Source organism: Lontra canadensis, unplaced genomic scaffold (assembly GCF_010015895.1).
Source record: "Lontra canadensis isolate GAN:19392208 unplaced genomic scaffold, GSC_riverotter_1.0 scaffold35, whole genome shotgun sequence".
NCBI classification, from domain to species: domain Eukaryota; kingdom Metazoa; phylum Chordata; class Mammalia; order Carnivora; family Mustelidae; genus Lontra; species Lontra canadensis.
This window is the reverse complement of record NW_022631029.1, coordinates 15,777,106-15,848,079: the sequence shown is the minus strand read 5'-3', so window position 1 is coordinate 15,848,079 and position 70,974 is coordinate 15,777,106. Positions and strand designations below refer to the sequence as shown.

At 49.9% G+C, this 70,974-nt stretch overlaps 1 protein-coding gene across 1 annotated transcript; it reads left to right on the top strand.

Annotated features, from left to right (window-relative positions):
• Positions 1-16,440: 16,440 nt before the first annotated feature.
• FAM3D (FAM3 metabolism regulating signaling molecule D) lies at positions 16,441-44,880 on the top strand. The gene is made up of 10 exons (XM_032868537.1): positions 16,441-16,653; positions 18,469-18,519; positions 20,299-20,406; positions 22,828-22,851; positions 26,092-26,209; positions 33,534-33,592; positions 36,340-36,390; positions 41,339-41,423; positions 42,105-42,231; positions 44,704-44,880. The coding sequence occupies exons 2-10, from the start codon at positions 18,507-18,509 to the stop codon at positions 44,791-44,793; spliced, it is 675 nt and encodes a 224-aa protein (XP_032724428.1). The 5' UTR covers positions 16,441-16,653; positions 18,469-18,506; the 3' UTR covers positions 44,794-44,880.
• Positions 44,881-70,974: the final 26,094 nt, after the last annotated feature.

The following is a 70,974-nucleotide window of genomic DNA, read 5'->3' as shown; positions in this document are numbered from 1 at the left end:
CTGAGCATTCTAATTCAGAAACTACCCCAACTCTGGGGAAATAATCTTCAGATTAGTTTCTCTGCCTGCCAGGAACAGAGGACTGTGCTCCATTTTTAAAGAGTAGCTTATTTCAGGAAGTGCTGGGGGGCCCTGGTTGGGCTGGAACCCCTAAGAGGGTCCCAGCTGGTGACCCTGCAGCTCTCAGAGATGCAGGTGGGTGGGTGGCGTGTGTCCCTTCCCAATTGCCCACTTGTGAGCTGTGTCATCAGGGGCAAATTACTTAAACTCCCTATGCCTCAGTTTCCTCAGTTGTAAGTTGTAGGTGAAAATAGTACTTGCCTTGGAGGGTTGGGTTAGGATGAATTCTGATTATGAACGTACCTTGTTTAACGGAGTGCCATGCAGATAGTAAATAGTCTGTAAATGCTGATTCTGGTGCTATGATCCCTACAGCCACACTCATCTAATCCCCCTACTTTGGGGAGGGGAGTTGCTTTTCACATTTTATTGGCTACAGGGGAGGGGCCTCCTCTGTGTCACCAGGGGTGCTCACTCCAAGCTTGGGCCCTAGGGGTCCTGGGGGTGGCTGGGCACGTCAGGCACGTTTCCATCACCTCGGAGGGGCACGGGGTAGTTGTAAGGCGTGGTCTGGTTGATCAAGGTGGCATATTTGGTGAAGGGGCTGAGGGTGCACAGAATTAGGGCGAGGCCCCCGATGGTAAAGGATGCGACCAGCATCGGCTCCTCGGCCCAGACATCCTTAAGAAAGGTGGTGAGTCCCCTGGCTATCTTGTCGTAGCATTGGCAGAAACAGGGGCTCCCCTTCTTTTTTTTAAGATTTTATTTATTTATTTATTTGAGAGAGAGAGAGAGCGTGAGCATGGGGAGGAGCAGAGGGAGAGAGAGAACCAGACTCCCCACAGAGCATGGAATCTGATGTGGGGCTTGATCCCAGAACCCTGAGACCATGATCTGAGCCAAAGGCAGACGCTTGACCAACTGAGTCACCCAGGCTCCCCTTATCCCCCCTACTTTTTAGGAACACGCACATACACACACACACACACCCCTTAAAGAAAGAGTGCTTGAAGAGGCAATGCTCAGAACCTTGTCTTCTATTTGAACAGCCCTTTGCCCCATGGGTTTGAAAGCCCCTTGATATTTGTGTTTTCCTTTGTGCTTCATAAAACCTTGTGGGGTAGGAAGACTGGAATTACCGGCTCTTTTATTTAAAAATAGAGAAAACAGGGGCGCCTGTGTGGCTTAGCGGGTTAAGTCTCTGCCTTCCACTCAGATCATGATCTCAGGGTTCTGGGATCAAGCCCTGCATTGGGCTCTCTGTTCAGCAGGGAGCCTGCTTCCTCCTCTCTCTGCCTGCCTCTCTGCCTATTTGTGATCTGTGTGGTGTGTGTGTGTGTGTGTGTGTGTGTCAAATAAATAAAATCTTTTTAAAAAATTAGAGGAAACAAAGGTATACAAAGGTCACAAGATACACCTGTAAAAATTCATTGCAGTGTATTTGTAACCACACGCACACACCCATACACGCGCACGTGCGCACACACACACACACACAGAAATCATCAAACACCCAGCAGCTGAAGAGGGTAAATGAAGGCGGTGCTTTGTAACATGCAATAGTGTGCAATCATTACGAAATCAACCTCTGAGTTTCCAATGACGTGGGAAATGTCTCAGCTCTAATGCGGAGTGAAAGAGAAGCGTCCAGACCCGGATGCCGAGGAAGAGTTCCATTCAACAATCAGGAGGAGGAAATGGGCCAAGACATTAACATCGCTCCCACAAGAGGTTGTACTTGCCTGATATTTTTTTCCTTTATACTGTTAGGTGTTTTCCAAAAATTCCAAGACAGGACTATATTATTTTTATAATTAAATTTTAAAAATAAGCTATGGAGTTCCAGTTGCTCCCCTTGAGGACGTGCCGCTGGCTGGCAGCTGCGCCAGCTCCCTGAACCTGTCAGCGACGGGAGGGATGGTGACCCTTCCCTCCTGGTCACTGGGTCAGCCTTTGGCACCAACCCTCCCCAAGGAAATGAACCACTGTCACACATCAAAAATGGCGTTTTTAAGACCTGTTTCCAAACTCTGAATCCAGACTTGACACCAACCTCCACACCTGCAGTGTTGTCATCTGAGAGAGAGGGAAGACCTCCCTGGCCCATTCACCAGGAAAAGTCAAACTCACAGATGATATTACACTAATAACAAGTAGTCATAATCGCAGAGTTTACTGAGCATCTACTATGGGCAAGGCCCTTCAAACAAATTCTCCTAACTACCCCATGACACAGGGATTATCCCACTTCACAGAAGAGGAAACCAAGGCTTGAAAATGGGAGGGCCCTTGCCAAGGGCAGCCAGCAGGTCACTGGCAGAGTCAGGCCTGTATGCACCAGGGCCCGGGCTCTGCACCTAGGGACTGAGCAGTGGGGGAGCCCCTAGTGCACATGGGCGTCAACTCCAGTGCTGAGACCCAGCTTGTTCCTCTCTGAGTGAACACTGGAGAGAGTGTCCCCGGGGAGGCCTGCTCAGGCTGAGGCTTCAGTGAGGGTTTTGCCATTGGAAGGCAAATGAAGCAATGATTTCCTGATAGTTATTAACTTCTGCAAGACTTGAAGCCCTTAGGGAGAGTGTCCCAGGGCTTCTCTCCCTCCCAAGGCTATTGCAAGGATGCCTGAGACCCAGACTGGGGGAAGGAAGACCCAGGGTCATATAACTACTCTGAGTAGAGCAGGGGTCACAGCTTCTGGGCCCTGGACCAGGACTGTCCCTATTGAAACCAAGGCAGAAATGAGCCGGCACACATTCATTCATTCAACAAACCTTTACTGAGCATGCGCTGGGCACCAGGCATTGTTCTAGTGAGCGGAACCAACGAGGCCTCTGCCCTCATGGAATTCACTTTCCAGTAAAGCAAGACAAGTGAACAAATATCCAAGAAATATTCTTTCAGGCTGTCATAAGTGCTACAAAGAAACTAAAAGAGGATTGCCTCTGAGGTTAGCAGAATAACAGCCTTCGAAGATGCCCGCATCCTCAAACCCAGAGCCCTGCCAAACGTGCCATTAGTTACACAGTGAAGGGAATTAAAGCTTCAGATGGAATCAGGATTGCTAACCAGGAGACCTTGAGACAGGGAGAGTATCCTGGAGGATCCGGGGGGGCCCCACATCTTCATGGATCCTAGAGTAGAAGAGGGAAGCAGAGGGAGAGGAGACGGGACCCGAGAAGGACCACTGATGGGACACTGTTGGCTTTGAAGATGGAAGGCGGGGGTGGGGGGCACCTGGGTGTCTCAGTCGGTGATGTGTCTGCCTTGGGCTCAGGTCATGGTCTCAGGGCCCTGGCACGGAGCCCCACATTGAGCCTCTCCCTAGTGGGGAGCCAAGATGGAGGAAGGGGTCATGAGCGAGGGAAGCAGACAGCCTCCAGAACCTGGAAAAGACCAAGAAAATGAATTCTCCCTTGAGACTCCAAAAAGGAACACAGTCCTACCTACACCTGGATCTTAACCCAGTGAGACCCGTCAGACTTGTGACCTACAGAAGTGTGAGATGGTAAACGTGCGTTGTATAAAGCCCCTCAGTTTCTGGTTGTTTATTACCGCAGCCCTGGGAAGCAGGACGGCGCCTCATGGTTCCTTCCTCAGAGGGGCCTCGCCCGATCACGTGCTGAAAGACGGCCTCCTGCTCTCCGCCTTGCCTGGTTGCAGTTTCCTTCACAGAACTTACCACAGTTGTAATCAATGACTCACTTGTTTACTTTGGGAGGCAGAGCAGATAGAGAACCTTCGCATGAAGGTCAGGCCTGAAGGATGAAAACACACCGGCCACAGGCAGAGCTGTCCTGGCTGGGGAGGGGGTAGGAAGAAGGTGGGAGCAGACGGGAGGCCAGGCATGATCCCAGTCAGGATGCAGGCAAGTGCACCCCCAATTTGCTTCCTGGGAACCCACCCCAAGCACCAGAGCAGCAGGCCTCGGGGGCCACCTCACCCGGAAGAAGCCCCTGTTCTCCCCTCAAGCCAGCTCCTGGGCATTCGCCTTGATCTGCTGAACAGCGGTCTGACCTCGTGTGCTTGGACGTCCACTGCATTGGGCCATCGCATCCTTTCCAGAAGCAGTCAGGGTGGAAATTGCCAACTCCAGACTACCCTCTGCCAACAAAGAGGGAGATCCGCCCCCCCCAGGAGCCTACGTGGAACACAGTGCCTGCTGGGAAAAAACTCACCCTAAGCGGGAGAGTTCTCGGGAATGAGAACCATGAGTAGTAGCAAAGCTTGGGGATGCTGGGTGGAGAGTGGGGGACAAGGAGTCCCAAGAGGAGAGAGGGGCAGTCCCCACTACTACTTTCGCTTTTGTTCTCAAATTCTCCAACCTGCTGGCCCTTCTCTGATCCCCTCCTTCTTTCTCCAGCTTCAACTTTTAACTCATGCCCCAAACCAAATCCAGACTCTCTGACCGAGACCACTGCCTGCGCCGGCTCAAGGGGGCCCCTTGTCCACCATCCAGGCTCCCTGTCTTTAGCTGCCTTGACCTCCCCCACCCACAGTATGAGTCTCCTCCCCAGGCTCGCCTCCCACCTGCTTCCTCCAGCAGCAGCCACCCCGGCCTAGAACCTCCAAGCCGGTGACCGGCACTTCACTAACTCACTCCATGGTCCCCTCTTCAGTCCCAGGGCCGGGAAAGGGTGCCAGCAGGGGGTTGTTTTAATTTGGGGGATGGTGTCATCTTGCGCTTTCTTTTTCTTTCTCAGGCAGGGATTGTGGTATTTCATTCCTGGTTAAATTGTTCACATCCCCGCCCGAACTCCCTCTGCCAAGGTCAGGAGAGCTCTGTGGGGAAGAGACACTCAGCCCCGGCCAAAGCGAGGCCTCCAAGTGGCTCTTCAGCCAGACGAGACTTTGAACTCATTTCCTCCTTCGGATGAATTTCCTCCTTCCTGGGAAGATTGTTTACCAGGGCAGGGAGAGTTTATAGCAGGCTTTTCTGCAGGAGGGCAGAGCCAGGGCAGAACCAGGAGGACCTGGCCCACACACGGTGCCCACGAGCCACTGGGTCCCTGTCACAGTTCGAGAACCCACCTGGGAGGCCCCAGCCCCTCCGAGAACCAGCAGGCTGGCCTCGCTCAGCAGCGGGTCCGGGGGACTGACGGGCTGGGTCAGGGACCCAAAGCACCAGCGGGAACATCTGGCCTTCTCCACCGAAGCAGGGAAGCGGGAGCCCTGAGCCCTCAGGTACGTTTCCAACAGCACGAAAAGAGCCAAACTTCGGGGTCCACGTGACTGAAAGAAAGGAAAAGGAAAGTGGGGTGGGCGGAAGAGGAAGGAGCAGGGCGGGCAGGCCAGGGAACGATGGCCGGCATCGCAGGCTCCTTTCCTCCGGCGGAGGGGCCCCTCACCACTCATTCATTCTTTCATCTCCTCATTCAAAAAACACAACTGAGCATCAATCAACAGCCACACCAATATTTAAAGGATGAACGAAAAAGGTCCCAACTCTCATTTTTCTATGAACAAAATGATCTGGAAAGTCACAACAAAGCTGCGTGGTCTCGAGAGATCTTGTAGCTGTGTGATATCAGGTGCACCCCTACCCTTCACTGAACCTCAGTTTTCTGATCTGTAAGGTGGGAGTGAGAGTCCGGCTGTCCTCTGTTGATCCCTGTAGTTCTCCGTCTAGACATCCAGGCTAGCAGTCACAAAAAACACATAAAATAGCATGTATTATGTGCCAGGCTCTGGGCTGTGTGCTTGCTATGGAATAACACATTTAATCCTCATGTGACCTCTACGAGGTAGGCACCGTTATCACTCCCAGTTTGCAGATGGGGCACGAAGGCACAGAGAGATTAAATAGCTTGCCTGAGCAGTGTGGCTGCAAAATGTACATTCCCCGACACTAGGCAGCGCTGCGTCCCCAGTGCAGGCGACTCAAAACCTGTGGCTGGAAGAGAACTGGTGGAAAGCTACCCTTCCAGATGATTCATTCCGTAAGCATTACCTGAGCACTTCCTGCATGTCAGTTAAACAAGGATACAATGATTAACGCGACAGGATTTAAAAAAAAAAAAAAAAAAAAAAAAGGTATGGGGGTGCCCAGGTGGCTCAGTCGGTGAAGTATCTGGCTTGGTTTTGGTTCAGGTCATGATCTCAGGGTCCTGAGAACTTCAGCGAGGAGTCTGCTTGTCCCTCTCCCTCTGCTCCAGCCCCCAAGCCCCCACTCTGTTTCTGTCTCTGTCTCTGTCTCTCTCTCTCTCTCATAAACAAAATCTTAAAACAGGTATGGCTCTAGCCATCAAGTAAAAAACAATTTGCACAGGTAGTAACTTCAGAACACTTCCGACATGTACCATAAAGGAGATAGGAGTCAGGACAGACTTCTTGGAGATTAAATTTGTGGAGGAATGCTAGTGGGAGGAAGAGGACAGGGAGGTAAGCATTTGGCACACTGCAGACTCTAAGAGAAGGGGGAGAGGCAGTCCTGCATGGAGAGGGCAGGAGTGGGCACTGGGAGGAGAGGGCAGCAAGGTACTCAGGCCCACCCGGGACGAGCAAATTGTGGAGTGGAGTTTGGTTCTACCCAGTGTTTGCTCTGTCTGTCCGCTCCAGTGCATTGGCCAGCTCCCCGTTCAGGCTGGCCACAGCCTACCCAACGCCATGCCAGGCCTCCCAATTTAGAAGGGCAGGTCTCCTCTGAGGTCAGGCAGCTGCCACTGGGGTTCTGTCTTATGGTCATCGTTTATACCCTGTCTCTATACACCTCCATGTGTACACACGGCCCCTGCCACGGCCTTCCAGTAGGAATTTGGAAGCCTGAAGAGCCGAGGGTTATGTCCTGGAGTGCGGGATGCTGGAAGCCATGGCTTGCCAATGTGTGCTTGGGCTAGGCCGTTACTGGGCAGTTCCACACCGGGTGAGACCCGCCTGTCCGCTTCTGCTGGGCAAGCCTGGCACAGCTTCCCGGACCAGCCTGGAGTCCTACAGCAGAGGCCTTGTGGAAAGGGCAGACTCTTCTATGATTGGTACCAATCTCTTGCTTTGGGAGGTCCCAGGAAACAGAAGTGGGAAGGCCAAGGTCTGCTTCCCAAGTGCGTAGCCTGGGGAGACAAAGATGTAGAAGTCATGGAAAGAGAACTACTTTGGAGTTCGAATCCTATCTCTGGCTTTTTCTTGCTGTATTACGTTGGGCAAGTTACCTCACCTGTCTGGTGATATAAGTGTGGTTGAAAATGGGAAAATCCTTGTGTATCAGTACTCTTCTGGCTGCAAATGATAACAACAAAAACAAAAACAAAAAAATTCAAACCAGGCCAACAAATAAAGGACCAATATTGGCTCACATAATGGAGAAGTCCCACGAGCCGCTGGCAGGCAAGGCTGGATCTAGGGGCTAAATGACATCCCCAGGACTCTGACCATCTCTGGGATTCTTGCTTCCATGTTGCTTTATTCTCAGGCAAGGTGTCCCAGCCCCCACAGTGGCAGGTACCATCACCATCTGTAGTTCTAAGTCATCTCAAGTCAGCTACCCCAGCAGAGAGGCAGATCCTCTTCCTTGACAAGTCCATCAAGAGCCCTGGGAGGGCTGTGATCTTCTCAGCATGGGTGGCCTGCCCACCTCTGTGACCAAGAAAAGGAGTTAGGCCTAGGCCACGTGGTCACACTTGGAACCAGGAATGGGACCATCCCTAGTCAATTGCCTGGTAGGAATCAGAGGAAGGGAGTTTGGTGCCTGAAGGAAAATTAGGGTGAGGAACAGGAAAAGGGGGCATGGGTGCTGGAAAGATGACCCAAGCAGCAGGTGTCTACCACAGTCTGGCTCCAAGCATCCCTCCTTCATTTAATCACAGTTACTAAAGTTATGGATGGCAATATTGCATCAGCCACTCCACTTGTATGACCTTGGACAAATCACTTAATCTCTTTAAGCCCCTCACCAGTAAGGAAGTCAATAAAAGAATCTGCCTCACAATACTGTTGAGAAGATTAAGCGGAAGGACTCGGGGCTCAAAACTGGCCAACAAACAGTATTAAAACTTACTAGAATCATCACTGTGATTATTATTAAGATTATTTCTCCTTCAGAGATGTCTGGATCCCACATGTCCCTGGGAAAGATTTAGCTCCTCAAACCTTTCCAAAACCCCATTGACGTCATTATGGAGGCGGCCATCATGTTAATCAAAGAGGCCAAGACCCAGCTCTCTCTGATGGAAAGGAATAGAATTGCCCACGGGGTCTTAGGTGAATTTCGTCATGCTTGACCTGCTGAAGTGATTCAGATAGGCCAACAGCAGGCCATGGCTCAGGGGATGAACCCAGACGCTCCAGGCAGTCCTGTCCTGATAGAATAGCCCTCTCTGGTGACACACAGCCAGACTCTCAGCAAAGAGACATTCTGGTGGCACAAACTGGCCCCTCCGGCTAGTGTACCCAAAGACGCCTAGCAGCCTGAGATCACCCCATGCCGTTGGGGAGGGGAAGGGCTGCATGTTGGGCCAGACACCTCCTCCTTTCTCCTGCTGCTCCCTCAGGGCTTGGAGGAACCCATTCCCGATCCAGAGCATCCTTTTCTCCCATTCTGGGGGGATTTCTGCCTCCTTGGGAGGTACGGTGGAGGGCAGAGGGGCATCCCCAAGCAGAGTACAAGGGGGCCTACTCGCCGAACTACTGTCACTTACGGAGCATTTCCCCCGTGGCAGGTGGTGTGCGTGGGGTGTATTCTCGAATATAATTTTTACTAAATTAGGGATTGTGATGGCCACATACAGGTAAGGAAACCAAGCTGAGAGGACTGTAGCTCCAGGACAGAACCCAGATGGGGTTCCAAAGACCGCCATTCAACCACCATATGCTATAGATTCGAAATCGCCAGGCCCGATGGGGCCTCTGCAGATCTGAAGGTACCAATATGGCAAGAGCTGCCGTTGACTGGGTGTCTCCCCAGTGCCGGGCACTGAGCAAGGCTCCCTCGGATGACAATCCAGTCAGGCGAATTTGGAACAAAGTCTAAGGACAGGCGGCTGAGCCCTGCTAAACCAAGGGGCTGGTGGTTCTGCCCCTAAGGGGCACGCAGGCTGCCGGGAGGAAAAGGAAGGGCAGGGTGATAGGAACCCTCTCTTGTCCGAGAGAAGGCTTCCTTCTCCACCACCAACGGTTGAACCAAACCCAGGCAGGCTTAAGCTCAGGAAAGGGAACACCAGAGCTCATGTCCACCTTGGGCTGAGATGGGCAACACCCAAATTAGAGTTGGACAAACTAAGGCCTAGGGCCAAATTCAGAGCCCCCCGTTTTTATAAATAAAAGTTTTATTAGAACATAGCCACATTCATTCATTTGCAAACGGCTACTCCAGCTTTCCCGCTGCAATGGCAGAGTTGAAGGGCTGTGACTGAGAACGTATGGCCCAGAAAACCCGAAATATTTCCCCTTGTCCTTTGCGGAAAGCTGCCCAGCCCTAGTCTAGAGGAGTCGGACACTGTGGTTAAGAATGTGGGCTCCTGGGCTCCTCTCTGGGATCTCTCTCTTCCTCTGCCTCTCACCAGCTGTGACCTGACGCTCTGTGCCTCAGTGTCCCCGAATTCCTCATTAAGCTGCTGAGGATTAAATCAGTTAAAATAAGGAAGTCTCAGAGCGGCAGCTAGTACCTGTGGTCTTTTTGTCTTATTCTGGGAAACATCCCAGGAACTTGGGGAGTAAGCAACCTCAGAATCCTGTGCCTCCCACACCTTCTTGCATCTCCTGCTGTGTGACCTCGCACAGCCCAGTAATTCTAACACTGGCCAGAGCTGGAGGAAACCATTAAAACCATAAATAAAATTAAAATAGGGCATAATGGAAATAACGGGCTTATTTCCTTCTGAAATAAATGTCACTGGCACAATGCTTTCGACCCACCGTCCTTATTGTTTACAGATTTATTTGGAGTTTCTATGTGTCTGTATTGGTGACAGGATCAATAATTGCCTATAAATACTGGGGGTTTACAAGATGGACCATTAAGGGAAGGAAAGGCAGCCTCTGGTTCCTCAGATTTCGAGGTCAGAATTCAGGATGGCTAGCGGCAACCCGGTCTGGGCAGCATCCCGCACGCCTCCTGGGAATCTCAGCAGCCCCCGACTCCCGTGTGCGTGTGGGTGTGCCCACGTGCTAGTGCATGTGTGTCTGTCAATGTGTCTGCCGCTCTCAATCTTTTAGGGTCTCTGCTTCTTTTTCGTTCTGTCCTGTCCCTCTACCTCGATCTCCTCTACGTGCTGAGTGTCTCCCTCAGGGTCTGTGGCCCCCTCTGCAGCGGCCACCTCCCACCCTGCTGCATGCAGAATCCATCCCTTGCCAGGAATCCTGCCTGCGTGGGGGCAAGGTCGGGTGGGGTGTGGACACAGAGAGAAGCCCATGGACAGAGCAGGGAGCGCCCCCCCCCCCCGCCTTTGGAGACAACACTTAGTCCACGGAATTTCCGGGGATGATGAAAACAGCCGGAGCTTGCATTTAGCCTGAAGAGACTACTTGGATTCTGAAGTCTGAGCCCATCCCCTGGACAGAATTCACTTTGGAGAACACTGTGGGGCAGGGAGAAAAGAAGAAACCACTTAGATGGCGGGAGCATCTGTGGTGTGTTTGGGGCCTTTTCTCCCTTAGTTTCTTTCCCAGACAGAAAGCCACTTGCTTCTATCTGAGGACACTTAGTGCCCACCTACTGTGTGCCTTGGTGCTAGCATCAGGGACATGCACGAAGGCCCTCAGAAGCCACTGCCTTGGGAGAAAGCTGGCCCCTGAATTAGGCTGACCTGAAGCATGACAGGGCACCTCAATGGAGAAATTCCTTAATGGAGGAGCTGGGGTCAGTGAAGGCTTCTTGGAGGAGGTGCTGCCTTCTCCACACTGAGCTGAGGTTTTATCGCTGGCCCTATTTAGTTCTTCCTGAGGCCCCCTCATCACCCTCAGAACAAAGCCCAAGGTCATTCCATTAGCCCAGTCCTTACAGGCTAATGTATAATTAGCCTAATGTATAATTAGCCTAATGTATAATTAGCCTAATGAATAGTCCATTTCCCTCTTCACTTTGGTCTCAACCATCAGAGTTTCAGGTTCTGCCTTTCCTCTGAGCCTCTGCACATGCTGTTCCTCTGCCCCGAACACTTTCCAGAACTCCAACTGTCCAGACGCCACTTCCTCCAGGAAGTCTACTCTGACAGCCCCCTGGCCAGGAGGTTCCCTGAAGGAAGCCCAGCCCGAGCCCTCATCCCACTGCACCATCACCATCCGTGTATCTTTTGCCCTCACATTGTGCATTTCCGGAAGGTGAGAACCTTATTGGCTCTCTGCTCTGTTTCAGGCCTCCAGCATTGTGATGGCACAGGAAATGTAGAGTGAATGATTGAGTTCGATTTTTTTAATATTTTTTTATTTTTTTATAAACATATAATGTATTATTAGCCCCAGGGGTACAGGTCTGTGAATCACCAGGTTTACACACTTCACAGCACTCACCATAGCACATACCCTCCCCAATGTCCATAACCCCACCACCCTCTCCCTACCCCCCTACCCCCGGCAACCCTCAGTTTGTTTTGTGAGATTAAGAGTCTCTTATGGTTTGTCTCCCTCCCTATCCCATCTTGTTTCATTTATTCTTTTCCTAACCCCAAACCCCCCACGTTGCATCTCTACTTCCTCATATCAGGGAGATCATGTGATAGTTGTCTTTCTCTGATTGATTTATTTGCTAAGCATAATACCCTCTATTTCCATCCACGTTGTCGCAAATGGCAAGATTTCATTTCTTTTGATGGCTGCATAGTATTCTATTGTGTATATATATACCACATCTTCTTTATTCATTCATCTGTTGATGGACATCTAGGTTCTTTCCATAGTTTGGCTATAGTGGACATTGCTGCTATAAACATTCAGGTGCACGTGCCCCTTCGGATCACTACTTTTGTATCTTTAGGGTAAATACCCAGTAGTGCAATTGCTGGGTCATAGGGTAGCTCTATTTTCAACTTTTTGAGGAACCTCCATGCTGTTTTCCAGAGTGGCTGCACCAGCTTGCATTCCCACCAACAGTGTGGAGGGTTCCCCTTTCTCCGCATCCTCGCCAGCATCTGTCATTTCCTGACTTGTTAATTTTAGCCATTCTGACTGGTGTGAGGTGGTATCTCATTGTGGTTTTGATTTGTATTTCTCTGATGCCGAGTGATGTGGAGCAATTTTTCATGTGTCTGTTGGCCATCTGGATGTCTTCTTTGCAGAAATGTCTGTTCATGTCCTCTGCCCATTTCTTGATTGGATTATTTGTTCTTTGGGTGTTGAGTTTAATAAGCTCTTTATAGATTTTTGGATACTAGCCCTTTATCTGATATGTCGTTTGCAAATATCTTCTCCCGTTCTGTCAGCTGTCTTTTGGTTTTGTTAGCTGTTTCCTTTGCTGCGCAAAAGCTTTTGATTTTGATGAAGTCCCAATAGTTCACTTTTGCCCTTGCTTCCCTTGCCTTTGGCAATGTTCCTAGGAAGAAGTTGCTGCGGCTGAGGCCGAAGAGGTTGCTGCCTGTGTTCTCCTCAAGGATTTTGATGGATTCCTTTCTCACATTGAGGTCCTTCATCCATTTTGAGTCTATTTTTGTGTGTGGTGTAAGGAAATGGTCCAATTTCATTTTTCTGCATGTGACTTCCAATTTTCCCAACACCATTTGTTGAAGAGGCTGTCTTTTTTCCATTGGACATTCTTTCCTGCTTTGTCGAAGATTAGTTGACATAGAGTTGAGGGTCTATTTCTGGGCTCTCTATTCTGTTCCAATGATCTATGTGTCTGTTTTTGTGCCAGTACCATACTGTTTTGATGATGACAACTTTGGAATAGAGCTTGAAGTCTGGAATTGTGATGCCACCAACTTTGGCTTTCTTTTTCAATATTCCTTTGGCTATTCGAGGTCTTTTCTGGTTCCATATAAATTTTAGGATTATTTGTTAAGTTGGATTTTTTTTTTAAGATATCACAGAGATTCCCCAATAACTTGTGACCAAGAAGACTCATTGTCTTCAGACCTGCTCAGCTCATGACCTTGGGCTGTCTCAGATTTGTCTCCAAGTCCCCCTGGCCCTGAGAAGTCCCCACTCTAAGGATAACACATCTCACGTGCCAGCCCCAAGACGCTGGGCGGAAAGTGTCTGAGCCCTCTTCTGCTGCTCTTCGCCAGAAAAGGTTCTGTGCTGACTTCATTTTTTCTGCCGTGGTTGGGGGTCACAGAGTAGCTGCCCAAATGCTCATCTGTGCCACCCCTGCCCCGAAGTTTCCATTGCTCCCATGAAGGAAAACGTGAGCCCTCACAGCCTGGAGATAAGACCCTTCCTTGATGTAGAATTATCCTTTGAGTTCCAGCTAAAGTACCTACTTTGAGTCAAGCCTTACTCCTAGGCACACGGAACTCCCTCAGACCCAGTGCCCTTCCTTGTTGGAATCCGGTGAGCGTGGCTCAGCCTCAGGCCTGCCAGACGCCATTCGGTCACCTCCCTGCTGTCCGCAGCCGGTGGTGTGGCTGTCAGCTCTGCCCCCACAGCTGTGAGACCGCTCACCCACCCCCTCCAGGCCTCGGTGTCCTCCTTGGAGAAAGGGAGACAGTAGGATCCAACCCATGGGGTTGCCAGGGGATTCGGCAAGATATATGTGTAAAATTCTTAGCCTAACTCCAGCTGCAAGGTAAGCACTCAATAAGGGGTAGCTGGTTTAATCATTTTCTTGATAATTTATTATTTTTATTATTAGCAGAAAAGTGAGTTTGGGGTTCTGCTCTGGAACTCAGGCGGTCCTTCGAGGTGTGGCTCTGGGCAGAGAGTAGGAAACCTGATAGCCAGCAGGTGCTAGAAAGGCTGAAGGGCCAAAGCCAATAGGAGGGCAGCTGGCCCGCTATGGTTGTTGCTAATCACAACCCGATTTCTCCAAGCTCGGGATCGGGCCTCCGGTTCACGCCTCCTTAGAAACAAGCTGCCGCATGGAGAACACAGTTGAACCTGTGGCTTATGCCCAAGTCAGGGAAAATGCAGAGCGTGTTCATGGAGCTCTTTTCATTTCAGCTGTGGCTTAGGGCTGATTCAGAAGTGACCGTCGGCTAAGCCTGGATCCTTATGATGAGCTAGGAAACAGCTTCTGAATTCTGTCTTTCCAAGGACAAAGGGCTGCTTGGGTGAGGACCTGAGGCCAAGGAGCAGTGACCCGAGGCCAAGGAGCAGTTGCCCTAGAGGATGAGTCCTGGAAGAGCAATGCCCATACAGAACAGCATGTGCAAAACTGGCGAGGGAGAGAGCCTCACTCGGGGCTGCTCTGAGCATCTGGAGCAGAAGGAGGAGTGGGGACCGCAGATGATGAGGGCGGCAAGGTCCATCTCATGCCAGCGTTTAAATCATGTGAGGCCTTATAAGCACATGAGATACTTTGGCCTGTATCCTAAGGGCCTTAGGGACCAGAGACCAGACTTAAGCAGGAGAAATACCTATTTATTTCTTCATCAAGGTGCTTTCCTCCACCCTCCTAGCCTGGAAAGAGAGTAATCCGCCCTCCATTCATCTTGGCTCTGGGACAGATCATGGCTGAGCTCAAAGGCACCTGAGTAGAGAAGACTCCAGGAAACAGGAAGAAGCTCTCTTATAGGACCATTAAGAAATGTCACAAACAAACAGGCTGTGATGGCATTTTAGTTTCGTTGGAAGAGCAAACATCCGGATAGGAATCCTGGCAAGGTGTGCTAGCAGGAAGCAGCAGGGGTGAATGGGTCTTGCCCACAGGGAGGAGGGCTGGGGTGGATGTCATCAGCTAGCAAAGTCCTTGTAGACAGGCGGCCTCCCTGCCTGACACCCCTTTCAGGACAAGTAGATGGCATCACCCTCATCTTATAGAGGAGGAAGCCGGGGTCCAGAGAGGTGTGCCCCAAAACACACAAGAACTGAGTGACGAGTGCAGGTCTCTCTGATGGACCTGAAGTCCGTCCTCTTTCCTGACATCACTGCTCCTTCCTCCCCGACCCTCTCAAGACCAAGGCCATGAGCACTGCCCCATGCTCAGCCTGGCATTTTCATCCTCTGGCAGGATGTTAGAGTAGCTGAGAAAGGGGCTCCAGCAGCCCCAGACTCACAGATGTCCAACTTAGAGTCACCGGGAAAAAACAGCTTCTCTACCCCCCCCACTCCCACCCCTTATCCCCCCATCTCCCCACCCCCCAGTTTCCAAGATCTGTCCAAGGAAAAACTCTGATTGGCCTTGCTTGGGTCCCATGCCCCCTTCTAAACCAACCATAGAGAAATCACCTTGTTACCAGCTCCTCTTGACAGGATGGAGGGCCATGATGGGGGTCCCCTCATCCAGGACCACAGGTAGGCATTAGCCCTGATTTGGGGGTTCAGGAAAAGCTTCCCAGAGGAAGCAACTTCTACACTGAGACGTGAAGTATAAGTAGAAGTGTTCCAAGCAAAGAGACAGACAGGGAGCAACAGGACAAAGGTTCAGAGATGCCCTGAGCATGTCTTTTGTTTGTTTGTTTGTTTGTTTAAGATTTTATTTATTTGACAGAGAGTACAAGCAGTGGGAGCAGCAGTGCGAGAGGGAGAAGCAGGCTCCCTGCTGAGCAGGGAGTCCGATGTGGGCTCGATCCCAGGACCCTGGGATCATGACAGGAGCCGAAGGCAGACTGAGCCACCCAGGCATGTCTTGCTCACAGCCCTATCCCCCGTCTCATACACAGCCTGCCTTCCTGTGATTGCTCAGAGACTGCTTCAGAAATTAAATCCACAAGTTGCTGTATGGCCTTAGACAAGTCAATTGCCCTCTCTGAACTTCAGCTTCCTTCTCTACACAGTCATTTCATTGCCCTAACCTTTCAGGACTGTGCAAGAATCCGGTTCATTCAGGCCCCTGATATTCATGGAGCACCACCTCTGTGCTCAGCCTTGTACAGGGCCTGCAGGAAACCAGGCCTGCCATGGAAAAGGAAAGCATGCTTGCGGCTTACGCACAGAGCCAGACATGCAGCCAGAAATCCCAAGGGGTCCAAGGGGAGGGGCAGGACAAAGGGAGAGAGGCTCAGGACAGTGAGGGAGGACCATGGGTTCTGCCTTCCCCACCCTACTCCTCCAGCTCCATCCCCTCCTTTCCACCCTCCAGCCTCCCACCACCGCCAGCCCTGTGACCACATACTACCCTGGGGCCATCATATGTGTGCAAGGACAGTCAGACCTTTCTCCCCATGCCTTTGCCCCACAGCTCCGTAACCTGAATAACAGGTTGTGACAGACGTTCTCGCAGGAACAAGTAAGGAAGAAACTTTTGAGTTTGGGTGGTTACGGATGGAATTCTTGCCCCACCCCGAATACCGGTCCCAAGTGCCTTCCTCCCTCCCTCTCCACCCCCAGCAGACCCGGTCCCAGAGCCCAGGACTGTGGAGCTAGAGCCTCCTGAGCACCCATGGGCTGGCAGGGTGAGCTGGCCAGGTGAGCGGGCGGGGAGCTCAGGAGACTGAAGAGCCCTGCAGGTGCTGAGGGGACGGTTGGGGACTCAGCCAGGAGGGACATCAGACTCACCGCTCTCCCCACCCCCAAGCCCTGAAGCCAGAATCCATGCTTGGCATGGGCAGGACAGCGAGAAGCTAGCCCCCTGCCCAGGTATGCGTCCCAGCCTCTATCTCTGTCCCATCTCTCTTGTCTCTCTCTGAATGGCACTTTTTCTCCCTCTGAGCCTGGGTAAATGCATGTCCTGAGTATTTGCTCTTCCCTCTGCTCCTTTATGTGTTTTCCTCCTCTGTCCCTGTCTTGTTCTTTCTCTTTGTGTCCCTCTCTCTATCTCTGCCGTCCCCTCAGCCCCTCGTCCTTTGTCTCTCCGAGTTCCGTCTCCCGCCTGCTCTCTATGAATATCAACGTGTATCTCGTCACCTGTGCGTCCCCAACCACTTGACCCAGTTCCCATCCTTCCATCCTGTCTGGCCCCCAGCTCTCCTGGGTCCCCACACATGCGGATCCCACGGAACGTCCTTCAGCATCATCTGGGGGCCTGGGCTCCCAGACTGTAGGTCAGATTCCAGGAATACTCAAAAGCATAATATACTCTCGTATCGAAAAAGAGTGGGGGGTGGGTGAGGTGATCATTTGAATTTCAGGAAGTTAAAGTTCTATAAAACCTCTGTGGGTGGAGTCAGGCACGGGCTCACCTCTCTCACCCAGAAGGACCTAACCGAAGGACCTAACCGGCAGGTCTGAGTGGGTGGGAACATTTTCATACTTATCAAAAGGAAATGTAGATTTGCCCTTGCTTTTGTTTAAATATCAGGGAGTGACCCAGGGAACTGCTTGAATGGCCTCCTGTCTCTTATCTGGGTCCTTGACGGTAGGGCTTTGGAGACCAAGTTTGTTGGGATGGATTCTTAGGATAAAGAAGATTCTGGAGTAGGAAGGGGGCAAGAAAAGTCGTGGGAGCAATTCCTTGCAGTCAGAGCCGCTCCAGCTGGCTGTGGGGGTTCAGAGACTTAGAACAGTTACCACCAGCCTTTCCCTCCCCTAGGTTTCTAGATACCCCCTGGGGGTCTTCACAGCTGCTGAGTCACTGGGAACTGCCCAGCACCTGGGGGGTGACACAGGTGAAAGCTGGGGCCTGGGGATCAAGAAGGCAGGGAACTCCAGTTTCAACTCTCCTCTGGGACAAAGGGCCCTGGCAGTGGGACCCTGTGGGGATTGGGCAGTGGAGACCTGCTCCAAATTCTGGCTGTGACCCTTACCAGCTGAATAACCCTGGGCTTAACCATGGCAAGTCTTGGCTTACCTACCCTTAAAATGGGGGTGTGCGAGGACGAAAGGAGATAACTGCGTATATAGCACCTGCGCAAACTCACCCGTAATGTGAGCGTTCTCGTTACTCTTCCCCTTGGCACTTTGGCAGAAATCACTCGAGCTGCTGTTTCCTGATGGTTTTGCTGGAGCCAGCTAGCTCAATGTCTCTCAGCTGGCTGGAGGGACGGAAGGATGGATGGATGGATGGAAGGATGGACGGATGGACGGATGGAAAGATGGATGGAGGGTGGAAGGATGGACGGATGGAAAGATGGACAGATGGAGGGTGGAAGGATGGACGGATGGAAAGATGGACAAATGGAGGGTGGAAGGATGGACAGATGGAAGGGTGGAAGGATGGATGGATGGATGGATGGATGAATAAATCAATCCTCCAAGAGACAGTGGCTGGCAGACTACAACTTCCTCTACCTGCCAATCTCTGCACTCAAAAAAGACGTGTTGAATAGAATATAAAATCCTAGGGGCAAAAGTGAAGGAGAGGTGGAGGCAGAGAGTGAACAGAAGACAGATGGTGAGGAACCAAACCGAAAGTCAGTGATCTCCTCAGTCAGAGATACTCATCCCTGATCATCTACCTTATTCATTTTCAGACCCCAGGTGCCAGTTTCCAATTTGATTTCCTTCTCTCCACAGGCTAACACTGACCCCAAGCTGCTCCTCACCTGAACAAGATGAGAAGATCAGGTAGGGGCCACGTTCCAAGGATTCAAAGTCTCAAGGTCTGATACTGATTTAGGAATCATTTTTTCTATCAGGAGTGCAGCCAGTCCCTGGACTCAGAGCTTGTTTGGCATCCCATGCTCTCAAATATTCAGACCAGACTAACTCTAGGAGGAAACCCATCCAGGGGTAAGCCTGAAAGAGAGGAAAAGGCAACTTGCTGCCCATAGGCTGAAGGGCCAGATAAGCTTTGCCATCATGGCCCCACCAGGCTGGGATCACAGGGACTGTCCCTATTTTGGAGATACCTAACCCTGGAAGGAAGTGAGGGCTCAAGGAGGGCTGTTCTAGAAACTTCATACCACGGGGCTGGGCACAAGGAGCAGCCTTTGCCTTCTCATCCATGTTCTCATGCTTTACCCTCTGTACAGATAGGGAGACTGAGGCACCAAGGAAGAAATGGACAATTCATTTATATTCCCAAATAGCTGTGAGGAAGTTCAGAGCACAAGTTTTAGAGTCAGCGCACTTCCCTTCCCTTCAAACGCCACGTCTGAGCCAACTGACCACCTCCCTGAGCCTGTTTCCTCATCTGCAAAATGGTAATGATCAGTAGCATCCAACACGTACATTTACTGTGAGGATGAACTGACATAACTATGTACGTGAAAGCTGTTGGCCCACTGCCTCCAACAAAAGTCTCTATCATGTGAGCTGATGCCCAGGGAGAATTCTGGGTGCCTCCAGCCACACTGGGGCCCAGAAGATGAGGGACCCTCCACAGCCCTGAACCGTACCCCACAGGATCCAGGGGCCTTCTCCACCCCTAGTAGCGAGAGGCTAACACAAGACCCCAGAGCTGAATTCAGGGCCACACGGAGGTCAGGGATGGACCTAGAGAGTGTGGCTTGATGGCAATGGGGCCACCAGAGTCCCTGAGCTAGGAGGTGTAGTGGCACCTGCCTTTGGCCCTCATGGGAGAGTGGGGGAAGGGAGTGAGACTGGGAGCTCTGGGGGTCTGCCCTGGGTGGGGGTTTGCTCCCCACTGGTGCAGAAGCAGTCAGGCTGTGAGGCCAGGGAAGCCACGGCAGCAAGGCCGGTGTATGTTCCTATAGATAGTATTGTGTGATTATTTGTGGCAGCTTTCAGGAGGAGTGATGGAAAATGTGAAGGACCAGCTCTAGCCCCAAGCCACCTTGGAAGCTGCCTACTAGAGACAACTATCCCATCGCTCCCAGCGAGCTGTGGGCTCGGAAGCAAGGCTGTTGAACCATGTCCACCCTTGACTGAGGCACTCCTGCCCAGAGAGGCTGAGCTTTGGCCCGAGGTCATACAGCGGCACTGGCTATCCAGAGCACTGCCACAGCCTTCCTGACTCCTGTGGCGGGGCTCCCCGAGCGGGCTATCTGCTGCAGAACCTGCCTCCTGCTTTGCTGCCACACACTTGGGCCTCATCCCAGGGTGCTGGATAAGAGTGCAGATTCCTGGGCCTCACCCCTCAAGAGTCTGTCTCTGGGTGGCTACGTGGAGCCCAGGAAGGCTCATTTCTAACTTTTTCTCCCAGTAGACCCACTTGGGGAAATGTGGCCACGTCACCTTGCAGCACGGTCTCACCATTTGATCACTGCATGGACTCGCACATAGTCCCACCACGCGGTCCCCTGACCTGGTCCAAGGTGTGGGCCTCAGTCTGGTGGGGTCTCGTGACATGGTCTCACTGTGGGGATTCGGTAAGGACTCACAAGGAGCCTTGCTATGTGGCCTTGTGATGGGGCTTCACGGCAGGATCTCCTTGCTCTGCAGGTGTGCTCCGACTCCTGGCCCTCATCTTTGCCCTGGTCTCCACATGGATCTTTTTTCGCAGCTTCATCAGCTTAAACATGAAAACTATCCATCTGTCCCGCTGGCTGGGTGAGTGGGGCTCACTGCTGGGGCAGGGACTGTGGACCAGGACGGAGCCAAAGATAGTCCTCCCTCCATCTGTGGGTGACTCAGGAGACAGCCAGACATGGCAGAGTTTGGGCTGCCTTTGGGACTCCAGCCTTGGGGGGGGTGGAGCCTGCCAGGAAGCCTGGAGCCCATGGGGAAACAGAGAAGTGTTCCAAGACCCTGGCCAAACATGTGCCTGCATCAAGGGCCATTTTGGAAATGTGATTCCAAGAAAAATGGACAGAGGGAGGAAGAAAAGAAGGAAGGAAGGGAGGAGGGAAGGGAGGAAGCCAAGAGACACAAAACTGAGCATTGAGTGGTATCTAGCCACGGCTGCTCTCGCCTCTTCCTGAAACACTCTTCACACAGATGTCCCTCTTCTCCAACTTGAGGTCTCTGCTCAAATATGACCTCCTCAGAGAGGCCTTCCCCAACAACCCCAGCTGCAGCCGTGACACCTCCCTCTACTTTAGCCCCTATGTCAGCCTATTTCCTTGAGAGCTTCACCATCATCCATTAATAGGGTGTTTATTTGTCTACTTGGTTGTTTTCGATCACCATCCCCTAGAATGTAACCTTCCTGAAGGCAAGGATTTTATCCTGTGTGCATCCATTTCTCTAGCACTCAGTGCAGGGCAGATGCTCAGTAAACATTTGATGAATGAAAGAAAAATGAATGGATGGATGGATGAATGATGAATGGGTGGACTGATGGAAGGTGGATGGAAGGATGGGTGAATGGATGGATATGTAGGTGGATGGATGGACAGGTGGATGGATGGATAGTGGATGCATGGATGGATAGATGAATGATGGATAGATGGTTGATGGATGGGTGGATTGGTAGATGGTGGGTGGAGGGATGGATGGATGGATAGATTATGAATGGGTGGACAGATGTATAGATGGATGGATGGTGGGTAGGTGGGTAATGGATGGGTGGATGGATGAATGATGAAAGGGTGGATAGATGGGTAGATGGATGGTTGGATGGCAGATGGGTGGCTGGATGGATGGATGGGTAGATGGGTGGATGAGTGGATGATGGATGGGTGAATGAATGATGTCTGGGTGGATGATGGATGAGTAATGGATACCAGTTGCTTACATGAATAACCTCATATAATCTACACAAATGGCCCCATGAGGTGATCCATGGTGTGGTTGTGGAGTGGACTCATACACGACTTCGCGGTGTGGTTTTATGTGTAGTCTAAGAAAGGAGAAGCTCAGGGAGCTTCAGGGAGATGAAGAAAGTTGCCCAAATTTCCCCTATAGAGGTCAGCAGGAATGGGAGCCCAAGTCTCCCAGGTCCAAATCCTTTCAAAGGAAGGAAGGAAAGGAAAGGGATTTATGCATCCTTATTTGTCCTCCTTGGATTTAGGGAATGACCTCCACTGACCTGGTCAGTAACCTCTAGCAGGGCAGGCTAGCTCACAACTTCACAGCAATGAGAAGCCAGTCACCACACAGAGGAGTCTCTGAGATGCCACACCTTGTCCACTTCTGGTCAGGTGTGGCTCACACCCACATCAGGATGAATTGTATAAACCCATGTAGGCCACCATGTCCCCGGCCCCAGGGCAGTGCTTTTACAGAGATGGACTTGGCTGTGTGGACAGCCTGGGAAGAGATGGGCCCAGGTCAGTGTAGGAGGCTCTGAGCAGAAGTGGAGCTCAGGGATGTCCTCTAAAGGAGAGAGCCCCAGCCTGAAGTGAGAAAGAGGACAGGGTTTGAAAGTACACCCCAGAACTGAAGTCTGATAATCAACACCTCTAACCAACATGGAGTAATTATTCTGTGTTAGGTCCCAGGGACCCCAAAATGAGAAACATGTGGCCCCCACTCATGGTCTGAGTCAGAAAGACAAACAGACTTAATTACAGAATATACAAAAACAAAAGTGATGATCCAGGGTCTCAAGAAATACTTACGGTGACAGGACAGGTAACCAGTGGGAAAGTGGCCATTGAAAACCATGAATGCTCAGCTGCGGAAAGGGGTAATCACTTTCTTCAGAGGTTCCTACCCTGGCTTCATACACCCCCCCCACCTTATTATTTAATGCACTAATAAAGAAGCACATAGATTATTGTAGCACAAATTTATGTTTTAATATTTTATTATTATATTGATGTATAATTGGTTTCCATTCTAATCTATTTTATTTTATGCATTTAATAACGTGCTCTGTTAGAGTAGGAAGTGCTGTGTGTGTGTGTGTGAGTGAAGGGGTGGCAGTGGAAGGTGAGGGAGGGCTCCCTGACAGGGTGGGACTTCTAGAGTTCACCTCAACATCCCCCACAGAAGGAGAACGCTTGGCCGGGCCAGTACCACTCTCCAGCCTCCAGCAGGGGGCGCCCAAAGCACTTTCTCGCTAACCAGATTGTGTCTTCTCTCCAGCAGATTTGGACACCAAGAAGGTTGGTGAGTATCACCCCAGCCCTGCCTTTGCCTTAGAGTGAGATTTTCCAGGGCTGCTCCTCCCAGCCCTGCAGGCCCTAGAAAAATCTTGGTGCCCAGAATCTGCCCGGCTCTCTCCTCCCATGGCCCCAAGGTGCCTTCTGAAGCCCCCCCAGCCCTGTAGCAGTAGTGGCCTCCTCTCAGCCATTCAGACTGATGGAGATGGCTCAGCTCTCCCTTCCCTAGCAACCCCACCCTGCAGTCTGGATTGCCTCCCTAGTCACAGCCCCTGGCCCTGCACAGCAACCTCCCCTCTCTGACCCCCACTGAGCCAGAGCCCTGAAGATGGGTGTTGTGCTTCTTATCGTGCAGCGACCAGAGGCTTGGGTCACAGTTCCTGCTCCAGAGTACCCAGGGCCATATGGGGCACTCCAGGTGTCCCCAGAAGCATATAGAAGGGGGTGCTGGTTGTCTTTTAGGGTAGAAGTGCCCAGTGTGCCAAGAGAGATGGGGCAGAGTGGTCCGGCCTCCGGGAGGGCTACCCCCTTCCAACGGGATGAGATCAGAGAAGCCATTAGGGAGGGAATGGCAAAGGCCTGGAGGCAGTAATGTGGGGGGCTGCAAGAGAGACCATGGCTGGAAAGTCAGGCACTGGAAAGTGGGAATGCTGAGGCCTCCAATGTTGGATACTGCAGCCGTCCAAGCAGGGCTTCAGCGAAAGACCACAGCTCCCAAAGTGTGGAGAGGGGGGAAGGGACGGACAGTTATGATGATAATGATGATGATAGTACAGTGATGGAGGGCCTACTATGTTCTGTGTTCAGAGCGTTCCAGGTATCTCATGCAATCCTCACCACCTCGGGTAGGCTCTCTAATTATACCCATTTTATAGGTGGGCACACTGAAGCTCAGAGAAGTGAAATCTCTTGGCCAAGGCAACACAGATGTACACAGTGGAGCAGGAGTTCAACTCTAGGCTAGCCCAGAGTCCACCGTCTCAACGCTCCTTTCAGGAGGCAACATCTCCAAGCCCCCCTTCTCCCACCCTAACGTAATAGTGACAGAAGAGGGTTGTAGTTCCAGGAGGAGAATTTTGAATGAGAAGGGCATGGGGGCCCCCGTGCACTGTGGGGTTACAGAGAGCAAAGACCATATGGATCAACACCAACCATTCACCCACACTTGCAACTCCATTGACCTGAGCCTCCTGAGTCCTATTCTGGAGTAGACACAGAGTAGCACAGCATCTCGGTACAAACACACACTCAGGCATCATCTGCTGGGGCATGACAGATCTGGGCACACACGCTGCCTCCCCCCCGCCGGCTCTCCTGGTCGACATTGATGGTTAAGCCCCTTAATAGCGGCTCCACTGACAGTTCCGAGAAGACCTATCCGACAGCCCTGATCTAAACCAACTCCTTCATTTTATAGCTGGCAAAGGTAAAGGGAGAGATTTCTGGCAAGTCACACTGAAGATTATTCAAGAGCAGCCCACATTTCCTGACTGCTCCCCTGCCCCCTGCCCCCATGCTCTGTTTCACACCGTCAGCAACAGCACTAGGGGTTCCCAGAAGGCTTGGAGTCTCAGGGTTTGAGGCAGCTGGTGGGGGCAGCCCCCCAGCCCAAATCCAGAAGGCAAATCCCTGCCTCCCAGTGGCTGAGCCCCCTGGACGTCATCCCCTTCAGCCAGTAGCTGGACCGTAAAAGCTGGATGGTCAGAAAATCAATTCTGGAAAAGCCTGCTTAAGCCAGCTTGTTGACATCAGGTTTATCAGACTTAGCTGCAGTTGATTAGGCTCTGGGCAAACTCTACAGTGGGGTCCAGGGCCTGGAACAATCCCTCCAGCATCAGTAAGAATGTCTGGTCTCAGGAGTTACCTGGCCTTTCCATGAGGGGACAGGGCACCAGAGGTGAGGGCCCAAGGCTCACAGGAGAGTAGGACCCCTCCCCAGCCTCATCCTCAGCCTTCATGCCCACCTTTCGGCAGGTGCTAGGCCTCCTGAGAAGGGCCCTCTTCAGAAGGTGGAGCAGGGGAGTCAGGTCCCCATGTCCCCAGCTCTCTTTGACCAGTGCCACCGGCCTAGACACCCACTCTGCCCTTAACAGCCCCTTGTGGGAGTCTCGGCACCTGGCGCTCATTCTGGTGACAGTGTCCTGGTTTGAGCTCTGGTTATACCCATCAGGTGGGTTTATTGAGTCTCGGAGCAGGAGGCAGGGCAGAGAGCCCACCATAGGCATTCCACTCAGGCCTCCAGGGCCGCCTGCTTGGCTGGAGTACCCGGGAGTGGGCTTGCACATTGGGTTGTGTCCCCCCGAGAGGGGCACTTTTCCCTGAGGCACAGAAAGGCTCCCTAGAGGCTGGCAAGATCCTCAGAACCCTGATGGCATCCTTTCTCCCAGCTTGGAGCCCAGCCCTGCCCAACCACCTATCGTTCATTCAGTGAATGTTTATTGAGTGCCTACTGTGTGCCAGGCCCTAGAGTGCCAGACACAGGAGTTCCCGGCACGATTTAATAAGATAATAAATGTAAAGTGCTTGCCACAGTGCTTAGCACACAGCAAGCCCCAGGCGGCTGCCAGCTTGTCTCAGGAAGCCTGGGGGTCTGCTCCAAGCCCGTGCTGCCATAGCTCGACGGGGCGCGGGACAGGGGCTGGAGGACACAGGATGCCCGATCATGGCTTTCCCTTTGCAGGTGAACCTTCTCTAATTCCGTGTTTACCCAGCCTCCCTAATGGTACTTTCCAAACTGTCAGGTGGTGTTAAAAAAAAAAAAAAAAAAAAAAAAAACCAGCAACAGCAGGGATTAATATAAATGAGAGCCTGCCGGGCTGAAAACAGGTGACAGAGATCCCCGCTCACAAAGAGTCCGTTGTGTTTGGGGGTCCCAGATACATCTCCCGCCTCTCTCCAGCCTCTGGGGCTGGCCGTGGGAGGGCCACCGGGAGAGGACATGGGTCTGAATCAGAGTCAGGCGCTGAGCTGGAGCTAGAGCTGTCGTGGAAACCCTGAAAATAAACTCGAGGGTGGTCAGACACACAGGTGTCCTGGGTCTTCGGTGGGGAGGGCTGGAGGCGTCCTGCGCATGCGTAAAGGGGCAAACCGCCCCCCCCCCCCGCCCCCAGGCCTCAGATGGTCAGCAAAGGTGCCTTGGGGAGGAGGCCTCTCTCAGGGTCCGGAGCCTGTCCCAGGCCGCTCCCCTGCTTCCTCCCGAGCCCCTTGCCACGCTGCGACCACCAAGGTTGGTCTGTTCCCTCCACAGAGGTCGCGAGGACCAAGTGCGGCCTCAGCAAGCCCTGCCCGGACAATTTCTTTGCCTTTAAAATCAGCAGCGGAGCCGCTAACGTCGTGGGTCCCACCATGTGCTTCGAAAACCTTGTGTAAGTTTCTTGCGTTCCCTTTCTTTTCACGGGTTCCTTCGCCAATTCGAAGGCTGCAAGGGCGGGCGCTGAGACGGGCCCACACCTTGCACTGGCTTGGTTTTCCTCTGGGTGGATGAGTCACAAATAACAGTAATCCAGACAGCTTTCCCATCCGCCAGCACCTTGCTAAATGCTTCCCGGCTTCCTCTCATTCAATCCCCCAACCTACCCTGGGGGGTGGGGGTGGGGGGGTTGCAATTAACCCCTTTGCAAAGATGAGGAAATGGAGGTTCAGAAGCCATTACCCAGCTGACCCGTGGCAGAGTCTGGATTTGAACTCTTGAGCTTGTCTGCCTGACAGCAAGGTCCTGGGCTTCCTCTAAAGGGGAATGCCTCTGGGTAGAGCTCAGAATCAAGATTCAGACCTCAAAGTTCAGATGGAGCAGGTGCGGGGGCTTCCATCCAGGTGCAGGACAAAGATTATGTACCCATTATCCAAACCAGATGGTAAAGGCTCTGGGGCACTAAGTTTATCCTGTCAAAGGGGCCAGGGACTGGTGGTGTATGTATTTATGTATGTATGTATTTTTCTTTATTTAAATGTAATTTAATTTGACATATACTGTATTATTTTTTAGGTAGAATTTAGTGATTCATCAGTGGCATGGAACACCCAGTGCTCATTACACCACGTGCCCTCCTTCATGCCCATCACCCAGTTACCCCATTCTCCCACCCAACTCCCCTCCAGCAACCCTCAGTTGGTTTCCTATGATTAAGAATCTCTTATGGCTTGCCTCCCTCTCTATTTTCATCTTATTTTACTTCCTTCCCTTCCCCATGTTCATCTGTTTTCTTAAATTCCACATATGAGTGAAATCATATGGTATTTGTCTTTGACTTATTTCACTTAGCATAATACCCTCTAGTTCCATCCGCATCATCACAAATGGCAAGATTTCATTCTTTTTAATGGCTGAGTAATATTCCATTGTATGTATACACAACATCTTCCTTTTTTTTTTTTAAAGATTTATTTATTTATTTGACAGATCACAAGTAGGCAGAGAGGTGGGCAGAGAGAAAGAGGGGGAATAAGGCTCCCTACTGAACAGAGAGCCTGATTCGGGGCTCATCCCAGGATCCCGGGATCATGACCTGAGCTGAAGGCAGAGGCTTTAACCCACTGAGCCACCCAGGTGCCCCTATACCACATCTTCTTTATACATTCATCTGTCAGTGGACATCTGGGCTCTTTCCATAGTTTGGCTATTGTGGACATTGCTGCTGTAAACATTCGTGTCCCTTTGAATCACTGTTTGTATCCTTTGAATAAATACTTAGTAATGAAGTTGCTGGGTGGTAGTGTAGCTCTATTCTTAACTTTTTGAGGAACCTCCATGCTGTTTTCCAGAATGGCTACCTCAGCTTTCATTCGTGCCAACAGTGTAAAAGGGTTCCCCTTTCTCCAGATGCTCGCCAACACCTGTTGTTTCTAGAGTTTTTAATTTTTGCCATTCTGACTGGTGTGAGGTGGTACCTCATTATGGTATTGATTTGTACTTCCCTGATGCCCAGTGATGCTAAGTGTTTTTTCATGTGTCTATTGGCCATTTGTATGTCTTTGGGAAAACGGCTCTTGATGTCTTCTTCCCATTTCTTGATTGGATTATGTGTTCTTCAGGTGTTGAGTTGATAAGTTCTTTATGGATTTTGGATACTAGCTCTTTATCTGATAAGACATCTGCAAATATCTTCTTCCATTCTGTAGGTTGTCTTTGGTATTGTCAACTATTTCCTTTGCTGTGCAAAAGCTTTTTATTTTGATGAAGTCGCAATAGTTCATTTTGCTCTTGTTTCTCTCGCCTTTGGAGATGTGTCTAGAAAGAAGTTGCTGCGGCCAACAAAGAAGCTGCTGCCTTTGCTCTCCCCTCGGACTTTGATGGATTCCTGTCTCACATTTAGGTGTTTTATCCAGTTTGAGTTTATTTTTGTGTACGATGTAAGAAAATGGTCCAGTTTCATTCTTTTGCATGTGGCCGTTCAGTTTTCTTAACACCATTTGTTGAAGAGACTGTCTTTTTCCCATTGGACATTCTTTCCTGCTCTGTCAAGAGTAGTTGACCACAGACTTGAGGGTCTATTTCTGGGCTCTCTATTCTGTTCCATTGATCTATGTGTCTGTTTTTGTGCCAGTACCATACTGTCTTGATGATGACAGCTTTGTAATAATGCTTGAAGTCTGGGAACTGTGATACCACTGACTTTAGTTTTCTTTTTCAACATTCCTTTGGCTATTTGGGGTCTTTTCTGGTTCCATAAAAATTTTAGGATTATTTATTTCCAGCTCTGTGAAAAATGTTGATAGTATTTTGATAGGGATTGCATTAAATGTGTAGATAGCTCTAGGTAGCATAGACATTTTAACAATATTTGTTGTTCCAGCCCATGAGTATGGAATGTTTTTCCATTTCTTTGTGTCTTCCTCTATTTCCTTCATGAGTGTTCTATAGTTTTTAGAGTACAGAGCCTTTGCCTCTTTCATTAGGTTTATTCCTAGGTATTTTACGATTTGGGGTACAGTTGTAATTCTTTCTTCTGTCTCATTTTTAGTGTATAGAAATGCAACTGATTGCTGTGCATTGATTTTATATCCTGCCACTTTACTGGATTCCTGTATGAGCTCTGGCAATTTTGGGGTGGAGTCTTTTGGGCTCTCCATATAGAGTATAAGGTCTTCTGCAAAGAGTGAGCATTTGACTTCTTTGCCGATTTGGATGCCTTTTATTTCTTTTTGTTGTCTGATTGCTGAGGCTAGGACTTCTAGTACTATGTTGAATAGCAGTGGTGATAGTGGACATCCCTGCCGTGTTCCTGACCTTAGGTGAAAAGCTCTCAGTTTTTCCCCACTGAGAAGGATATTTGCTGTGGGTTTTTCATAGATGGTTTTTATTTTCTTTTTATTAATCATTTTTTTAATTTATTTTCAGCATAACAGTATTCATTGTTTTTGTACCACACCCAGTGCTCCATGCAATCCGTGCCCTCTCTAATACCCACCACCTGGTTCCCCCAACCTCCCACCCCGCCACCTCTTCAAACCCTTCAGATTGTTTTTCAGAGTCCATAGTCTCTCATTGTTCACCTCCCCTTCCAATTTCCCCCAACTCCTTTCTCCTAACTCCCCATGTCCTCCATCCTATTTGTTATGCTCCACAAATAAGTGAAACCATAGGATAATTGACTCTCTCTGCTTGACTTATTTCACTCAGCATAATCTCTTCCAGTCCCGTCCATGTTGCTACAAAAGTTGGGTATTCATCCTTTCTGATGGAGGCATAATATTCCATAGTGTATATGGACCACATCTTCCTTATCCATTCGTCCATTGAAGGGCATCTTGGTTCTTTCCACAGTTTGGCAACCATGGCCATTGCTGCTATAAACATTGGGGTACAGATGGCTCTTCTTTTCACTACATCTGTATCTTTGGGGTAAATACCCAGTAGTGCAATTGCAGGGTCATAGGGAAGTTCTATTTTTAATTTCTTGAGGAATCTCCACACTGTTCTCCAAAGAGGCTACACCACCTTGCATTCCCACCAACAGTGTAAGAGGGTTCCCCTTTCTCCTCATCCCCTCCAACACATGTTTCCTGTCTTGCTAATTTTGGCCATTCTAACTGGTGTAAGGTGATATCTCAATGTGGTTTTAATTTTAATCTCCCTGATGGCTAATGATGATGAACATTTTTTCATGTGTCTGATAGCCATTTGTATGTCTTCATTGGAGAAGTGTCTGTTCATATCTTCTGCCCATTTTTTGATATGATTATCTGTTTTGTGTGTGTTGAGTTTGAGGAGTTCTTTATAGATCCTGGATCATAGATGGCTTTTATGATATTGAGGTATGTACCCTCTATCTCTACACTGTGAAGAGTTTTAATCATGAAAGGATGCTGTACTTTGTCAAATGCTTTTTCAGCATCAATTGAGAGCGTCATATGGGTCTTGTCCTTTCTTGTATTCATGTGGTGTGTCACATTGATTGATTTATGGGTGTTGACCCACCCTTGCAGCAAGGAATAAATCCCACCTTGTCATGGTGAATAATCCTTTTTTTTTAATTAACATATAATGTATTATTAGTCCCAGGGGTCCAGGTCTGTGAATCGTCAGGCTTACACACTTCCCAGCACTCACCATAGCACATACCCTCCCCAATGTCCATAAGTGAATAATCCTTCTAAAGTACTGTTGGATCCTGTTGGCTAGTATCTTGGTGAGAATTTTTGTATCCATGTTCATTAGGGATGTTGGTCTGTAATTTTCCTTTTGGTGGGGTCTTTGGTTTGGGTATCAAGGTAATGTTGGCCTCATAGAATGAGTTTGGAAGTTTTCCTTCCATTTCTGTTTTTTGAAACAGCTTCAGAAGAATAGGTATTAGTTCTTCTTTAAATGTTTGCTAGGATTCCCCTGGGAAGACCTCCAGCCCTGGACTCTTGTCTGTTGGGGTATTTTTAATTATTACTTCAATTTCCTTGCTGGTTATGGATCTGTTCAGGTTTTTTCTTCCTGGTTCAGTTTCAGTAGTTTATACATTTCTAGGAATGCATCTATTTCTTCCAGATTGTCTAATTTGCTAGCGTATAGTTGCTCATAATATGTCCTTTAATTGTTTGTATTTCTTCAGTGTTGGTTGTGATCTCTCCTCTTTCATTCATGATTTTATTTATTTGGGTCCTTTCTCTTTTCTTTTTGATAAGTCTGGCCAGGGGTTTATGGATCTTATTAATTCTTTCAGAGAACCAGCTCCTAATTTTGTTGATTGGCTCCACTGTTCTTTTGGTTTCTATTTCATTAATTTCTGCTCTAATCTTTATTCTCTCCTGCTGTTGGGTTTAGGCTTTCTTTGCTGTTCTTTCTCCAGCTCCTTTCGGTGTAAGGTTAGGTTGTGTATTTGAGACTTTTCTTGTTTCTTGAGAAAGGTTTGTATTGCTATATATGTCCCTCTTAGGACTGCCTTTGCTGCATCCCAACAGCTTTGAACAGTTGTGTTTTCATTTTCATTCCTTTCCATGAATTTTTTTGAATTTTTAATTTCCTGGTTGACCCATTCATTCTTTGCTAGGATGCTCTTTTAACCTCCATGTATCTGTGTTCCTTCCAAATTTCCTCTTGTGATTGAGTTCTAGCTTCAGAACACTGTGGTCTGAAAATAGGCAGGGAATAATCCCAATCTTTTGGTACCAGTTGAGACCAGATTTGTCACCCAGGATGTGATCTATTCTGGAGAATGTTCCGTGTGCACTAGAGAAGAATGTATATTCAGTTGCTTTAGGATGGAATGTTCTGAATGTGTCTGTGAAGTCCATCTGGTCAGTGTGTCATTTAAAGCCCTTGTTTCCTTGTTGATCTTCTGCTTAGATGATCTGTCCATTTCAGTGAGAGGGATATTAAAGTCCCCTACTATTAATATATTGATATGTTTCTTTAATTTTGTTATTAATTGGTTCATATAATTGACTGCTCCCATGTTAGGGGCATAAATATTAACAGTTGTTAATTCTTGTTGGCTAGGCCCTTTAATTTTATGGTATAGTGTCCTTCCTCATCTCTTTTGATAGTCTTTGGTTTAAAATTAATTGCTCTGATATAAGGATTGCCAACCCAGCTTTCTTTTGAGGTTCATTAGCATGATAAATTGTTCTCCACCCCCTCACTTTCAACGTGGAGGTGTGTTTGGGTCTAAAATGAGTCTCTTGTAGACAGCATATCAATGGATCATGCTTTATTAGCTAATCTGATACCCTTTGTCTTTTGATTGGGGCATTTAGCCCATTTACATTCAGAGTAACTATTGTAAGATATGAATTTTGTGCCATTGAATTATTACCTGTAAAGTCATTGTTTCTGTATATTGTCTCTGTTGCTTTCTGGTCTTTGTTACTTTTGGGTTCTTTCTTTGCTTAAAGGATCCCCTATTGTATTTCCTGTAGGGCTGGTTGAGGGGTCACAAATTCTTTTAGTTTCTGTCTGTCCTAAAAGCTGTTTATCTCTCCTTCTATTCTGAATGACAGCCTTGCTGGGATCAGGTACCACATTGGGCTCCCTGCTCTGCAGAGACTCTGCTTTTCTCTCTGTGCCTCCTCCCACTTGTTCTCTCAGTCTCTTTCCCTCTCTTTTTCTCTCTTTCTCTCTCTCTCTCTCTCTCAAATAAGTGAAATCTTTTTTTTTTTAAGAGTTTATTTATTTATTTGTCAGAGAGAGAGAGCCGAGCGAGAGCGAGCACAGGCAGACAGTGGCAGGCTGAGGCAGAGGGAGAATCAGGATCCCTGCCGAGCAAAGAGCCCGATGTGGGACTCGATCCCAGAACGCTGGGATCATGACCTGAGCCCAAGGCAGCCGCTTAACCAACTGAGCCACCCAGGTGTCCCAAATAAATGAAATCTTTTTTAAAAAACAGGGATTTTGAACCTAACTCCCAACTCGAGCAAAAGAAGGAACTTAGTGATTCCCATATACAAAATGTCGAGATAACAGGCTTCAGGACCAGCTGGATCCAGGGGGTTTAAACCATGTCATCAGGGGTCCCTCTCACACCATCTTTAGCTCTGTTCTCTTCTGTCAAATTCTGTTTTCTCAACATGAAAATGGGTTGGTTCCTGTGGAGGGAGGCCACTAGCTGGTTGACAGAGCAGCCCAGGCTGGCACCCCACTGGGAAGAGAGCATTCCCATCCAAACTATCCCTATAAAAGTCCCAAGACTGAATTTCATTGGCTGGCCTGGGTCATATGACTGTACCTGGCTCAGTTACTGTGGGCAGGGACACAGGGTGTTCTACTCATCTGGTCCTGGAAGACTGAGGTCAGCCCTGAGAACTACCTAATCTGAGAGTAGAGAAAGATAGTTTTCCCAAGAAATACCAGAAGATCAGGCTGTGGATGCTGGTCAGGCAAGAACACAGCTCTCCATGTGGAAATCTCAGCCTCTGCAGGATGGCACCAGCACTCTGGGTTCTGCCTTCTTCCCAGCAACCAGGCCTCACTGCTTGGGGGGAGGTGGGCTGGTCCCACCTCCAACACCGCAGAGCCCCAGGCAGGGACCTTCCCTCTTTTCCAAGCAGACTGTTCTCGTCCAAACATGCCATGAATATTCCTCAGAGAATCCAGCCCACCGCTCGTTTCCAGGAGAAAACAGATGGCCCAAATTATTCTGTGTTTCCTAATGCTTCTGCATAGCACCGTGTGGGCCCCCTCAGAGTTCCAGAGTCACAAAAGCAGAGTGTTCGTTCCACACTGGGGACCAACTGTTGTATTTTGTTTTTCTTCTTATTATTCAGGATCATGAGTCCTGTGAAAAACAACGTGGGCAGAGGCCTGAACTTTGCCCTGGTGAACGGTGAGCTGCAGATCCACCCCCAGACAGTCCCCACCATGCTCTTAGTACTGAGGGCCAAGAGGTATGGGGAGGTGGTTAACATTCATTCAGCCAACAGCAGCTCAGCGCCCACCACATGCCTGGGGCCATCCTGGGGAAGCTTGTGGGGCAGGGGGTCTAAAAGACCTGGTCCTACCCAGCAGAGTCCTGACCAGGCTTCTGCTATGTGCAGCTATCCCAGGAGGATATGCTTCTCCTGTGAAGCATGACCCCACCCTCAAGGCCACACAGCCTAAACCAACACAAGTGAAACTATGGGGGACAACCCCTAACAGTGTGAGGTCATGAACTGATTACATACCTTCATTCAGTCATTCAACAGTATTGACAGCAGGTACTGTGGGCCAGGCCCTGTACAGAGCACTGGCGGGGGGGGGGGGGGGGCAGCCATGAAAAAAAAGGACTGGCCCTGGCCTCACACTCCCTGGGGTACCCATGAAGTTGACCACCAATCCAGTGGGGTGAGCATCTGTGAAGGAGAAGGAAGCACAGCCCTGAGAACTGGGACACAGAGTGGGGTTGGGGGTCATCAGGGGAGGCTTCCAAAGGGAAGTGCTGGTCAGCTGAGGCCTAAAGGAATAGTATGGGTTGGCCAGAAAAATGTAGGGGAGACTCCTTCAAGGCTGGGGCAGAACTGTGCAGGGAGCAGAGAAGGAAGGAGTGGGTAGAGGGATTGGGGGCCACATGGGGTCTCTCTGGACACATCAGAAAAGGAGGGATGACAGGTACATGTGGGGCAGGGGGCAGGCAGGATGACAGAGTGAGGGGCTAAGTGTTCTGCTAAGAAGTGTGGGCTTAACGCAGAGGACAACAAGGAGCCTCAGATAGGCTTGGAGCAGGGCATGAGGGCCCAGCCCTGCATTCCAGAAACTTCCTTCCAGCTTGGAGTAGGGAGGCTGGAGGCAGGGAGATGTGGGGGGATGGCCCACAGCCTCACTACCCTGCATCTCTCACAGGGAGCAAAGGCAGGCCAAGCCTGAAACAGGGACACATTTCAGGAGGGGTGGGTTTACAGGGACAGAGTAAGGACCACATGCTCTGCCCTTGGAGAGGCACAGATGAGATGGAGAGCAAAGGCCAATTCCCTGAATCTAAGAGCCACTTCGGGACAAAGGGCACAGCAGACGCTCAGAAAGGAGGAGGTCAAGCTTGTGTGTGGCATGACCATGTGAACACACTTAGGAAGTAACAGGGTTTGGATTGGTTGCTTCTACAGGAGCCATCTCCCTTCTGCCAAGAATCCTGCTGAGTCGGGAGAAAGGTCAAAGCCTGGGGCAAAAATGGAGCCTTACCCAAAGCAGGAGGTCAGAAGGCACGCCCTGCTCCAAGCCTATCTGGGGCTTCCTATTGTCCTTTTCTTCAAGCCCATACTTCTTAGTAGGACACTCTTCGAATAGTCTCCCATGAGACAGCCGCAGGCTAGGGCCTCCTGCTCTTCCCCTCATTAATCGCAAAGACAAAAACAAGCTTCGGTAGCACCAAGAGCTGACACTTACTGAGCCTTTGCTGTGAGCTGTTTCATTCAGCCTCCTCCCCATGCTACAGTGGAGTTGTATGCCTATGTTCTAGGTAAGAAAATGGAGGCTCAGAGAGGTTGGGCAACTTGCCCAAGATTACACAGCCAATAGAATCCTCTAGATTTGAACCGGATCTGAAGGACTCAGGTCAAATTGTTCAGCTGAACTAACTTCCCTAGACTAAAAACTTCTGGAAGTGCCTGCTAGCTGTGGAGACGGCCAGTGGATCACTCTCAGGGCCTTAGGTTCTCATCTGTATAATAAGCCCACAAGGATTGCTGAAGATTGGTGGTTCTCAGTCTTTTAGGGGGCAGAGATTCTTTTAAGAAACCGTTATACCTCATCCCCCTAATTCTAGAAAAATGCACAAATGAACATGATCAGTTTCATGTGTACATCGACCGCTCCCTTCCAATGACCGTATAGTGTTGGCTTTGAGAACCCAGGAAGGGCTGTGGTGTAAACCCTCCACCGACCCAGCAGGAGAGCCTCCACTACCCAGGTCCCTGTCCCCACCCTCTTCAGGGATCCACAAACTGGCCTGGGGGGAAGGGTACCGTGGTCAACCTGTAGAGCTGCCATCCCCTCTGTAACACCCCCATCTAGTGGCAGAAATTGAGAACTGCGACTCCCCCTAAACACCTGGTTCCCTGTAGGATTTCTTTCACAAAATACACAAAAGCAGTTCAGACGACCCGGCTCTGGATTTTGACTACATTCAGCCCACTGCAAAACCCTTTGCCTTCATAAACCAGAGGATTGAGGTGTCCTATTTAGGAAGAATTAATGATAACGATTGTAGTTATTTTTACTACTGTTTTCCAGCTAAAATTTGTCTTCTATGTTTACTACCTAGTTTAAATCCCGTAGATCCCATAACCCATTGTTCAGATGCAGCAGTTGACGCCCAAATACTAAGAGGTGCGTTAGGAAGTGCCAAGGCAGAACACAGCCCCAAAGGTGTTGGATACTGTCCGATTCCAGCGATCCTTCACCATCATGTCCTTGTACCTCTCATTAGCCCAGAAGTTCCTGGGCCCCTACTCAGTCCTGCATGCTTTCTGTAGGAGCTGACTTGACTCCATTATTATTCCATTTTTAGATCTTAGACTAAAGAGTAGCCATTTTCTGCAAAACGATAGGCAGGATGATCTATTTCAGGAAATCACAATTTTGCTCTCTCATCTGCAGGAACCACAGGAGTGGTGCTGACACAAAAATGTTTCGACATGTACTCTGGAGGTAAGCACCTCTATTGGCACTGAGGTCTCAGGGTGGGCTGAACTCCTCGGCTCTCTTCTCCCGAGGAGACGACCAGAGAGAAAGCATGGTAGGGGTGGAGGACCATCCTGCTGTCTTTGAAACTTCTTCCTGCTGTCTTAGTTGGGCTCTCCTGGGTGCAGATCCCAAGACCAGGAGTCAAGTGCAATAGTTCATTTGGGAGGGGGTGATCTCAGGAAATGCCAGCAGGAAGTGATAGAGAGAAGGGGGAGACAGCTAGAACAGTGTGTTACCAGGCTGAACACTGCAGGCAATTGGAACTCAAGAGCCACTGTCAAGTACATGCCTCAGAGAAACCTCAGAGAGGCAAGGGAACTGGGGCTGTAATTCCCCTAATTCGTTGGCACTTTCCACATTTCTGGCCTGCACCAGGACATAGAGGAAGATCTGGAGGTCAGAGAGGACCTTGAGGCAAAGAAACACTGGTGTTGGCAGTTGGAGGCCAAGCAGGTGTGCACTCAAGTGCTAAGAATAAAGACACACAGCCCAGTTTGCTCTGCTAGGTAAAGGTATTTTTTTTTTAAGGCCACAGGGATCTCTCTTGGGCCCAAGGACAGAACAAGTCCTCCCAAGGCCCGGAAAAGATCACTTAGAGGCTCCAAGCTCTCTGCATGTTGCTGCAGACATCTTTTCTTCTCTGTCTGCACAGGCGTGCTTTCTGAGCTCTCTGGACAGGTGACCACCCCACTGTCCTCCCAACCCTTAGCACAGCCTGCGGACAGGACCCTGACCTTCTTGGGCTGTCTGTTCCCACCAGCAGCTTCCTCACCTCCAGGCTGCCTGGTCAAGCTGTGCTGGGGGCAGGAATCTCACCCAACAATCCTGACATCTTCTAAAACACCGTGGAATCCATCCCAAACCCAAGAGGCCATCCACTGCCCAGCTGGCAGCACACGCCCCTCCCTCTGACCAGAGACCCTCAACAAGGAGTGAGGCAGCAGCAGGGTGGCCCCTCGTAGGCAGCAGACGTCTTGGTCCAGCAATGATGGGTTTCCATCAGGACAGCTGAACTGAGCCCAGCCCCCTTCTCAGAGTTCAGTTCGGCTCGGTCTCCCTCCCCTGTGCCTGGGAATTCAGGGCCGGCTCTGGGCTCAGGCATCACTACCTTCCTGTACCCACCTAAACACACGAGCCCCAGAGAGGACAAAGCCAGGCAGCAAGAAAGCAAGAAGCCCTCTTGGCTTTGCAAATAAAGGAGGGGCTGAAAGGTGGGCCGTGGGAATCAGGTGCCCAGCAGTCAGCAGCGGGGAATATTGGGAAGGGGATCCATTGCACCACACATGGAGACAGCAGCTGGCGCCCTGACCCCTGGTCCTCTGGGTCCCCTGAACGTCATCCCCCGGCTGAGTTCCAGCTCACGGGTAGGGTCTGCAGGGCCTGAGCTTGTGCTAGCTGACAGCCTGCCTTAGGGCCCATGCAGGCTTCTTCCAGGCATGCCCCACTATGGCAGAAGCTGCAGAGTGGGACCAAGGCATGGCCAGGGCCTGGCAGGGGCTAGAAGGGAGTGGGAGGACAGAGCTTGGATGGGCAGGACAGACCTGGAGATGGGTGAGGAAATGGTGGGTCAGGGGTGGCTCAGGGCCAGGTTTATGGAAAAGATCCAGTCTCTGGAATCAAAGACTTCAGACTGAGGCAGGTGACCCCTTGTGAACTTCAGTTTTGTCATATGTAAAATAGAGGTAAATCACAATGTCCCTTCAGGAGACGGATCAAGGAGCTTGGGTGGGAACTGACACCAATCAGTGGGAGGGGCCTGGAGTGCATACAGCCTCCTTCCCTCCCTGCCCTCCATCCACATGACTCAGAAGTAAGGTCATTGTCAGAATGAAAAGGGTAAAAAATAATTTATTTTTATTTAAATTCAATTAACATCTAGTGTGTTAGTAGTTTCAGAGGTAGTGTTCAGTGATTATCAGTCTTATATAACACCCAGTGTTCATTACACCATGAGCCCTCCCTAATGCCCAACCACCCAGTTCAGTTACCCCATCCTCCCATCCACCTCCCCTCCAGCAGCGCTCAGTTTGTTTCCTACAGTTAAGAGTCTCTTATGATTTGTCTTCCTCTCTGATTTCATCATTTTATTTTCTCCTCCCTTCCCCTACGATTCTGTTTTGTTTCTTATATTCCACGTATGAGTGAGATCATATGATAGTTGTCGTTCTCTGACTTATTTCAGTTAGAAGAATACCCTCTAGTTCCATTCACATCATTGCAAATGGCAAGATTTCATTTCTTTTAAAGATTTTATTTATTTATTTATTTGACAGACAGGGATCATAAGTAGGCTGAGCAGGGAGGAAGCAGGCTCCCTGCTGAGCAGAGAGCCCGATGCGGGACTCGATCCCAGGACCCTGAGATCATGACCTGAGCCGAAGGCAGAGGCTTAACCCACTGAGCCACCTAGGTGCCCCAAGATTTCATTTTTTGATGGCTGAGTAGTATTCCACTGTTATATGTACACACACATATACACACACACCGTATCATCTTTATCTATTCATCAGTGGACATCTGGGCTTTTTCCAAAATTTAGCTACTGTGGACATTGCTGCTATGAACATTGGGGTGCACGTGCCCCTTCACTACATCTGTATCTTTGGGGTAAATACCAGTAGTGCAATTGCTGGGTTTTAGGGTAGCTCTATTTTCAACTTTTTGAGGAATCTCCATACTGTTTTCTAGAGTGTCGGCACCAGCTTGCATTTCCACCAACAGTGTAAGAGGGTTCCCCTTTTTCCTATTCTTTCCAACACCTGTTGGTTCCTGAGTTGTTAATTTTAGCCATTCTGACCGGTGTGAGGTGGTATCTCACTGGGGTTTTGATTTGTATTTCCCTGTTGCCAAGTGATGTGGAGCATTTTTTTCATGTGTCTCTTGGTCATTTGGATGTCTTCTTTGCAGAAATGTCTGTTTGCATCTTCTGCCCATTTCTTGATTGGATTGTGTGTTCTTTGGGTGTTGAGTTTGATAAGTTCTTTATAGATTTTGGATGCTTGCCCTTTATCTGGTAAGACACTTGCAAATATCTTCTCCCATTCTATAGGTTGTCAAAAAGAGTAAAAAATGATTTAAAAGAAACTAAACTTTATATTGCTCTATTATGAATGTGGATATAAGGATGTAACCATGGCTGATGGGGACCCAGAAACAGAAGCATTTGAGGACAAGTTGCCCCTTCCCACAAGAGATAAAAGAAGTCAATGACTTCTTCAAGTGAGAGGATAATTAACAGAAGGAACTTTTTTTTTTTTCCCTAAACATTACTGTCCATCCCAGACAATAACAGATCTTGATATCTGGAACTAATGGCTCCAACAGATTTTCAGAGTTCCCTCTTTTGTCTCAAGATATCAAGGGCCATTTCACTAACAGAGCCGCTGTGGTCATGGACTACAAGCCTCTGTGTTACTGAGCTAGCTGGCAGCTGGCCTTGCTTTCAGAATTTGTTTCTTCCCCTAAGTCCAAGGGATCCTGGGGGAATACTAAGAACTGGCTCGCCTTCATGGGCATGGGCCTGTGGGTAGGGCAGCTGTGCAGCCCTTTGCTTAGAGCAGACTTAGGTTTGGTCTGAAGCTCTGCCTTCACCGCCTTGAAATTCTTAATTTAACAAAATGATCCAATTTTGATTGGCACTGGGCCCCCAAAATTATGTTGCTGATCCTGCTGATAATTGCAATTCCATTATAGTACATTTTCTATATGCCCAGAGTCATCATCCCATTTGCTGTTTACAAAAATGCTGTGGGTGGGACTAGGAATCATCCTCATGTGACAGATGTAGCCCCTACTTCTCCCACTAGGCAAATCTTGCCTGTACTTCCTCATGTATGGGCTTCCTGTTCAAGAGCCCCACACACACATAAATCCCACCATATCCAGAGTACTATCTGAATTACTAGTATTTTCTTTTGAATCAGTTCACTTCTTTTAACCTAAATATATCTTAAAAGATATATTTACATTTATATTTATATATCTATCCCTGCCCTAAGTTACCAGTTTTTATGCAGGAAAGGTGACTATAAAAATAAGCACAATTGGGGCGCCTGGGTGGCTCAGTGGTTAAAGCCTCTGCCTTCGGCTCAGGTCATGATCTCAGGGTCCTGGGATTGAGTCCCACATCGGGCTCTCTGCTCAGCGGGAAGCCTGCCTCCTCCTGTCTCTCTCTGCCTGCCTCTCTGCCTGCCTCTCTGCCTGCCTCTCTGCCTACTTGTGATCTGTCAAATGAATAAAAAAAAAAAATCTTTAAAAAAAAAAAAATAAGTACAATGGAAACAAATCCATGTCCTGGAAGCAAGCTGGGTGCCAATGCCCCCCTCCCCACCAGGTGCTGCCCCTAGGCCTGCTCTCTGGTAAGTGCAGAGATTTTGCAAGTGCAGGGAGGTATTAAAGATGCAAAAGGAGGCTTGCTGCTTGGTCTAAGCTGGAGAACTGGAGGACACAGATGTTCTGTCTCAGTGACCTGAGTTGTCTGTGGTACAGTGAGTTTATTTGTCCTCTGAATTCAGCACAGACAAGTTAGGTTCTTAACCAGTGTAGAAGGAAGTGGCAGGGGGTATACAGAAAGCTCAGAGTTCCTGAGAGATGACTGCACTCCATTCCTTAGGTACAGGTCCCCAAGGGCCTTTAGAACAGTGCCTCTCACGCCTGGCTGCTGGTCAGGATCGCCTGTGGAATTTTTGAATTCCAGGGTCCACCCCTGATCACCTGAATGAGGCTGCCCTTGCTCCAGGCACTTTGCTCTCCCCTGGGCAAGGGCTACAGGGAGCTTCACCCAAGGTCCCCTCCCACTGGCCCTGAGCTTCAGATGGAGCTCTGTGTCATCCTGCCCCTGGCCATTTGTGGATCTTCCGGGCAGGAGCAGAGAATGAGAATGACCAGCACCCCACTTTCCTTTCTCCTGCAGATGTTACGCTTCTGGTAAAGTTCCTTAAAGAAATCCCAGAGGGCACACTGGTGCTAGTGGCCTCCTATGATGACCCAGGAACCAAGTAAGTGGGAGCCTCCACCTGACCAGCTATGGGTTGAAGTGACCCAAATGCTTCCAAGTCCTAAGTGCCTTTTCCCCACTCCTCCTCTGGCTCTGTCTTCTGGCATCTTCTCCTAGGGAAATAACCAGACCAGTGCACAAAGACGTGTTCCCCATCACAGCCTCAGTTACAGCATTGGAAAACTGGATGCACTGGCTGTGTCCATTAGAGACCAAGTTGTTACAGAAATTATGACACATGTTGATATGACATTATATGTGCATAGAAGAGGACCCTCATCAAAAATGATGAAGTAGAAAATTTAAGGATGTGGAACAATGCTCACCCTTTAGTATTAATTGGGGAAAAAAAACAGATTATAAATGCATTGGTATGACCCTCCCAGGGCATGGGGGAAAAAAGACATTAAGGAAATATACATGAAAGTATTATAATGATTATGTCAAGTGGGGTGAGACTGTAATTTTTAGTTCCTCTGTGATGGTCCATATTTTCCAGATAAACATGTGTATTTGTAAACAGATGCAAAACCATACTCATAGCCACTCAGCCCTAATCCCCCTGAATGCAGCTCTGCCCAGCATGGCGGCTGCACCCAGCGGGCAGAGGGGAGGCCAAGTGCTTGAGAACCTGCCTCTTCTCCCACCCCTCCACCTCACTGTCCTTTCTGGTCCTCTGCAGAATGAATGGTGAGGCCAGGAAGCTCCTCACCAACTTGGGCAGTTCCTATGCAAAGCATCTGGGCTTCAGAGATAGCTGGGTCTTCTTAGGGGCCAGAGACCTCAGGGATAAAAGCCCTTTTGAGCAGGTGAGTTCCTGGTGGCCTCTTCATCCCAGTGAGGCAGGTGGGGGTAAGGTGCCAAGGATGGATGGACAAGGGCTGGGGTGGCTGGGGAGGACACTGTGGGGACCTCAGAGGTCAGGGTGGCCCGACTGGCTAATCCCCTAGCAGAAAGTGGACTTGACCGTTTTGCAAGGAGCTGGGTCATCTGTAAATGGGTAAGTACTAGAAAGGAGAAGGAAAAGGAGAAAAGAAGTATGAGGGAAGTGAGGAATGGGAAAAAGAGAAAGGAATGTAGGGATGAAGCCTGCATGATGGGCAGAGCAGGGGGCAGGACATCTGGCTTCTGGTCCCAGTGGAAACCTAAGCCCAGCCCCTTCTGTCTCTCTACTCCCCTGCCCCAGGCCTCAGGCCTCCCCACCAGAGGGGAGAGGTTTAGACCAGGGAAGCTGTCCCCTTCTAAGCTCCCTGTAGAGAGGATAAATTTACATCAAGAGGAGGACAGAGGGAGAACCTGGGGGGCTCACTCTTTGGGCATCTGCCTTCGGCTCAGGTCATGATCCCAGGGTCCTGGGATCAAGCCCCGCAAATGGGCTCCCTGCTCAGCGGGAGCCTGCTTCTCCCTCTCCCACTCCCCCTGCTTATATTCCCTCTCTTGTCTCTGTTCTCTCTGTCAAATAAGTGAGTAATATCTTTTTAAAAAGGAGGACACAGGAGAACCTGCCTGAGTCCACGGGAGGGGTCAGGCGTGGTCTGTGACTTATGGCCCCACAGCTACCACCCAGGCCCCAAGCAGAGTCTGGAGTCTCAGGGGTGCTCAGGGGAGGAAAGGGGAGTCCATGAAGGGGTGGGAGCCTCCAGGGAAATGCTGCACCTTCTCTCCCTGTCCCCCATCTGCGTATCCCAAATCAGAGCAATTCCCAAATGTGGGAGAACTAGCCAGATCTTCAGGGGCCTGAGGTAGCCTGCAGTCTGGTGGTGAGAATGTTCAGCTCTGCCCAGATCCCAAGGCAGGCAGCTAAGAGTCGATGATTCAGATAAATCATAGGACTACTGAGGAGACTGGACGCTATCCTGAAGGCAGTGGGGAGCCATGGAGGGCTTAAGCAGAGAAGAGCGTTTGGAGACATGAGAAACACTAGTATTCAGCCCCCACTGACTCTGTGCAGCCTCTGGCTGAGCAAGGTACCTGCAGCGCCGCCTTTAATTCCACAACGAAGCAGATACAGGTCTCCTCCCACCCCGCCGCTGCCAACTTGAGGGTCCGAGCAGAGCAGAGGTTTTAGCCAGCTTGTCTGGACCTGACGCGGATATAGCTCTCATCCAGGTTTGCCGGCCTCCATGGAGGTTCCCATCCCCATGTTCTCAGCACAGCCTCTCTGGCTGAGCACAGGGAGAGAAGGCAGGGAGGAGGCCCAGGCAGTAGTCAGACCAGAGGCACAGCAGCCTGCAGGGGAGGGGCTGAGGGAGGCTGGAGAGGGACTGCATCAAGACTCCCGGGTGGGGGAACCGTGATGGGCTGCAAGGGATTTTGCCTTGTCTGGAAGATGCTGGCCTGGTTAGTCTGTGTGAGTTTCTAAGAGAATGAACTCAGGTCGTTGGAAATTACTTTTTAAAAATGATAATACAAAGTAGCTTATGCTGGAGGAGACAAGGAGGGAGCCCTCTGGTTATAGCCTCTGGTGAAGAACACAGGTAGGGGTGGGGATGGGGGAGGGGTGGAGGAGAGAGGATAGACCCATCACCCGGAGGGCAGTGGGGACCACGATGTGATGGAAAACATTAGGTCCTTTGTTCCCATACATGGGGCTCTGGGTTTTAGAGATGCAGCATCTAGAATTTCTTTTATCCCTAAGGGTTAGCTACAATTATTCCACTGGTAGGTTTTGCTATTTACATTTTTTTTCCTCCAAAAACTAAGCATAGGCACTTTAAACACAATCTTAACTGATTTTATTCTCTCTATATTTATTATTAATACTAATATTACACAGTGGTTCTGCCCCTGGGGTAACTTTGGCCCTCTGTGCCTCAGGTTCCCTATCTGCAGAATGGAATGGTCATGGTATGGGCCTTCTTAGGGCTCTTGTAAGGAATAAATACATAAGGCACTTTGCACCTGGCATAGAGCAAGTGCTCTTTTCATTGTTGTGGTGGTGGTTTGGGGGTGTCCTAGAGAGGCTGATGGAGAATTTGGCAGAGGAGCTAACACTCTGCCTGCCTGCCCCCAGTGCTTGGTCCCCCCCTCCCCAGGGCACAACCGGCAAGGACTGAGCTCTGACCTCCTCTGTAAAACCTTGGGCATGTTGCCGTCCCTCTGTGCCCCAGTTTCCCCACCTGTGAAATGGGCTGGTCCTATCCGACCCCACCACCTCCCCTTGGGGCTGAAACCAGGGTGAAATGAGTGAAGGCAGGATGTCTTAAAGCGCAGTGAAAACTCAGGTGTGAATCTTGAACAGCCTCCCCCATGGTCCACGTTTCTCTTCTCTCTCTCTCTAGTTCTTAAAGAACAGCCCAGACACAAACAAATACGAGGGCTGGCCGGAGCTGCTGGAGCTGGAGGGCTGTGTTCCCCAGAAGGTATCTTAGGGCAGCTGCAGGACTGAAGAAGCCCCCTCGCTGTCCTAGAGTCAGCGCCAGCTGCGGCTGCAAGAAGGAAACCAGGTGGCCTGTGGAAAGTTCTCCCGGGGGGCAGGGGGTTCTTGCCCTCTGCACACCTCCCCTCTTCGGAAGCAGCACCCTCCCAGGGGCTGCAGCAGCCCAGCCAAGGTGGCCAGCCATCAGGGGTCCTTCCGGAGCCCCTCTGCAGGAAGAAGGAACGGTGTGCTTTCCCTCAAGATGACCGGCGGTCACTCCCAAGGAAGGACAGACTGCCACACCTGCGGCTCACCATTAAATTTTATTTTTGCTGATTTTGAATGAACTTTCTGACCTTTCCATGGGATCAAACTGACCCAGGCCATGTTGGCTCTGGCGCAAGTGGGAACAGGTCAGTGACAGCTTCAGGTCCCAGGTTAGGCTGCTGGAAGACAGGTTGATTTCCTAGGGATTACGAGGAAGGGTGAATGAATGACTCCTTGGCTCCCGGCATGAGAGGTAAGTCCCACAGAAGCAGAGAGAACCGGAGGAGAGGACACTGAGCATGTTGTCTTCCCCTGCTGCTTGATGAGAGCTGGAGGCTCCAGAGCCAGAGAAGGGGAGGCAGGCACCGTCTGAGGAAGGCTGGGAGGAAGAGGCAGGCTGTCAGGCAGGCTTCAGGGAGGAGGTCATGGCCGCCTTCATCATGGAGTGGTTCCCCAGGAGTAGCCCCTGAGATTTATTCAGGAGGTGATTCTGGAAAACACCAGTGGGGTGGGGAAGTAAGATGGGGAAGGGAAGGCAACCAGTAGAGGCTGTGTTGTTGACTCTCTTAGGGGAGAGGGGAGCCTAGTTCCTCGAGGCCTCCTGGGAATCCGTGAGTACACATATCAGAGATCTCTGAGCCAGGGGGAGGGAGGTGAGCTGCTTATGCACCACCCTGTCACCCTGGGGAGCTGCTAGCGCTGGGGCTGATGGGAACTCCTGAGCACTTCTTGTCTGCCCTACAGAAGAAAGTATGGCTGCAGTGTGAGTCCTGAGCCAAGAGACATTGACACCAGCCACTGGAGCCCATGAAGGTGGTAAGGCCCAAGGGACATGGTACAAATACCCTGCCTGAGGTGTCTGAGAAGGGCCATGGGTGGCGTAGCTAGACCAAATCGTGGGAGGGGAACATGGAGGCAGACAGGACTGATAACTGGGCTCCTGGGTGTGGACCAGGGAGACCACAAAACTCCCATGGAAGTGCAAATGCCCTGAGCAGTGGACCACCAGACACTCAGGTCCTGCATACAGGGATGTGGGGCCCTGGGGATGGGCAAGGCTTCCAGTGTGCCCAGAGGGTCTAGGGTAGAGAGGAGGACAACAGAGTGGGACAACACCCTTCAGCCAGGAGCCATGGTGGGCTGGAATTTGGTCTACAGTTGCAGTGGGGTTGAGATGGGTATTCAGAGCCTCACAGGCCAACTCTGAACAGTCTGGGTTGAGGAAGTCTTAAGGAGGGCACCCAGCCAGCCGCCACCATGCCCAGTCCCATTACCCTGTTTTTCCCAGGGCAGATCACTCTCAGGGATTAAAGGGGGAGTTTGCTGGCAACCCCCCACTAACCCTTATGCAGACATTCACATTTGTGTGGTGTAGAATGCCTGAAGGCCGCATACACAAACAAATGTGCTCCATTCCTGCCATTTTGTTCCAAGACCATCAGTGCTACACAGGGCTGCCACTGAACCCGGTCACCCTCCTTCCCCAGTCCCCGGGACTGAATGGGGCCTTTCTGCAGGCTCTGGACCCTGATGGTGCCACTCCTTTTCTCTTGGCTGACTTATATCTTTTTTTTTTAATTAATATATAATGTAGTATTTGTTTCAGGGGGACAGGTCTGTGAGTCCTCAGTCTTACACAATTCACAGCACTCACCATAGCAGGTACCCTACCCAGTGTCCACCACCCAGCTCCCCATCCCTCACAGTACTCCCTCCACTCCAGCACCCCTGATTTTGTTTCCTAATATTGAGTCTCTTATGGTTTGTCTCCCTCTCTGGTTTCGTCTTGTTTCATTTTTCCCTCCCTTCCCCTATGATCCTCTGTCTTGTTTCTCAAATTCCTCATATCAGTGAGATCATATGATAATTGTTTTTCTCTAATTGACTTAATTTCACTCAGCATAATACCCTCTAGTTCCAACTACATCATTGCAAATGACAATATTTCAGGCTTTTTGATGGCTGCACAGTGTTCCATTCTATATATATACCAAATCTGTTTTCTCCATTTATCTGTGGATGGACATCTAAGCTCTTTCCATAGTTTGGCTGTTGTGGACATTGTTGCTATAAACATTGGGGTGCACGTGCCCCTTCGGATCACTACGTTTATATCTTTGGGGTAAACACCCAGTAATGTGATTGCTGGGTCATAGGGTACTTCTACTTTCAACTTTTTGAGGAACCTCCATACTGTTTTCTAGAGTGGTTGCACCAGCTTGCCTTCCCACCAACAGTGTAGGAGGGTTCCCCTTTCTCTGCATCCTTGCCAACATCTGTTGGTTCCTGACTGGTTAATTTTAACCATTCTGACTGGTGTGAGGTGGTAATCTCACGGTGGTTTTTATTTGTATTTCCCTGATGCCAGGTGATGTTGAGCATTTCTTCGTGTGCCTATTGGCCATTTGTATATATCTTCTTTGGAAAAATGGCTGTTGATGTCTTCTTCCCATTTCTTGATTGGATTATGTGTTCTTCAGGTGTAAGTTTGATAAGTTCTTTATGGATTTTGGATACTAGCCCTTTAATATGTCATTTGTAAATATCTTCTCCCACTCTGTTGTCTTTTGGTTTTGTTAACTGTTTCCTTTGCTGTGCAAAAGCTTTTGATCTTGATGAAGTCCCACTAGTTCATTTTTGCCCTTCCTTCCCTTGCCTTTGGCAATGTTTCTAGGAAGAAGTTGCTGCGGCTGAGGTCCAAGAGGTTGCTGCCTGTGTTCTCATCAACGATTTTGATGGATTCCTGTCTCACATTGAGGTCTTTCATACATTTTGAGTCTATTTCTGTGTGTGGTGTAAGGAAATAGTCCAGTTTCATTCTTTTGCATGTGGCCGTCCAACTTTCCCAACACCATTTGTTGAAGAGACCGTCTTTTTTCCATTGAATATTCTTTCCTGCTTTGTTGAAGATTAGTTGACCATAGAGTTCAGGGTCCATTTCTGGGCTCTCTGTTCTGTTGCATTGATCTATGTGTCTGTTTTTGTGCCAGTACCATACTGTCTTGGTGATGACAGCTTTGTAATAGAGCTTGAAGTCCAGAATTGTGATGCCACAAGCTTTGGTTTTCTTTTTCAACATTTCTCTGGCTATTCAGGTTCTCTTCTGGTTCCATACAAATTTTGTGATTATTTGTTCAATTTCTTTTTAAAACGTTGATGGTATTTTGATAGGGATTGAATTAAATGTGTAGATTGCTCTAGGTAGCATGGACATTTTAACAATATTTGTTCTTCCAATCCATGAGCATGGAATGTTTTTCCATTTCTTTGTGTCTTCCTCTGTTTCTTTCATGAGTATTCTATAGTTTCCTTTTTTTTTTTTTTGACCATGAAATAGCTTTTTAAAATTTAATTTTTATTAACACATAATGTATTTGTTTCAGGGGAACAGGTCTGTGATTCATCAGTCTTACACAATTCACAGCACCCACCATAGCAGGTACCCTCCCCAATGTCCATCACCCAGCCACCCCATCCCTCCCACCCCCCTCTCCTCCTACAACCTTTAGTTTGTTTCCTGAGATTAAGAGTCTCTTATGGTTTGTCCCCCTCTCTGGTTTCATCTTGTTTCATTTTTCCCTCTCTTCCCCTGTGATCCTCTGTCTTGTTTCTCAAATTCAATGAGATCATATGATAATTGTCTTTCTCTGACTTATTTTGTATAGCATAATACCCTCTAGTTCCAACCATGTTGTTGCAAATGGCAAGATTTCAGGCTTTTGATGGCTGCATAGTGTTCCATTCTGTTATATATACCATCATTCATCTGTTGATGGACATCTAGGCTCTTCCCATAGTTTGGCTATTGTGGACATTGCTGCTATGAACATTGGGGTACAGGTATCCCTTCAGATCACTACATTTGTATCTTTGGGGTAAATACCCAATAGTGCGATTGGTGGGTCATGGGGTAGCTCTATTTATTTTCAACTTTTTGAGGAACCTCCATACTGTTGTCTAGAGTGTTTGCACCAGCTTGCATTCCCACCAACAGTGTAGGAGGGTTCGCCTTTCTCCGCATCCTCGCCAACATCTGTCATTTCCTGACTAGTTAATTTTAGCCATTCTGACTGGTGTGAGGTGGTATCCTACTATGGTTTTGATTGTATTTCCCTCTATAGTTTTCTGAGTACAGATTCTTTGCCTCTTTGGTTAGATTTATTCCTAATTATCTTATGATTTTGGGTGCAATTGTAAGTGGGATCGACTCCTTAATTTCTTTCTTCTGTCTTGCTGTTGGTGTATAGAAATGCAACTTTTGTAGCAACATGGACGGGACTGGAAGAGATTATGCTGAGTAAAATAAGTCAAGCAGAGTCAATTATCAAATGGTTTCACTTATTTGTGGAGCATAACAAATAACGTGGAGGACATGTGGATATGGAGAGAAGGGAGTTGAGGGAAATTGGAAGGGGAGGTGAACCATGAGAGACTATGGACTCTGAAAAACAACCTGAGGGTTTTGAAGGGGTGGGGGGTGGGAAGTTGGGGGAGCCAGGTGGTGGGTATTAAGGAGGGAACGTATTGCATGGAGCACTGGGTGTGGTGCAAAAACAATACTGTTACGCTGAAAAGAAATTAAAAAAAACATTGCAACTGATTTCTGTGCATTTTTATATCCTGCCACTTGACTGAATTCCTGTATGAGTTCTAGAAGTTTTGGAGTGGAGTCTTTGGGTTTTCCACCTAAAGTATATCATCTACAAAGAGTGAGTGACTTCTTCTTTGCTGATTTGGATGCCTTTTATTTATTTTTGTTGTGTGATTGCTGAGGCTAAGACTCATAGTACTATGTTGAATAGCAGTGGTGACAGTGGACAGCCCTGCCGTGTTCCTGACTTTAGGGGAAAAGCTCTCCGGTTTCTCCCATTGAGAAGGATACTTGCTGTGGGCTTTTCATAGATGCCCTTTATGATATTGAGGTTTGTACCCTATATTCCTATACTGAAAAATTCCTATTTTTAATCAAGAAAGAATGCTGTACTTTGTCATATGTTTTTTCTGCATCCGTTGAGAGGATCATATGGTTCTTGTTCTTTCAATGTGATACACTACATTAATAAAAGACTGATTTGCAGATGTTGAACCAACCTTGCAGCCCAGGAATAAATCCACTTTGTCATGGTGAAAAATCCTTTTAATGTACTGTTGGATCCTGTTGGCTAGTATTTTGGTAAGAATTTTTGCATCTGTGTTCATTAGGGATATTGGTCTGTAATTCTTTTTGATGGGGTCTTTGGGTTTGGCATCAAAGTAAGGCTGGCCTCATAAAATGAGTTTGGAAGTTTTCCTTCCATTCCTATTCTTTGGAACAGTTTCAGGAGAATAGGTATTAATTCTTTAAATGTTCGGTAGGATTCCTCTGGTGGGCTCTTGTTTGTTGGGAGATTTTTGATTACTGCTTCAAATTCCTTGCTGGTTATGGGTCTGTTCAGGTTTTCTATTTTGTCCTAGTTCAGTTTTGCTAGTTTATACATTTCTAGGAATGCATCCATTTCTTCTAGATTGTCCGATTTGCTGGCATATAGTTGATCATAATATGTCCTTTAATTGTTTGTATTTATTTGGTACTGGTTGTGATCTCTTCTCTTTCATTCATGATTTTATTAATTTGGGTCCTTTCTCTTTTGTTTTTGATAGGTCTGGCCAAGGGTTTATCAATCTTATTTATTTATATTTATCAATCTTATTTATTCTTTCAGAGAACCAGCTCCTAGTTTTGTTGATCTGTTCTACTGCTCTTTTGGTTTCTATTTCATTGATTTCTGCTCTGATCTTTATTATTTTTCTTCAGCTGGATTTAGGCTTTCTTTGCTGTTCTTTCTCCAGCTCCTTTAGGTGTAGGGGTACTTTGTGTACTTGAGACCTTTCTTGTTTCTTGAGAAAGGCTTGTATTGCTATATATATGTTCCTCTCAGGACCGTCTTTGCTGCATCCCAAAGATTTTGAACAGTTGTGTTTTCATTTTCTTTTGTTTCCATGAATTTTTTTAATTCTACTTTAATTTCCTGGTTGACCCACTCATTCTTTAGTAGGATGCTCTTTAGCCTCCATATATTTGAGTTCTTTCCAACTTTCCTCCTGTGATTGAATTCTAGCTTCAGAGCATTGGGGTCTGAAAATATGCAGGGAATGATCAGTCTTTTGGTACTGGTTGAGACCTGATTTGTGACCCAGGATGTGATCTATTCTGGAGAATGTTCCATGTGCACTAGAAAAGAATATGTGTTCTGGATATATCGGTGATATCCATTTGGTCCAGTGTGTCATTTAAAGCCTTTATTATCTTGTTAATCCTTGGCTTGGATGATCTGTCCATTTCAGTGAGGGGGTGTTAAAGTCCCTTACTATTATTGTATTACTGTTGATGTGTTTCTTTGAGTTTGTTATTAATTGGCTTACATAATTGGCTGCTCCCATATTAGGGGCATAGATATTTACAATTGTTAGTTCTTCTTGTTGAATAGACCCTTTAACTCTAGTGTCCTTCCTCATCTCTTCTTATAGTCTTTGGTTTAAAAGCTAATTTGTCTGATACAAGGATTGCCACCCCAGCTTTCTTTTGCTGTCCATTAGCATGATAAATTGTCTTCTACCCCCTCACTTTAAATCTGGAGGTGTCTTTGGGTCTAAAAATGAGTCTTTTGTAAACTGCATATTGATGGGCCTTGGTTTTTTATCCATTCTGATACCCTGTGTCTTTTTGATTGGGGCATTTAGCCTGTTTACATTCAGGGTAACTATTGAAAGATATGAATTTAGTGTCATTATATTTCAGCTGACTGACTTCTTGTTCTACTTTGTTGCAGGCAGTGTGGTGGAGGGAAAGCCCAGCCTGGGTCTGAGCACTGGCTCTCCACTGGCTAGCTGGGTGAGCAAATGTCCCCTCTAAGCCAGAGCGCCCCTGTGAGAAATGGAGGATTCTATCCATCTCTCAGGGGCTCATGGGCACGAAAGATGATAAAATATCCACATCACTAAAAGTTTTCAAAAAGAAAAATTTATACACACACACACACATACATATATAAATAAATACATATATATACATATATATACATATGTACCCTGGGAGAGGCAGTGATCATGGACAGCCAAAGGGGCCTGGATGAGGAGACATGACCACCTGGTGTGCAGGAATTGTCATAAAGAGGGTCAGTTCACCATGAGGAAAGGCTTAGCACAAGGGAGCCTCGCTGCTGCCACTTGGGGCCTGTGGGAGAGGCCTCCTGCTGTTGCATGCAAGGGGGAAAGAAAGACAGGAGGCTGAGACTACAGGGACCACAGGTCATGCCCCCTAGTGCCTCCCCTCCTCACCCAGGGGCAGGCCTCAGTTGGCACATCACCTGCTGGAAGGGAGCACAAATGACCATCAGTTAATAAGGTTAATAATGTAATAGTAAATCCACTATTTATTTAAATCACTGGGTGGCCCCAGGCACAGCTTGTAGCCCCTCTTTCTCCATCTGCGAAATGGACAAACACCTGCCCCTTCTTGACCCACAATCTTGTAGAGGAAAGCAAGGCTTACATCTTGCCTCTTACATGCTGCCTTTCTCAGGGTGGATCCCAGAAGCTGACTGGCAGGTGAGTGTTCTCGTGCAGGTGATTTATTAAGGACGCAGGTAGGGGAGTGGTGGGGGATCAGGATAGGGAAAGGGACACAACAAAGCACAGGGACAATTTGAGGCCAGCTCCCAGCCTGATATAAATTATTATCAATGTTAATAATGCCAACCTACCCAGGACATGGCATTCTAGAGCCAGCCCCTTATAGGTCCCCCCGGGGTGGGCATCGCAAAAACGGCAAATGCCCATCAGATTCTCAATACCACTGTCAGGGCACTGTGGCCACTACGGGGAACCCTGTCCCCAGGTCAGCTCAGGATTAGGCGAGACAGTTCAGGAAAATGGCGGAGAGATTAGGTCTGTAGTCCCCTTATGAGACGGTTTCCTATTCAGTCTTAAATCACCTGCTGCACATCAAAAACTGGGTAGGCACTGGGGACACCACGGTGAAGAAAACCAGACACAGTCCCTGTTCATAGTCTGGAAGGACCCAGATCAAGAGGCAGTAGGACTTGGTAAGGGTTATGTTCAGGTCGGGGGTGGGGAGTTACTGCAGGATCAGGGAAGGCATCCTGGAGGAAGCAGCATCCACACTAAGCCTGCAGAAGGCACAGGAGTTCACCAGGCCTAGAGGGGAGGGGGGGCCAGGCCGGGGAGCAGCATGAACCAGGCCTGCAAGCTGGAAAGGTTTGGAGGGGCAGAGGCGGGTAACAAGGACTAAGCAGGAAGGAGTGACAGGCTTAAGGGTCCTGGGGGCTGGGTGCAGGGGCTCGGACTCTATCCAGGGGCTGTGGGGACACGGGGAGAGATTGAAGTTGGGGGACGACCCCATCAGATTTGCAGTTTTTGCAAATTCTTCCTGGCTGCTGTATGGAGAAGGGAGTGGAGAAAGGGAGGCCAGCAAGTAGGCTGCTGCATCAGCCAGAGTGGTAGCCTCGACCAGGAGATGGCATGAGGATGGAAAAAAGAGGACCAATGCCAGGGATATTCGGGAAGTAAACCAGACAAGAGTTGATGGATTTTTCTCATCATCAGGGTGGACAAGGCTTCAGGAGTCTCTGCGGGCTACTCACGGGCCTCAGATCTTGGGCCTCCTATTTCCCTATCCTCTCTGCCACCAGCACACCACTCCTCTCTCCCAGGACTGAGGATGGAGAGGGCAAGGCAAGGTGTGTGGTGCGTCTGTTCCCAGAGCCCCTGCGGGGCTTTCCTGCAGCTGTAATTCCGGTCCTCGCCAGTAGGTGGCAGCCTAAGATAGAAAGGAAAAGGGAGCAAGATTACTCCTGCCTGCCCTATTTGGGGAAAGGTGCTGTGCTTGATGGACAGCATACCTGGAACTTACCAGTGGGTGGTGGACTTACTATCACATTAACAGCAGCACCTAACTTCTAGGTGGAATTGCTGTTGTATGCTCTGTGCAGGGGTTTATATGAATTTCATTTCACAGCCCCAGGGGATCGGGCCCTTTTTTACCTCCTTTTACACTGAGGAGGATGAGGCTCAGAGAGGCCAAAGGACCCATCCAAAGTCACACAGCTAAGAAGCCTCAGATTAAGGGTTGGAATCCCAGCCCACCTACAGCACTACAGGAAACAAATCCTTCAGAAATACTTGCCCTGAAACTACTCAGGGGTGAACAATGTTTTCCTCCCTCTCCTCCTCACACCCAGGCCTCCTCTGCTTCTTCCTCCACTTCCACCTGAATGCCTCTAAAGACATTTGAAAATTGCTCAGAACCTCTGAGTCAATGTTCTCAAAACCTTCCCCAGTTCTGTAAGCCTTGCTTCCCTTTACAAGATTGTGGGTCAAGAAGGAGCAGGTGTTTATGTCCATTTCGCAGATGGAGAAAGGCTAGAAGCTGTGCCTGGGGCCACCACGCCCCCTTCCTGCCCGGGGCATGGGGTCCCATTCTCTCACTGCAGACCCACACCCTGCCAGGAGCCAGGCTTCAGACCTTCAGCCAATCAAAGCCTCCAGTCAACCAGGCTTTCAGTGCAGCTCATAAGTCATATTACAGTAGGACTCCAAGCAGATGGGGAACAATAAATGGGGAAAATTCCTTTTCTCTCCTCCCATCCCACCAAGAGCCAAGCTGGTGGATAATTATGGGATGGCCGCCAAAGGGGTTTGATCTTCAGGGTTGACTTATGGCATTTTTGCTGCTCTGGCTGACAGCCAATTTAGTCACTGCCCTTTACAATTTTGCAGCTGCTCTCCTTACGGCAGGGAATCAGAAGCCATACCCCAGCCATGAATGAAACAGGGAGAAAGGGAATGGGGGGCGGGGAAGCTGAGCCAGGGACTGGACCCAGAAGAAGGAGCAAAGGAAGAAGCCACATTTTTGCTTGCCCAGAGGGGACAGGATGAATACTTGCCATGCAGGGAGCTCTTGCAAGGAGTTAGGGCTGTGTTAGACACTCTACCTGCTTAGACTATTTCATTTCATCCCCCATCCTATACTCCCCCACTCCACCAATATTTGTTGAATAACTGCAATGTGCCAAGCTCTATTTTAGACCCAGGGGGTAAACTGATGAGACAGAACAGGTCCCAGCCTTTGTGGAGCTGCCATTCGGGTGCAGGAGCTGAACAATAAACACAGATAATATCCTTCCAGTTGCCGATAAATGCTATGAAAAAAAGTAATAAACAGAGATCCCAGGAGGCTAGTCTGCATGAGAGTCAGGGCAGGCTTCTCTGAGGAGGTGATAATGGGCGCTGATGGATAAAAGGAAAGAACTATGCCAGATTAAAACATGGAGTCAAGGGAAAGAGATGGGAACCATTCTAGGCAGAGAGAGTAGCATCTGCAAGGGCCCTGGGGTGAGGAGGAGGAGGGTGGTATGATCCAGGAATTGTCAGGGACAGAAGGGAATGGGAAATGAGGCCTGAGGCAAGCAAGACTTGATGGGGCAGAACTTTGGACCATGGGGAATTTCATTCTATGCGCAAAGCTGGATCTAGAACACCTCATCCCGACCCTTTACCACCAACTGCCATTTCATAAATCATGTGTGCCATAAACCATCACCACCTCCTAGCCAGGCTAGAGGAAAGGAAGGGCTGGAAGGGTTCCCCGACCCAGCCACCTCTTAAGAAAGGGTGTTCTGCTTAATAAAACTGGTCCCAGGGACTTGCCAAGGGGCAGTGGTTCCATCATGAGTAGCGTTAACAGCATTACAACAGCAGCACCTGACTTCGCTGGACAACTGCTGTTGTCCAAATCCTCCGCTCAGAGCTTCACACAAGTCACCCTATGGGGTCAGGAGCCATTGTTTTCCCCCTTTGGCCAAGAGAAAGAGTCCAAAACAGGGAATGACCTCATCTGATTTATGCTTTAACAGAACCAGAACAATGGCTTCAGCTGTACACACCTACCTCTTTCGGCCGTCAGAGCATTATAGGAACATGCACACACACAGATGGAGAAACTGAGGCCCTCAGAGGTCAGATCATGCCCCCCGGGTCACACAACTGGGAGGAAAGAGCTGGGATTCAAGCCGAAGACGGTTTTCAGCCTTAACCTCGTCCCATGCTGGCGATACAAAGAAGGAAAGGGGGTAGCAAGTGAGGAGGAGGGTGACTGCTGGGGGAACTCTGAGAACTTGGCTCTGAGCCTGGAATCCGGCCTCCAGATATTTTCCTGGCCCGAGCCCAGCCCAGCCCTCCCCGCCTGGACTACCGTCCCGGTGAATGAAGTACTCTGCTTTCAGTCCCTGCTCTGGGAGAGCCCTTGCTCCCAAGTGTCTTCAAAGATCAATTATTAATAGGGCTGTCCAGCCTGAGGTTTATGTCCCCACACAAGCCCGCCCCAAGCCGCACGCCCCGGCTGTCCCACACAGCCTCCCCTGTCCAGGACCTGTCTGTGGATCGGTGCCCAGCCGGCGAGAAGGCCAAGTCCTGCCTGCTAGGCCAGCCAGAGGTCACCCGCTTTACCCCAGCTGCCGGCTGCATGGTGAGAGGACCGCTTTGCTTCTCTCCCGACCCTGGATGCCTGTTTCTCCTCCTGAGAGAGGCAAGGGTACAGGAAGTGAGAAGTGACAGGGACCACAGGACCTATGAGCCATCTGGAGACACCAAGTCCCTCTGACAGGATCAATCACCCTAAGCCTGTCTGAGGAGCTCTAGGCTTAGGAGCAGCTGTGAAAGCCTCCTTTGTGCCTGAGGAGAATGAGCTGTGAGAGGACGGGGGGCCCTGGCCCGGGGAAGCCCCTGGGCCCCGGCTCCTGAGATCAGCACCAGCAAGAAGGATCCCCAACCTGGCCCCTGAGGCCCACCCAGGCCTGGTGCCCACTCTGTGCCATGGGAGCCATCCAAGGGAAGAAGGTAAGAGCCCCCGAGGGCCCTGCTGGGTCCATGAACATTGGGAGGGGGACTGCATCTGACAGGCAGGAGCCCTCCCCCACACCAGCCGCTGCATGGGGCCTCTGCCGGGCACTGCCCACCGGCCTCCCTCCTTGAGCTCACAGCCAAGACTTGCATCCAGAAACCTGGCTGGGGCTTAGGACAAAGGCTTCTGATCTCTCCGTCTCTGGAACAGACCTGGGAGCTGCCCAAAGTCACAGGCTTTCTGGTCTCACTCACATACCTCTCTACTTCCCTGCATCCAGGCTCCATAGCTGCCCCTTCCCCACGTGCACAGGAGTGTCCACAGACAAGCTGCTGAAGCTTTCTGTGACTCATTTCCCCATCTGTAAATTAGGGCCATGAGTCACTACCTCAGAGACTTATAGTGAGAATTAAATGAATTAAAATATACGCAAAGTCTTTCCAACAGTGCCAGGCACACAGTGGGCTACATATAAGCTATGCTCGGTTAGAATTAGAATTCTCATCCCATCACTCTATCTCTTCTTCATCTGGGCTCTCACCTGGGAATTTGTATACACAGCATATGCAGTGTTTCTGAAAATGTGGTCTACAGACCCCCTGTGTCTGCTTTAGAGAGCAGGCATGGCGGGGGGGGGGGGCGGTGCTGGCTCAACCGTCCCCTTCTTGAGCCCCCCCCCCAGACATCTTGGATAGGGGACAGGGAGGCAGGGCTCCCGGGGATTCTCATACAAGCTCTCAGCCCACATCACCCAGGACTGTGACCCCAGCGGTGCGGTCAGTCTGCCCAGGTCCCGGCTCATCCACTTCCCTACTGTGCCAAGGAATTGAACCCCTCTGGCTCTCGGCCCCTCCCCTGTCAAGTAGGCTGGTCCCCACCCCCTGGGAGGTGCTGTGAGAGGATGGCACTGACATAGGTAGCACAGGTAGCATGCTGCCTGACACCCAGGGGGCCCCAGTAAACAGGAGCCCTAATCCACAGATGGCTACATTTTCTGCCAACCCTGCCCATTCCGCATTTTTCAAATTTTAAGTAAGACACATCATGGACCCCATGGAGGAAGCCTTCTGGACCTCAGTTTCCCCAAGTGGAAAATGAGTGTTGGGTGAGAGGACCCCTGGGTCTCCTTGTGCTGGCCTCTGCTTCCCACCTCCTTTGTTTCAGGCACAGTCAGGTCTGGAAGGTCCTGCCTCCCCTCAGCACCCCCAGCAGCATTATCCTAACAGGTCGATGTCCTGGGGCATCCCTCCTGCAATGGCCAGCACGGGTCACCAGCCGTTAGGACAGGTAGATGGTCTGTGCAGCCCAGAGCTGCCTTCCCAGCAAAGCTTTGCGCCCTGGCCCCACCCAGTCCCCTCTCAGGAACACCCTTCCAGCTCCTCCCTCCCCAGGGAGGATGAGCTCAGCCTCTAGGCCCTACTTGAAACAGAAACATGCAAGGAGTCACCCTGGAGAACGGCATCCCCCACCTAGGAAAGACCTTCTCTCTCACCCCTGACTAACATCACAAATCAAGCCCTGCACCCTTTCCCGCTGGGTCCAGCCGGCCTGAGGTTCCCCCTCAGCACAGTATCCCAGGAGGCCCCCACCAGTCAGAACTTGCCCCAGCCTGGCAGCCAGGCCTGTCCTGGGCCCAGCCCCTCCTCCCGCCCTTCCAGGGAAAGGCCTCCCAGGGAGAAGGTCCCAGAGCACAGTGAATGGGCACATGAGCTCTGGGGTCAGACAGACTGGAGTGGGTCCCTAAACACATATCCTGTGACCTTGGCCAAGACAAGGCACCTTTCTGAACCTCCTATAAACCAAAGATAATACTCCTTCTCACACTGTTGGAAGAGATAAATGATATCGTGCATGGGACCAAAAGATGCTCAGGGAATGTCGTCTCTGCATCCTCTTCTGTGCCTCACACCCTCCCTTTGAGCCACTGAGAGCATTAATATCACACCCTGTGGCCGATGAAAATGCTGAGTCAGGAGCAAACACGACTTCCCCCCACTGCTCAGTGGTGGAGACCGCTGGGGAACACAGACTGTGAGCAAGTCCAGGCCAGGCCCTTTGGGGGACTCCCCCTCTGTGGGTCACCCGCACCCAACCCCCCTCATGCTTACTGCACTATTTCTGGAGGCATGAGCCTAGCTGGCCTCTGTGGGAGGTCCGTGACATGCACTGGCCTGTCCTATAAAGGTCATAGTGCCGTCTTTGGGGGCTTCTTGGACCCCCTCTCATGCTTAGGGCTTACTCAGAGTTCTAAAGTTACAGCTCTGGAAACCCCCTGGTAATGTGGCCCAATCCACTCCCCATTGTACAGCCAGGAAGACTGAGGCCCAGAGAGCAGAAGGACTTGCCAGGGCCATGCAGCCAGGCCAGGGTCAGACCATTTGCATAAGGCCTGGCAACTCCAGGCCAAACTCTAGAAGCACAGTGGAAGGCCATGAGTGGGGCGCCTTCCCTAGCACCATGAAGGGCAGGACTGAGCCTCCCCTCAGAGAGGACTCCTACCCATTAAGTGTACAAAAGTCTGCCTTTCATCTGTTCAAGTGCACGTTTGTCCAAAAATCTTCCTTTGCTCCCACCCCAGTCTCCCATTAACAAACATTAACTGGGTCCTGTGCTGGGAGCTGGGCCAAGGAGGGAAAGGCATCTCTGCCCTCGCGGCAACTCTGACAGACTTCACACCCCAGCTGACCATCCATAGAGACCAGGGATCGGGGCACACCGTCCTCAGTCCCCAGTCAGCAGCCAGTGTCCCTCCCCCAGGAAGGGGACAGGCCCACAAGCTGTTCCAGGCCGTTCCTACCCAAGTCCAATGCCCCAGACGTGATCCCAGTTCTACCCCTAAGGCCGCCAATACTAAAAACAGATACTAAATGATATCTTGGTTACTGGAAAATGTTACTCGTAACAGCACACAATGGACCACCAGCTTCAGCCCAGACTTTCTCATTTAGTATTCCCACTGCTCTCTGAGGTGGATACTTTCCTTACCCAAACAACCAGAGGTGCAGAGAGATTGAACGAGATTAAAAGGAGCTCAAGACCACCCAGATAGTAGGCAGTGGAGATCTGAACCAGGCAGTCTCAAGAACCTGGACCCCTTGGCCAGTGAGCTGCACTGCTGGAGAGTATGAAGGTGGGCTCCAGAGCAGGAAGCACAGGGTTCAAATCCCACCAGGGACCCCTGTCAGGGCCACCTGCTTGTCCTCTCAGAGCCTCAGGCTCCTTGTCTGCCGCATGGGACCATGATTTCCCCTCACATGCTAGGATGAACTGAGGTGCCCCATATCTGGAAGAAGAAGGTGGGGCTCCAGCAGAGAGGGGGGCCAGCTGGGTCCCCCCCAGAGCCCAAGAGGAACCCCCTGAAGGTTGGACACCTCACATGCTCTAAGACAGCTCTCGAAACTCAGCACCACCTGGGGTTTTCACTTCCCTGAACGAACGGTATTCCGACCCTGCAGGCGTTTGCCAAGTCACTCGATGCTCTGCATTCGTCTTCATTAGAAAAAAGTCTCCTTGACAGAAACAAACGGGAAAAAAAAGATAGAGATCCAGCTAAATTTGATAAATGGCCTGAAAGGGAGTGTTCATTCTTTCCAAGTCCAAAAGGCGCCCATCTGGCTGGGCCCCACTGGCTCCCTGAACAATTATCCCCACCGATGATGGATGGTTGCTGCTCGGCGGCACCCGCTCAGTGGGGCGTGAGGACCTCGTTAGGAGGCTCTCGCTGCCCCTGCCATGCCATGGCCCCCACTCTGCCCACCGCCTCCAACTGCCTCTCTGAGGGCAGCTGGGGCCCAGTGCCCCCACTAGCCCCCCTCATCCATACGTGCAGGACACACTCCCAGGGGTTCTGGGAGGAGAGACGAACACACATGCTGCGCGATCAAGAGCACAGACTTTGTCATTCAGGTCCACGCTCCCCCTTCTGACTCCATCTGTTCACCCCCTGGATCTGAAAGCTCCTGCATGATCTCCTTCCCGGCCTAAGCAAACTGATAAACATGCCATCCTCCCCCTCGTGGTGAGCTTTCCTCTTCACCTCCCTCACCTGGTACCCTGAAATTTCTTCCCTGGGAAAGCTCAGGGACAGAGGGTGAGGTCTGGGAGCCTGGGAGCTATGTCCTGGCAGCAACTCAAAGGGGCACTTGAAAGCAGGCAGAGAGACCTTTGGAAACAGAGAAAAGGCATTTTTCCTGTTCCATGAGGCCTCCCATTGGGGAAAAGGAAAGCCCTTCTTCTCTGCCCTTGGCTTCCCCAACCTGGGTTCAGAAGCTTAATGCCCTGGGTTGCCCCAAACAGATGCATGGGCTGCGCTCTGCACAAAGGTAACGGGTGGATGGGTTAGCAGGGGTGAAAGCCAGTCCACCCCCACCCATGCAGCCTGCTACCCAGGTGTTAGTTAGGTCTGCCCAGAGGAAAGAATGCTGCTTGGTGATGTCACAGTGCCATCACTTACAATCCTGCAAACACCTCTTCCAAGACTAAAACGTCTCCTGTCCATCACTATGGCTGGAAGCCCAGCTTAGGAGGGAAAGAAACTGCAGGAGAAAGAAAGGATGAAAGATGCTAGCTCCCCTGACACTTCTTCTAGGAAGTCTTGCCTGAGTGGATCTCAAATGTCTACTCAGGGCAAGGGGCTGAGGTTGGGGTGGGGAGAGCAAGCTTGTCTCAGGACTGTGTTGCATGAATAGGGCTTCAGGTTTTCCTAAGCCTGGAGGATCACTAGGGATAGCTGGGAAGAAGCCAGAGAGATTAGAAGGGGGTAAAGCTCCTTCAGACATCCCATGGCACCACCACCCCCTTCCCCCACCCCAAGTTGCCCAGACTCAGGCAAATCCCATTATGCTCTTGGCACTCTCCCCACCACACTGATCATGGCTCTAATTTCATCTTTAATTCCGTGATTTATCCAAGAAGGAAGGGAGAGACAGTGTTTGACTTGTGGTTCACCATCATGTCTCCAGCACCTGGCATATAATCAGTACCCAATAAATTGAGGAAGGAAGGGAGAGAGAGACAGCAGCTGTGTCGGGGGGGGGGGGGGGGGGTTACTTGAGGGTGGGGATGAAGGCCAAGCTCACAGAAGGATCCATGCAGATCTCAGGCTGCAAGGAAGGATGTAGGCTGGACACCTCAGTTTTTCCCACACATTCCCTCCTTTCCCTCCAATAGCTTTAATTTCCACATTCTGCACCTCACCTCCAGCTGCCGACACACTCACACACACACACACCCCTTCCGGGACAAATGCAAAACCTCATGGCTTAATTCTTATCATTCATTCAACAAGCATCAACTGGGCACTACTGGGTACCAGGATCCCAGGCACAGGAGACAGAGCAGTGAACAGGACTTAGGCCCTGTCCTCGGGGTGCACAGCCCAACAAGAGAGAAATAAGTCACTGGGGATGACAGAGCAGGTGCTGGGTGCTGAGGAGGGAAGCAGAGACAAGCTGAGGCACAGGAGGTCCACAGAGCAAGAAGAGCCATCAGGAAGCTCCCCAACACATAAGCTATGATCTGAAGAATGAGGATTAACGAGGTCAGGAGCTAAGAGAGGCTTCCAGGGGACACAAGAGGACTTGCCAAGGCCCCGAGGTATGAGGGGCATGGCATGTCCCGGGAACTGAAAGAATCCCTTGGTCTGCAGCAACTCTTCCTGGCCTTGTAGGACCTTCCCAATTCCTGGTTCTGGGCTGGGGACCTGCCATGGGGCTCATTCAAGTAGGGCCCTAAACACCCACTCCCCCAGCTACCTTTCCACCCACCTTGCCACAAAACCCTCCCTTCAAAAAAAACCAACTATGTATCTGCTTTAGACTCTCTGGTCAGGGAGAAGATTCTCTTTTTTTCCTCACTTTTGCTCAGGTATTCAAAAACAGAGCTGAGAACAAAACAAAAGAGAGATGAAGAGGGAAAGAGGTAGAGAGAGACACAAGATACAAAAGCCACCATGAGAAAGTCCTGGGAGCAGAATGAGGAGATCCCACACCTCTCTTCCTGACCTCAGCCCCTCTGCTCCCCATAACCTTTGGGGGCCCCTCTGGGCCTCTTTTCCACTCCTGTGTCTTTTAATGTCTCCAGACTGGAAAGGGAAGAAGGAGCCAAGATGGTGGGCTTTACTTCATGCTTAGGCCAAGAAGGGCAAGTCTTTCCTGGACAATAGACTGAGGACATTATTTTCCTTCCTTATGTCACCTACCTCCTTTTAGTCTGATCTTCCCCCTCCACTAAGGAAATGTCTTCACTTCAGAGGCCCTGAGTGACCCCGGGCAAGATGGTCTCCCTTTCTGGCATCCAGTGTCCTCTACTGTCAAGACAGTGTTGGTAGCTGTGCTAGACTCATGGGTTTAGGAGCAAATGAGGCAGGGAGAAGAGGGGAGGCGGAAACAATCATCCCCCGAAAGGATGCCAGACCCCACGCACGCATGGGCAGTAGCCCCTCTCTGCCTCCTGGCCTGGGGTGTCTCCCCAATTCCACAGCCATGAAGTGGTGAGATGAAGTCACTGAGCTGAGGCAAGGTGGCCTTCAGATTCCTCCCACACATGCCAGAGCCAAGAGCACGCAGAGACCTTGTTGTCCAGCCCAGCCCGACCCTGGCCTACACCCATAAGCTGGACTAAACCCACCCCACATAGGTCCACAGCCAAAGGGGTGACAGGCCTCTCAGGCCTCCTTCTCACATGTAAAATGGGTACTTCTTGAAGGTAAAAATATGAATGCTTTCCAATCACCGAACTCCTACAGAATCCTCACCACAAAACTAGTCCCATACACATCCATGTCCCCACTGCACCAAGGCAGAAATCCAGACTCAGAAAGGTTGAGTTCACTGCTCAAGATCACACAGCCAGCGACTGCCAGAACCCGGACTTGAACCCAGATACATCTGGTCCCCCAGCTCATGTACTTATTTTTCAAATGTCTGGATGAAACCGTGACTCTCGAGCCAGAATAAATCTTCACCTTGCTGGGTATAGTTACTAGCCGGTGGTGGCTCCCATCCCACTGGGAGCCGTGCTGAAGAGGGACCTTAAAGTTCAGAAGAATTTAATTTCCTTCATGAAAGGCTTGGAGGTGGGGCAGAAGGGGCCAAATCAAAAGCCGGTTTTGGAGAAGGCAGGAATCCAAAAACCACGCAGCCCCCGCCCCCAGGGCCCCAAGGATCTGCTTTCAGAACACTGTGTCTCCTAAGCTAACGTGAACGAGGGGCTTTGTTTAAGGGAGAGATCAGATCTCAGTGCCTGGGGCATAGGGAAAGGGCAAGGAGCTGGAACTTTCCTTTTGTCTTTTAACATTGAAGAGAAGGCCAATGAAAACAGCAAGAGAGCCCAGGGAAGCTAGGAGAGCCAGGCTTGGTCTAGGTGACACCTTGCTTCCATGGAAACTCAGAATAGGCCATGGGGTGTCCCATAAGGGATGTCATGCCCAGAACCTGCAGAACTCAGCCAGAAACTGGGCAGTGGTGCTGTTTTAGGGGACTGCCCAGGTTTTCCTTATGCACTAGAGCTCTCGGGAATGCTTTGGGGTCATTCGGGGGATGTATGAGGTGGGAGAAGTTCACGGATTGTCCTGCCATCGGGACCTGCAGACTCAGCAGCTGGGAACGCCCGTGGTGACTCTGATCACAGCTGGGCAGTGCAGAGGGACATAGTGGTTTCCCAGGGCTGCCTAACCACCTACAACAAACCAGGGGGCCCAAAACAACAGAAATCTATTTTCTTACAGTTCCTGACACTAGAAGCCTGAAATCAAGGTGTTGACAGGGCTGTGCTCCTGTGAAGCCTTGAGGGGAGAATCTTTCTCTACCTTTCCTTTAGCCTCTGACGTCACCAGCCACCCTTGTTTCAAGGCCTGCATATGCGTCCCTTCAATCTCTGCCACACCACTGGTACGTGGCATTCTCCTGTCTGTGTCTTGCCTCCTCTACTTATAAGGACACTGCTCATACTGGTTTAGCACCTGCCCTAATGACCTCATTTTAACCTGATTACTACTTCAAAGACCCTACTTCTGAATAAGGTGACAGTCATAGGTACAGGGGGCTAGGATTTCAACATATCTTTGGGGGGACACAATTCAACCCATAACTGTGACCCTCACCCCACTGGACCTCTACTCTTCTTTTTAAGATTTATTTATTTATTTGAGAGAGAGAGAGAGAGCCAACAGGGGAGGGGCAGAGGGAGAGAGAGAATCTCAAGCAGGCTCCTCGCTCAGCACAGAACCCCGATCTCACGACCCTGAGATCATGACCTAAGCAGAAACCAAGAGCTAAGCCACCCAGGTGCCCCATGGACCTCTACTCTTCCCAGGCACCTAAAGGTATATGTTAGTGTAGCGGGATCCATCCATCCTCTGCCAGCTGCTCCCCTGGGACCTGTAGTTCACTTTAGCTCCTGTTTGCTGCAATGACTTCCCACAGGCAGAGCCAGAGAAAGCTATTTGGATTATGAATCTAATCCTCTGTTCTCCTGGGTAAAATCCTTGGAGAGCAAATACCATGGAAGTCCACAACTGCCAGGCCCTCTGTGACCCCTATCCAGCCTGACCTAGGAGGCTGGCTCTCCCTCTTTCTCCACTGGTCAAACTCTTCCCCACCTCAGAGCCTTTGCCTCTACTGTTCCCCCTGCCTGGTGCTCTCTTCCCTGGCTCTTTCCAGGCTGATCCATGCAGGTCTCAGCTCAGAGAGAGGCCTTCCCCATACCACCTCCCCCCTCCCCCCCCCCCCCCCCCCCGCCAGGCTACTAAAGGATCCCCATCTTGGTCCCCAGTCTTGCAGTTGCTCACAGAACTTACCACCATCTGAAATTACCTTCTTTGGTTATTTCTTTAACTGTTTCCTATGTGGCCTTCCCAGCCAACATGCCAGGCAGGACCTCACTTTTCGTTCACTGATGATGCTCCCTGCCTAGCACAACTCTGACACACAGCAGGTACAAGTGAATGCATGAGTCCCTGGCCGGCATAGAGGGAGCTCACTCCTTCGTTCCATAAATATTTCTTGAGTATCCACTCCGAGCCAGAAGCTGCAGGCCTGAGGCAGTCATCCTCTGCTCAGGGAGACAGACAGGATAGGCCATAGTGACTGACTGAGAGGAATCAGGTAACGCCATCCTTCCTCAGAGGCCTTCCCCATCAGCTGCCAGAAAAATTGGAAATTAGAGTTCTGCTATCTACAAATCACTCTGCTGAGATGGCAGCATGGAGATGTCACCAAAGACCAGCTGTCCCCTTCCTGATGTCCCAACACCTCCCCCGGAAGCCCTCAACCCCCACGGCCCTGGAGGAGAGGAAGAAAAAACAAGATCTCCAAACAATAGGAATGTAGTTTCTGCCAAACAACAGGTTCAGAAGTGGGATCGCTACGTTCCAGGGCGCACACGTGCTCACCTGCGGGGGACGCAAATTTTCTCTCTACTCTCTTTGGTTCTCCAACTGGGCCTGAGAATTCAACTGACCCACGACAGATTAATAAGAGAAAAGCTTACAGATTTCCGCAGGTACCTGAGAGTCCCCACAGGAAAACAAAGTCCCCTTAAGCAGGTGGGCCCAACGGCTTACATCCCAGGTTGAACAAAGAATAGCAATGGCAGTAAAGTAGCTGAAGCATATGGTGAGATTGAAGGAAGATAAGGGTTATTCTAACAAGATCTGTTTGTGTAGATTTCTCTCGGCTCAATTCCCTGTCTCTGGTGCTAAGAATGTTTCTCTCCTCCTGGGAGGGAGAGGGCATCTTTCACATGGGAGTTTTAGCTCCTGCTTTTGGGGAGACAAGGGGAGGTCAGAGCCCCCTTCCTGCACCTGCTGTTTTTCAAGCGTCTTTAGCTCAGAATCTTCCTTATGCCAAAGTGGCATCTGTCAGGGTGGCCTACGCTGCCACCCTCCACATCTTTACTGGATAAAGCCAGACTAGTTACAGCAACTTACACGCTCACGGGCAGTATGTCAATGTTCAGATGCCCCACACCCTCACCGACACTTTCTACTTTTCAAGCATTTTTAATTTTTGTGAAACTGACAGATACATACTGGTGTCTCATTGTGGTTTTTGCTTTCTTCTTTAAAAAGCAGCAGACTTGATTTAAAAGATATCTTTGGATACCTATAAGATGTTTTCAAGCACTCACGGAGTATTTACAAATGTTGACCACATCGTAGGTTACAAAACAAACCCAGATACCCTACACATCACAGCGTAGGTCTACCACATAACTAAAGAACAATAACAAATGAAAAAGAAATGGATCAAAGATATCCTCAGACCCAGATGGGGATGAAGATGCTGTTTATCAAAACACAGCTAACCCAGCACCTAAAGAGAAGCCTGTGACCTTAAAAGCAGAAAGAAAAGAAGACTGAGATTTAATGAGCCAAATGTGAAAGTTAAGAAGCTGGTAAAAGAACAAGAAAACCAACCCAAAAAATGTAGAAGCAACGAGAAAGTAAAAATAAGAGCAGAAAAAAAAGAAGGGGGCAACATCTATGTGGTAACAAGATTCGATACAGCTCAGTGTTGTTTCTTTTAAAAAGATAGCAGATATGGCTATAATATGGCTGACTTCACCATGATAGCCTGTAAAATTTTAAACTCTCTAGAAACATCTACAAAATATTTTTTTAAAGATTTTATTTATTTATTTGACAAAGAGAGATCACAAGCAGACAAAGAGGCAGGCAGAAAGAGAGAGAGAGGGAAGCAGGCTCCCTGAGACCATCAGTTTTACAGGTGAGCTCTAGTCAACTTTAAAGGAATTCATCAGTTTGGTTTTATACTTTGTCTTCTAAACAACAGAAAATAAGAAAACACTTCCCACCTCGTTTTATGATAAAAATAATTTTGATACTGGGGCACCTGGGTGGCTCAGTGGGTTAAGCATCTGACCTTTGATCTCAGCTCAGGTCATGATCTCAGGGTTGTGAGTTCAAACCCCACAGTGGGTTCCACTCTGGGTATGGACCCTACTTAAAATAAAAATATTGATATCAAAATTAAACAAGGACAGTGAAAGAAAAGTAAATTACAGTCCAATCCACTCATGGTTATTGACACAAAAAAAATTCTAAGCAGGACTCCCAGAATCCCAGAGCCAGGCCCTGGTGGCTCTGGGATTATTTTTAGCCCGTGGACTATACACATCTCCACTCCATGAGTCTAGTCTGACTCACAGAGAGCTAGCTGAGAAGTTCAGACCTGAAATGGCCATGGACTCCCTCTCCTCTGAACCTTGCAATTCCAGAGGCAGGCCAGAGTAAATGGAAAGTTCCAGTGGCAGTTTTTCCAGGGACATCTCCTGCAGGTTAAGACTGTAGAGAGGGACAGACATCCTGGGGTGACTGCACTGGTCCAGTCCTGCCCACTTGCACTGTGGTCTGTGGGCACCTCCCTGCCCCTAGGCAGCTCTGCCTGCAGCCGGGAGCCTCTGGGCAGCAGACCCCTGGCCTGTCTCCCTGCGAGTCACAGGCTGCAGGGGTCAAGGTGCCAGCAATAGCTGAGCCACAAGCTGTCTGCAGCACATGTGACATGTACACCTCAGACTGGCCGTAAGGGCTAAAGTTTCCTGCCTGTGCCTCCCACCTGGAAAAGGCTGCAGCATCCCAGAGCAAGGATGTGATGGTCCCAGGATGCTGAGCTCCTTGGAAGGGCTGGGTAGAGATAGTCTCCTTTAGAGAGCAGGACCTCCTCCAAGCTCACCCCTCACAAGCAGGTTAATGGCTCTGGAGTACCTAGCCCTAGGGAGGGGGGGCATGCTTTCAGGTCAATCCCTTCTTCGTGGGCTCACAGTATTCCCCTGATATAGACACCCCACAATTTGCTTGAACAATCCTCGATTGGAGAGTGTTTTTTTTAATTCTTCCATATCCCAGTAGATATATTTGGGTGCACATCCTTCAACCTTTCCTTGGGATAAATTCCACTTTTAGGCTTATGGGTGAGGTTCTATGAAGTTGGGTGCTAAGTGCTGTACCTGAGGACGGACAGACTTTCCAACCAGAGGGAGCCTAGCCATCAGACCCTAGGGGAGCTTGTTTCCGAAGGCAAGAACCTCTGTTGCAGAAAACTCCACCTGCACAGCGTGACTTGTCCCCCTACTTCTTTCATCCCATCCCGAGCAGTCTGACAACTTGGACCCCAGGGCTTCCAACAACTTCAGTTCAAGGAAACGATAATTTCCCATTCAGTTAATCATTATCACGTGACAGGCACCACCAGAGTGCTTTACACGCATTATCCCACAGCAACTCCACGAGGTTGGTACTGCTGTTATCCCTGTTTTACAGAGGAGAAACTGAGCTCAGAGAGGTTAGGTGCCTTGTCTAAGGTCACACAGCAGGTCAGTGATGGACCCAGGAATCAGACCCGGGCGGCTGCCTCAGAGCTCACTCTCTGAGCCGCCTGTGCGCTTGCAGGAGCATCAGGGCCCAGGGCCATGGGGGAAGGGGGGCTCCCCAGAGCCCAGGAAGCCAGCCCTGAAGCAGCAATCTCCTTGCTCCTCGCAGTCAAGCCAACAAGGCGCTCTGGGCTGAGTTTCCATCCGAGTCCTGCCTATAAACAGGTGCTGCATAAAATCAAGAGTGTCTGCCTGATGGAAGGAACCACCCAGGGTGGGCCCACCTTCAGTCATGGGCTGGTCCCACTGCAGCTCTGCTAACTCCACCTCTGCCTGCTTGGGACAGTCCTGTCTCTGGGAGGACAGGTGTGGCCATGGGAGTTCTGCTGCTCTCAAAGTAGGAGGCAGAAGCAGAGTGGATGAAGGGGATGTTGGGGCCCTTTGGGCAGGACCCCCTCTTTCCGGCCACCTCCTTTCACACTGGGGCGCATGTCTGCAGCAGCCCAAACCAAAGGCAGCATTAGCCGACGTGAAGGGACCAATTCCAAGTGCTTGGGGAAAGCTGGGGTTTTCCTGAAGGAAACCAGCCACAGCCCTGCCCACCACTAGGTGGAAGGGAAGGAAATTCCCTTCCACCTGAGTGGAAATTCAGTGAGTCCTCCAGGAATCACATCAGAGATAAAGTTATTGACAGCTGGATTTACTGAGCACTTACTATGCCCCACCTATGCTGAAAGCTTCATGTCGTCCAATTCCATCTGCTCGCCAATACTTTGATTATCCCCATTTTCCAGGTGAGAAACTGAGGCTGGGAGAAGTTAGGCAGGTGACAGAGCTAGGAGGTGTCAGAGTAGGAACCTATACCAAGGCGGTCCAACCCCAGCGCCCGCGGCCTTCTCCCTCTAACCCCTCAGCAAACCCAGGGAACCTGGGGGAAAGTCCTAAATTTAGGCATCTGCCACCAGAGGGTGAGCCCCCCCAGGGGCAGGGATCAGGCCTTCCTCCCTGAGACAAGCTGAACCTCAGGGATGGCGGGCCCTGCATAGGACCAACCTGGGATCAAGTCCCTGTTCGCCACCAGTCAGCTGTGTGGCCTTGGAAGAGCTACCTGGAATCCCCGAGCCTTGGTTTCTTCGCCTGTGAGTGGGAATTAACGACACTCATTTACTTTGGTGTCTGTCAGGAGCAGAAAGAATGATCTGGTGCAGTCCTGCCCTGATAAATGGAAGTAGTCATCATTAATGCTGTTAATTTCCATCCTGCAAGTGACTCAGCTCTCTCCTCACGTTCATTACCAATCGGAGGCTCCGAGAGGGAATGGCCTCAGGCTGCCTAGCCCCCACCTGGAATACTAATGATAGGACTAGCAGTCCTATCAGCAGCTAAGATATATGGTATGCTCTGTGCCAGGCCCCAGTTCTAATCGCTTTACCTACAAACTAGTTAACACACAGCCCCGGGAGAGGGCAGCAGTGAGGAGAGCCAAAGGTGGGCAAGCCATGCCCAGGCCAGCCCATCCGTACGTACACAGGCCTGCTGGATGAGAAGGTCACACATGTCCCCACCAGCAGATTCCAGGCCCCAGCTTTGGTCCCACATCCATGTCTGAGACCTGCAAAATGACTTCTCCTCACCAACCCTCTGGTAGTTCTGAGTGAGGACCCAGTGCTGGGGTTGCTGCCAGAGGGCTGGAGAAAC

What these genes read in the sequence shown, in the direction of transcription:
- FAM3D (XM_032868537.1), top strand. An exon ending in ATGTGCTTCGAAAACCTTGT is followed by an intron (nt 26,210 to 33,533) that starts GTAAGTTTCTTG and finishes CTTATTATTCAG; the next exon opens with GATCATGAGTCCTGTGAAAA. An exon ending in GAACTTTGCCCTGGTGAACG is followed by an intron (nt 33,593 to 36,339) that starts GTGAGCTGCAGA and finishes TCTCATCTGCAG; the next exon opens with GAACCACAGGAGTGGTGCTG.